At 37.5% G+C, this 72,089-nt stretch overlaps 2 protein-coding genes across 5 annotated transcripts; one reads left to right on the top strand and one right to left on the bottom strand.

The window, feature by feature from the left end:
- Nucleotides 1–18,398: 18,398 nt before the first annotated feature.
- LOC122634994 (EF-hand calcium-binding domain-containing protein 1-like) lies at nucleotides 18,399–19,350 on the bottom strand. The gene is made up of 5 exons (XM_043824625.1): nucleotides 19,224–19,350; nucleotides 18,988–19,148; nucleotides 18,840–18,920; nucleotides 18,666–18,776; nucleotides 18,399–18,602 (listed from the first exon to the last, which is right to left on the bottom strand). The coding sequence occupies exons 1-5, from the start codon at nucleotides 19,348–19,350 to the stop codon at nucleotides 18,414–18,416; spliced, it is 669 nt and encodes a 222-aa protein (XP_043680560.1). The 3' UTR covers nucleotides 18,399–18,413.
- A 43,462-nt stretch (nucleotides 19,351–62,812) lies between these two features.
- Nucleotides 62,813–67,359, top strand: LOC122634792. 4 transcript variants are annotated; one of them, XM_043824086.1, is made up of 6 exons: nucleotides 62,813–63,202; nucleotides 63,882–63,983; nucleotides 64,069–64,277; nucleotides 64,421–64,469; nucleotides 64,586–64,849; nucleotides 65,003–67,359. In XM_043824086.1, exons 2-6 carry the CDS (start codon nucleotides 63,906–63,908, stop codon nucleotides 65,417–65,419), a joined length of 1,017 nt encoding a protein of 338 aa, XP_043680021.1. In that variant the 5' UTR covers nucleotides 62,813–63,202; nucleotides 63,882–63,905; the 3' UTR covers nucleotides 65,420–67,359. The 4 variants fall into 4 exon arrangements, with proteins under 4 accessions (XP_043680021.1, XP_043680019.1, XP_043680020.1 ...); XM_043824084.1 differs by having other exon boundaries at nucleotides 62,813–63,403; XM_043824085.1 differs by having other exon boundaries at nucleotides 62,813–63,403; nucleotides 63,774–63,983.
- Nucleotides 67,360–72,089: the final 4,730 nt, after the last annotated feature.

Here is a 72,089-nt window from a genome sequence, read left to right as displayed (position 1 = left end):
CTCTTTTACGAATTTAATCCAATCAAGATAGGCGGAAGAGATATTGAAAAACGTAGGTAGGTATATATCCTCGAAAAACAATTGGAATTTTTTTTGAGTTGGAGGAGGAAGGGGTGGAGGAGGAGGAGGAGAAAGAAGAAGAAGAAGGAAACAGGAAGAAGAAAGAAGAAGGCAGGCCCTTCTCGTTCGTCCTCGGCGAAGCATGACGGCCGTGGCAGGACCACCAAGGCTTAACTCTTCTTTCAACCTCAGCGAGTCTTCAAAATCGATTAGTTAGCGTCGAACGGGGCGATTTTCACGGACCTCGTGCGCCCTCAGCGTGGGAGAATTAATCCGATCCTATTGTTAAAAGAAATTTTATTCGTTCTCATTCGTTCGCCGTACCACGTGATTCCGCTTCAGTTCTAATAAAAAGTCATTCGTTATTAAGTAAGCCAATTGTCATGGCGCACACTTGTGCTATGCCCGTGATAATCGCGATTACTACTCTTTCCTCGTTTCATTCGATCTTGATATACTTTCTTGATAATCGTTTAAATCGAAAAAGAATTTTTGTTTTTAACTTAAGAGCAAAACGATTGTAAGAAATATTTAGGAGAAACGTGTCGTGAACATTTTATAATATATTTATTTTAAATTTCATAATCAAATGTATAATTTTACGTGGGCAGACATAATATAGTATACGTCATACTAACGATATTTAATACATAAACATTCTTTCGAATATATTCTATATATGTAATTCTAAATTCTGCTTAGTAACGAGGGTATATAAGAAAAAAAATCGTTTCTTAACCATCACGAATGTTCCCTCTCGTAGAAAAGGGCGTTTGGTGAAAAAAGTGGGCCGCTGTGAAATCTGAAATTATGCAGATTGCAGCCTCGTAACCGTGAATTTTGATGGCTCTGTGCTCTAGATTAATATTAATTTAATTCTCGACTCGCGGCTATAAGGGAGATCGTAACCATCCGACTTCTTTTAAAAAAGGATTCAACTATTTTTTTTTCATTTCGCGAAGAGACTAATGATTAAGTGAGCGTACGTCGGCCAGTTGTTCAGCAACGAAGGATGAACCATCTTTGTGAATCCTTAAATTTTAGCTTCACGTTAAATTTTCTTTATCCTTCTTTCAAAGGAAAAAGAAATGAAGTTAAATTTCAAAGAATTTAAAGAGATTTGATTCGTTGAGTTAATTCGAAGCTGAACGATTTTCCACGGCGTTTCTCACGGCGAATCATGGGGGCAACGGAGGCCGTTGAGATCGATTAATCGAAGTCCGTGGTAGAACGCGCGAGACTGGACGGTGTGGGAACTAGGAAGTGAAGCTTGTAGATCACGAGCTCATGACTAACAGCGTCGGCATTAAGATCCGATTCGCGGTGTTGGGTGCCTTGGGCCATAAGTGAGCCGTCTATCGTAGTTAACTAGACATTTACTAGTTTATAGTGAATACTTATGCATTATCATTGCATTCGTTAAGCTTTCTCATCGAAAATTTGCATTATTATCATCTAGATTTTTAATTAATATATTTGATTAAGTAACAATTATGTAAACACCTACCAGTTTCTGTCATTGATCATATTGGTAAATATAAATACGAAAGTAGCAAAATTTCTGTGAGAATGATCTATGCTCCTATAAGCAGTCCACCCGACTATCGAGCCTGTATTCCGTTCGAAACTTGCTGAGAATAATCTACTCGAGATTTTTGGGATTGTCAAAATTGTCAGCAGCGATATTCATCTTCCTTACGGATTTATAATTATCGAAGTGTATCTATATCAAACGTTTTAAATATATAACAGTATCGACAAGAAGTAATAATTAATAAAACAATTTCAAAATGAAATATAAATAAATAAAAAGAGAATTCCTTTTGAGAAGGAACATTTTCTTTATCGACTCGAGTAGGTTCGCAAACTACCTAAAGGTAAAAAAATGGTGATTGCAAAAGAGGAATGCGAACGAGCTGCGGTGTAAACGGAATCTCATTAGCCATTGCGAGGTAAATCTCGTTTGATGGTGGTGGTACAGAGTAGTGGGGGTGCGTGGAGGGGCGTAAATGCGTAAAAGCGCTGAGTACACTCGGACACGCGAGATGCGTGAGCCGTGACAGTGCAGGTTCGTAGCGTGACCCCAACGGACGCACCTGCCTGACCTCGGCTTGCCTTCCAACCACGTGCAGTGACTTGACTATGGTAGAGAGGGAAGAGAGGATTGAGAGGAAGAGGAAGGAGAGATCTCTACATACGCTCGATGCAAGCACCTCCTGTAATTCTCAGCTACCCACGCGAGCCTTTCTCTCTCTTTCTCGTTCTCTCTCTATCTCTTTCTCTCTCTTTTTCTCTCTCTATCTATCTCTCTTTCTCTCTCTCTCTCTCTCTCTCTCTCTCTCTCTCTCTCTCTCGCACACTCTCTACGCAATGCTTATGCAATTCCAAGAAGTATCCCTGAGGGCTCGTGACCTGGACGTTCTTCATCTTCTCGGAGAAAGGGCACGGTTTCATCTCCGATACATTTTTTTTCCGTCTCTTTTCTTTATCAAATTTAGTTTCTTCTTTCGCAGCGTTTTTAAATATTGATATTGAACAGATTTTGATTTTTAGGAAATTTATTTTTCGAATATAATATTTTTATAATTAAATTAACTCCGTTAATCCTGATCATTCCGAGAAGGATATTATTAGCTTGTTTGTTTGTTGACTTAAAAGAAATTATACGAATTTTTACATTATTTTTATAAAATAGTTATTCATTAGTAAAAATGTTATGTAAATATAAATTGCGAAAACAAAGCATTGCTATCGGATAAGGATTTAATGTACCAGAGAAAATCAGAATGAAAGATATTTTTTTGTCTTAACATTATATATATTATTTATTTTGATATTTTTGAAATAATGTGATGAAGAATTCAATAATAATCATGTAATAACTTTATAAATGTGTTATTATCGTAGAAATGAAAACTCGAGGAATAATTGACTAAAAGCATTCATTATAAAATTTAATCAAAATGAAATACCTACAACGTTATAATGGCTTTTAATGGAACTTGACAATGACTCGCATTGCATCTATATACTATGATTTAATTAATTTATAAAAATAATTCATTTTAATTTTACATTGAAATTGGGAGAATATTTGTATTAATTTTTCTTTCTTTTTTTAAATTAATCACCGAATACATTTCTTTGATTTTTACGGATTCCGTGTATATGTATATATATAAAATATTGTCATCCTAATATAGTAACTCGTACGAAAAGATTTTAACATTTAAAAACAATTAAATGCACTTTCGAGTGTCGCTAAATGAAACGTTCATTCATTGAATAAGCATACGTAAAAAAAAAAAAAAAAAATAGGAAGACAGGAAGAGAGAAATGGAGATAAAGAGGAAAGGGTTAGTGGTACTCGAATTACATTTGAGCGACATACTTTTAACGTTTCCGCATTTTTTCATCTTTGTAACGCGACACCGTCACAACTCCAACATGTTTCTTTCTTATTTTTCATGGGTTATAAAATTACATCTTCGACAATCCAACCCTTTCAATTTACCGATACTTCTCACAAGGTTGATTCAAAATTTTACAAAAACATTCTTAGACGATTCGAATAGAATGTAAAAAATTTATCGACGTAGCCGATAATGCCTGATATTATCCCGTATAATTAATTAACATCGAAATTAACGTTCCTCTTTGAAGAGGTTCGAACTATGAATTTCATTTCACATAATATCGTAACGATCGGTTTGCGAAGTCGATTAATCTGAAACTCAAGGCCTTCAATCTCGACTAATAGAAAAATTTTAATTAACGATGTATCATGTTCCCGATAATCTTGGATGTTGAGGAGAAAAGCGAGTCTCTAATTCGGCACGCAACCTAAGTTACCAAAGTGGTAATTCTTCGCACTTCAACAAGGAGCTCCTGCGTGAAAGGATAAAATTAAAAAAAAAAAAGAAAGAACAGCGAAAAAAATAAAGAGAAAAAGAAAATAAAAAAGAGAAAGCCGTGAATTGATACGCCGGTGAAGGCAAGGAACGTAAAATTGATTTAAGTTCAGCAACGTTAAAAAGTGAAGAAAGGGTGCGTTCGATCGAACCAGACGCAACCCAGACGCTTTATGATGATTGGAATTTTACGGGACACAGTGTATATATCGTCGTCACACCCTCGTCTGGTACAAGCTAAGAATCCTTTTGCGAACATCAAGCGTGCGAAGATTATTAAGGTTTCTTGGTAATTATCCAGCAGATCGTCTCTCGGATTAGAAAATCTTAATTAAAATTTTACAGCCACTAATTTTTGGCGGATGCCACGTGACGGGGATATTGACGACTTCGTTAAGAGTTTTCATTAAAAACGATCTTATTACGTTTTCTAGTTCTTTAAATTAATCGAGATCGAATTATTAATGATAGTTTTTAAAAATCCACAAATAACTCAATTTGTTATTATCGAGAACATCTTTATCATATATATATGTGTGTGTGTGTGTGTGTATATATATATATGACAGTAATGGTCGTTATATTGTTGTTAATAATAACTTAAATATATATTATAGTTCTCTAATATAATACATTTTAGAGATCTGAGATTTTACGCCTATGACATGCAACCGGACGAGCACGGATGTATCTTACATTTCTTAAGATATTTTCAAAGAATCTTAAATCAATTATTAGAGATTTCATTGACTATTTTTAAGTTTAACTAACTCGCTAGCGTGAATTAAAGTATTTATTATAATTAAACGGATTATTGAAAGTGATACGAAAATTTAGTGAATGTATCGAAATATTGCGGTAAGTTTGGATATCATGGTGAAACTCGATAAAGAAAGCATCGATTACCATATCATTGAATTCAAGGGAATAAACCAGGACGCATCAAGTAGAGAAAGAAAGGAGAGAATCGAACGGGCAACCTTAATTCAGCAGGTAAAAGAAATTCTCTCACGAAAAAATCGATGTAACGAAGATCGTGCATCGATCGGTTTGGATCTCTCGGCTCGGCGTACTTTTGATTTTCGAGCGTTTCACCTGGTGCTCGGTTGACCCATTGACTCCCCACGTCAAGTACGTCCGGAGAAGCAAGCGAACGAGATGGAAAGAGAAGGAGAGAGAGAGAGAGAGAGAGAGAGAGAGAGAGAGAGAGAGAGAGAGAGAGAAAGAGAAGGGTTGGAGAGAAGGCTATGAAGCAGCCGAGGATCAGGAAAATAAGAAGAGGGCATGATTTATAATGGTGTAATGGGAGCGTCGAGATGATACGGCTGTTATTGTTGCTCCGGGGCGTTATTGCAACGGGTCTGACCTCGAAGTGCATCTCGACGAGAACGAGACTAGATGATCTCTCTTCATAAGATCGAACCATGATCCACGTCGTCGAGCGATCCTCGATCTTCCTCAAGAAAACCGAGGACATATTCTTTTTTATTTCTTTTTCTTCTTCGAATAACGAAATAATATATGTAGGATAATTATGATGGTTTATCATTATGTTTATCATTATAGTGAGTTTAGAACTTTCAATTTAATATTTTTTTGTCTTCTCAATATTTCTACTTAAATACTTAAGAGTTTAATTTCGTAGAAGGTCGTTTTTTATTCGATGGTACTTTTACTTGAAAACATGAGGAAGCATCAGACGTATTACAGGGATGCTGGAAGCAACGGTGTATCGCAATTCCGAGGTCGAAAATTAATTTTAAAGTACCGGATACTACCACGCCGTAGGCTTTTACTATTTCTCTTCCGTAAACGCGTTCGCGACGAAGGTTATTACCGTAATGACGTGGCCCACGTACAATTAAGTACATTTATTATTGGGTAAGTAGCGTTCGCTTTAAAGAGCACGCTTTAACATCCACGTAAGCGCAATTTCTCCGAGTAATTCGCAAAAAGAGAGAAAGAGAGAGAAAGAGAGGGTCCTCATCGAACCTTCGGAAATTATTTTGCAGTCGACTCTCGTCTACCGAACGAGTACTGTAATTTATCGAATAATTTATAGAAGGAGGAGGAGGAGGAGGAGGATGAGGAAAGGGCCTTCCGTGGTTTTCAAATATTTCTCGCTGGTATTTACGCGTTTAATAAATTAGCCTTACGCTGTAATCAACTCGATCATTTCCAGTGGACTGAAATTATCCGATGATCCACGCGATCGATACATTGCGGCGCCGTGCCGGTCAGGACGCGCTCAGTTTTTCGAATTAGTTTGAAGTTCGAGTTGGGCCAGCTTTTTTAACGGTTCTAACGTGCCAGTTGTTCCTGGACAAAGTGAAATTCGGTCTTATTTCGAAAGAGTAAAGAGAGTGAGTAGCTTTTGGTATGCGGTATTACATGTTGTTATCGTTTGAGTTTCAAGGAAGTCGAACGCTTTCCAATTTGATCGTAATGATTCTTTCCTAAGAAAAATGAACGAGTTTGGATCGTTTTGATCCAATCAATGTTGAATCTTCGAAATACGAGTTAGAGTATCGTTCTTATTATTTATTTTCCATTAATACAAATCGTTCTGTAGGCAAGTCTACCTTCTGTATTTGGACTAGAAATTACGATTCCATTATTCACGATCTCGGCAGCTGGGTGCTCCGTCGAACGTGAAAACTTTTCAGGTAATAACCCGTGGCACTTGAAACGTCGAGAGACTCGTAGAGGACCATAAGTTTGCAATTTTCATTTTTTTCCTTTACTTTCGTGATCGTCGGTGTATTTCTTTTGGAAAAAGAGACGAGTCTCACGATTCGTTTTTCTATGCCGCATCCCCTTTCCGCTATATTGAGCAATGTTCCGCATCGAAGACATTGTCCATTCGACTATTTCATAAATAACTATTATTATACCGTTTTTAGAAGAGACGACGAACCCTTGGCTTTCCTTCTTTCATGTTCTACATTGGCAGGACGAGCCATCATATTTTTCGAGGACGTTGGATTACGCATTTTTCTTAGGACACGTTTTGGCCTCTTGTCAAGTGTCATTCTACGCTTGGTCGATTCTATCATTGACGTGAAAGAAAAATTTACTATGATTGTATAAAAAAGTTTGAGATAGACAGTGGAGAGAGGAAGAAAGAGAAAGGGAGAGAAAAGTGGTTCATGAAAGTAGACGAGCATGAACTTTACGGATTCCGCTGCTATATTTTGATATTAGTTACGAACAGTTGATATTGTATTCCAACTTTAGCATTTTAATGGAATGCGAACAATGTGGCTGAAGGAAACCGTAGTAGGTATATCAGCTTTTTCGTTTCGGATGAAATTCACGTTCCGAGAATAAGGGAATCATACAAATGCGATTAACCGTCGTAAATTTATTACTTGCTAGGCACGAGGAAGTTAACGTTGCCGGAATTGTTTTCGCAGAAATATTCATACCGATAGGAGAGTTAGACGCAACTTCGAAGTTAAAATAAAAAAGAGAGAGAGAGAGAGAGAGAGAGAGAAAGAAAAAAAGAAGACGGGAAACCGTTTAAACACAGAGAAAGGTACAAAACCTAAGGAATTTTTAACGTTGCGTCCATTATACCATAGATAGTTCGATCGATCACCGTGCTTAAATTCCGCCTTTTCTATCGCTTTTTATCTATCTGAGTTATTACGTAAACTTGAAGAAAGATATCTACTCGGCGAATGAAATTCTTCGGATTTCAAACAGACTGGGAAATATCTTGAATAATCCTATCGTCATTTTCTCAGATAACTTGGCTTGTTTGTAGACTACAATATTACAGTCTTCAATATTATAGTCGATCGTTCTAGCTGACAAGACATTCTAATAACTATGATTGATAAGTTACCATATCACTGTCCTTGGAGGTATCAAGATTGAGTCATTTTCAAGCTTTTTCAAGATATTCATCCGAAGCATATTCAGTCTTGTCTTGAACATCCTGGAATGCCGTATCAATCCCAGGGACCGATCATTTTCGAGCTTGCGAGAAAATTACACATTCCACCCTGGCCGTTGGGTGAGCACGCACGAGCTTCTCCCCTTCTCTCTTTCTCTCACTCTCTCTCTTTTTTATCTCGGTACTCTCTCTTTCTCTTTCTCTCTCGGTTGGTCGGTACGGTAGGCTACGTGATTACCAGCAGCCTCCGTAGCAGCGGACCCACGAGGGCCCAAAGGTCGAAGGTCGGCCCGCCTCGGCTTACCGAGTAGACTGCGCGAGTAATTGCAGCAAACTGCAATCCCAGGAAACCGCATCCTGCCCTGACTACACGAAAAATCGAACGTGCCACGTGAATGGGCACGGTATACGTTACTAGAGTTCTTACTCTCACGGATTGGACTACGGAGAGTTTCAATAGATTTAAAAACGATCGAACGATTTGTTTTAATTTTACGATCATTATGAGTTGAACGCAAAAAAAAAATGAAAAAAAGGATAAACAAATTGTTCATCGACGAATTAAAAATTTTAAAGAGAATTGAAATAATTGTATCTTTTGTGAGAACAGATTGATGTATTGATGTCCAATATTCGAGGCACGTAAATATCCAAGTATAATCATACTCTTTTAAGGGATACCAAAAAGTGTAAGAAACCTTATCTAATTGGAATCGATGCGAGATGATCATAAGGAAATGCTATATCATTTATGATATCCTGTTAGGAGGTAGAAGTCGCGGCAAATCGCGGCAATAGGGTATGAACGTTAAGTAACGAGCTCCCGATGAAGAGTAATGTAGTAAGGCGTATTGTAATCATGTAATTCGCGCGAGGCGAATCGCTTGTGGGTAAGGCTCATGTTGGCATCCATCTTTCTCACTCTTCCATCGTATTTCACTCTCTTTCTCCAGTTTTACCATCGAGCTAATCGAGCTCTCTTCTCTCCGATATCTCCCTTTTCTTCGTGGCCTCGATATCCGGTAAGGCGTATACATATACTCTTCTGACGTTGGTAATAATAATTATCGATCGTTTCCGTGCGATCAACTCGACCGACGAGGTCTTCCCTCGTCGAGGTCAAAAGTTAACGCAAAACCAACCTCTCGGTTCGTCCGAGAAAGACCGGAGAGAGAGAGAGAGAGGGAGAGAGAGGAAAAGAGAGAGAGAGAGAGAGAGAGAGAGAGAGAGAGAGAGAGAGAGAGAGAAAGAGGACCAGCATACTTTTAACAAAATTATAATATTCGTATTTCGTATACATATTTAAATGATCTTTAATAATTTTAAATATAACTATTAGGATATTTCGATAATATCGATAAAAGTAATCGATTATATAAAAATTATTTATATCCTCGCTCGTTCATTACGTGTCTCGTACAATTGGTGAGAAAAAAATATTGCGAAACTTTGAAGGTGTGGAAAAGAGCTTTATAACGAGAGAGAATAATATTTGTAAAATCAAGATTTCGTTCGTGACGCCTCGAAGGCATCACGCGACCATTCGAACCATCACCTGCTATAATTTACGTAAGTGAAACCTTAAAAAGGAATTATTAATAATAAGTTCATATATGAGTTGTAAATACTTATCTCTTTGAATAGGATCATGTTATTGCTTAAATCATTAAAAGATTTTTGTTAAATGCTTTATCTGTTTTTCTCGATTGAAAATTTTGTCATCATTCAAATGACTCTAGAAATTTTCATGACTTTTCAAATTCTAAACCTAATCCGAAAAACTTCCGTAGAAACATTCCCATAGAATTATGAGAAATATTATAGAAAATATATAAGAAATAGATAATAGTTCTTTTGGAAGAATCCTCAAAACGTAGGTTCGTTCCACGAGTCTGTTAAAGTTACCGAAAGTTTTGATGTCGACCTCATCGTGTCATGAATAGAAACATTTTGTAAAGTTTGCCTCGAGTCTATTGTCGAATAGTCGAATCGATAGATTTTTGCTAGAAACGCGTGACGACATCGGCATAATGCATTGCTAACGATTCCGACGTTCGTTCCTTCGTTAGATCTTTCGTTCGTCGTATCTCGCAGGAACTTGAAAATAAATGACGTAGTTCGTGGCACCCTGCAGAGTGACGTACAGATAGAGGGATGAGTTTTAGGGGGGCAGGCCGGACGCTATATTTAACATGTTGCACGTGTCAGCCGACAAGTCTGGCTTATTATACACGATTAGCGTTTTAAGGAAAGAACAAAAAAGAAAAAAGAAAAAATAGAAAAAGAGGTGAACGATGAGTTATTCGAATTAAACAAAATATTAATCTTGTCTCGCGTTCTTTTAAAAAATATTTTTTTCGATCTTCGCTTTCCTTTTTCTTTTTTTCCTCTTATCCCTTTCTTCGAATAATTCCACGAAATATTCCGATCGATCACGTCAGTCACATATTCGAATAAACTTAGGCAAACATATTAAAACAGAACTTACAATATACATTAAACTGGATACCAATCTTGTCATGTTTTCTTCGAAATATTTCAGAAATTCAATCAGTCATATACGACCGGTCTGATATTCAGATAGCTAATCTTAGAAATAGATAGATACTTAAATTGAAATAGTTTTCTTCGGTATTTCTGAATTTCTGAATTTCTGAAGTACTTTGACGGAAACTTTGGTTTCCCTTGAGAGACCGAAGTCTGCGAAACAAGATCTTACTCGAGTAAGGAGAGAGAAAAGTTTGCTGAACGTAGAAGGAATAAAGGTAGGAAGGTTGATATGTAGGTAGGTAGAGGTTGGTAGGTAGGAAGGTAGGAAGGTAGGTAGAAGGTGGACAACGGCGACGGAGGCCGGTCTAAATCGCGATTGATATGCAAATCGTTGGCATCATTAGCACCATGGTTGGCGCGAGCGAGTGAGCGGCAAGGAGTAAAAGGAAGAAGGAAAGGAGATACGAAGTAGGAGGTGTGACCGTTGGCTGGAGCGGAGGATTCAAAGGGTGGCCTCCCGCGTATTCATCGTGCCACCGAATAAAGAAAGAAAGTGTAGAGAAGGAGGGAGCTCTCCTTCTTTCTCTATCTCTCTTTCTCTCTTTCTCTCTTTCTTTCTTTGGCGGTGGTCATCGGTCGTTAAAGTGAAAAATTACACTTTCGTACGATTGTCGTCATCCTTCCATCCGTCGAGACTCAGTGCCGACATCGAAACTGTTGCATCTGCAGGAGGACGATGATGATAATGATGATGATGATGGTCAGCTGTAGGGTCAAACCAATTAGACTCTCTCGTGAGAAAGCGCAGGGGAAGGGGGTGGAGACTATTACTAATACTACTACTACTACTACTAGTACTACTACTACTAGTACTACTACTACTATTACTACTACTACACTACTACTATTACATTACTACTACTACTACTACTACTACTACTACTACTACTACTACTACTACTACTACTGCTGCTGCTGCTGTTATTACTTCGCTGCTACCGAGTACAATGCCTCTAGAATATAAATAGCCTCTGACGAGAAATTCCTAGAGATTAATAATCGGCCTAACTGGTCAGCTTGTCGCTGACCAGTGAACGGTTTTGTCATTTTCACACGATCTCTGCTTTTCCTCGGTGTAAATCACTTCTTTTTTTTTCATGTCTGTTCTAAGTATGAACTAGTTTCTATATATAGTTACTAATAATATATTCGATTGACTCATAAATAAATTACACTTTATTTCTGTAATACATTCCTTTCTAATGACGATACTTATATTTATGAATCAACAATAGAATGTAGAACAAATTATTCGTAATAAGACACTATTTTTAATAGTTTAGAAATTCTATGAAAAACCAATATCTTAAAGTATGTACTTAAAAGGATCCTATTACGAAGTGAAAGATAATCGATCTTAGTTAGCCATTCTCTGTTACGAAAACAGAAAAAGAAAAAAAGAAAATGGAGAACAGGTAGAATCCTTTTTATGACAGAATCGATATGAGAAAAGGAGTAGAAGCAAGGCGAGATTCGATGTTTGGATCGTAGAACATTAGGAGAATCCTTGGCTCGTCTTCGATCTACAGATTCTTTAGTAATTATCGCGTTAGTTGCGCTCGAGCGACCGAAGCACAGCTTCATTCCGGATCCGGGCTGCGGCAGGGACACGCAGCGGGAATAATGAACGTACTTCTGGTATTTAGCGTGAGGAATGGCGCATGTCAGGGTGATAAATAAACTCGGTTTCTCGCTGTATTTTATTGCGAACTAGCGCGCGCGAGCACACGCGAGTATATAGAGAAAGTGGGGTGGGGGATTATTGCGGAGGCGAAAACACAGATGGTTTGCTGCACGAGGAAATATTCGGACTTCCGAGCGAGAATATCCTCTTGGGAATAATTAGAGTCATTCGTTTTGTCGCCAGAGAACTGTAGACAGAGCGAGAGAGAGGGAGGGAGGGGGAAAAGATAGAAAGAAAGAGAGAAAAGCTTCATTTATTTCTCTCTAGTACGTTAACTGCGCACATATACCTAGAGAAAAGTTCATTTTACCTATTTTCGTATAATATCTATATAATTGTGAAAAAGTTACGTTAAATGTGTAGGTATAAAATATCTTCGTTTTGAAATATAAGTTGTTGCGTAAGCGCGTTTAACGCGTGTGTATGGTTGCGATAAGCATAATTTTGAAAATTCTGGTAAATATAATAGTGATGTAATAATCGTAAATCATCATCGTTGGTGAAATTTGAAATTTTTGAGAAGGATTAAAGGGAGATGTACGATCGACTCTTGAAATTTTTAAGATCTCGTACAATATAGGTATAGGGTAACGAGGATTGAGCAAAGGATGAAGGAGAGAAAAAGAGAGAATTATCTTTATTCGGAGATTACCAAATGACTTTAAGAACTTGTGCTAGGAAAGACATTCATCCTTTTTACCTAAAACCATAAAACTAAGTCGAGACGTATTTCAAGATGATGAAGGAAAGAAGGTCAGACGCGTCATCTCTTCTACCCGAGTCAAAATGTTTCTTCTTCTTCTTCTACTTCTTCTTCTTCCTTTTTTTTTCTTTTTTTTTTCTCTCTGGACGTATCCTCCTCATTATGCTAATCCTCCGTATTTTAAATCTCATGCCAGACATAGTCGACCTACATCGTCAAATCCTGTCGTTTTCCCTTTTCGAAGTTATCCTGACAAGATAATGAGACATCTTAGGAGACTCGGATTACATTGAAAAAATTTTAAGTTGGTTGGACTTTCTCCTAAATCATTTTTTCCTCCCCTTCGTCTTATCGCGAAGAAATTTGATTTTCTTCAGAATAAACGAAAGGAAGGAATATCATAGGCAATCTCTCGATTTAATTTGATACGATTTGAGGGATTCTCAATATTCTTTAGATCCTTTCTAAATAACTTTGATATAGGTGGCATCGATTTCGAAACATTCGTTTCTTTGAAAAATTTTTTTCTTCCTACGGAAATGTAAAAAAAAGAAAAGGGAAAAGAAAAAGATGAAATTCTTCTGCAAAATGGACGTAAGGCTCTTCCTTTCTTCAACGGGAGCCATTTGAGGAGAGAACGGATCGTGTGAATAGTCCTCCTCTCCGTTTTGTAGATCGATAAACCACTTGATATCTTTGAATGGTGAGAGCTAGCTGAGGTAGGTGGGCTAGGCAAGACGAAAAAAAAAATTAGACAAAAATGACCGGATGTGGATGACGTTAGACGTTCGTGGAAAAATGGATCCTTCGCGTTTCGCAGATTTCGAGGGTAAAGAAATAGAACTGGAGATCCGGCGAGAGACGCGATAATCCTATTTTGAAAACTCAGCTCTGTGTAAAACCGTGACAAACTCGACACCACCAGATAGTTTATGACTGTTTCTTTCTCCGTATAGTTGTGTATTTGCGACGTTTCGCTCATCATCAAAACTTTGGTCTTTATTGAAAACGAAACTACATTTCTTTTCTCTTAACGAACTTTTTCCTCCCGTCGAATCGTATATCCTACCCTCGTCTTCATTAATTGACTTTGCGAAGTCGAAGATAACTTATTGTACTTTCAAGAACAAGGATAACTTTTGCGAAGAAAAATAATTAATTGGATTGAAAAGTCCAAAGTAATCGAGTTTTATTAAACGAGTTTATTTGCTTTCCTTTCTCACAATCCAATTATATGATAAAATATTCGCGTTGTCTTATCGTTCCTGTTATCCAATAGAAATATATATTCAAGAACTAAATTACAGCCATTATCAACATTTTTTACTCTTATGAATCTTATGTATGATTTATTCTTTATTCGGAAAAAACTCTCCCTCTCTTTCTCTCTCTCTCTCTCTCTTTTTAATTAAATTCATTCTCGAGATTTACAAATTGTTAAATTTATTTAATTTCGTAACGAATTTAAACAAATGACTTTATTTGCGATGACCAACTTTCCTATATAGGGAAGATAAAAACGAACGAAGCTTAAAGATAACGTCGAGGAGGAAGTGAAGCCTCCGTTTGTGGTCCAAGCGAGAAGGCGGGCATTATGTCAGTCGTCGCGAGGCGTCTTGGGTGAGGCTCGCTTATATCCACCGATTTGCGAGACGTCGGGGAGAAAATTGAATCTGTTCTGCGAAGAAACAAACAGCTGGAAGAGCCGCTGCTTGATTTAATGTGGCCGTCCGTCACGGTGCAACGTAACTTTAGTTTCTGCGATGAGAGAAAGAAAGAAAGAAAGAAAGAAAGAGAAAGACAGTAAGAGAAAAGGAAAGAAAAAGTTTTACATTTTGATTTCGTTCTCTCTTTCTCTCTCCCTCTCTCTTTTCTCTTATACAAACTCTTAACACGATCTGCAGGACTATCGACTTCGATTTAAATCCACGGAACAAACCTTTCTCTTCGAATTCGTTGCTCACATATGATCGATTCATTTTCATGTGCAGCGAGTCGCGATCTCATGGTTGAGAAATCACGTTCATAGTAGGTATATCTTTTCCTTCTTCGGTATAGCAAAAGAGAACGACGCGGGTGGGTTCTCGTTAAATCCACAAAGTAAAAAAAAAAAAAAAAACCGTACAACTCGTTACAGGGAAAAAAAAAGAAAAAGAAGGAAAAAAATCATTATCGATGAAATCGTTTCCGTTCGAAGAGAAACTCGGAGGAGGAGAGAAAGAGAGATGGAAAATTGCTGGAAAGTTGGAATAATTGAGAGGGATAGAAAGGAAAAAGAATGAGAAAAAAAGAAAAGAAGAAGAAAAAGTAGGAACGCGATAAATCAGCGGATTCGTTAGCGGGATCTTCCTGAATCCATTTGTCCCAGAGCTCGTGTCAGAGCAGATCCCGCTGTTTCGACAAGACGGTGTCGTGTTCGAACGGGTGACCTCATGCTGCTGTTGCTTGCCTGGCTGCTGCCTTCTTCTTCTTCTTCTTCTCCTTCTTCTCCTTCTTCTTCTTCCTCTTCTTCTCCTTCTTCTCCTTTTTCTTTTTCTTCTTTTTCTGTTCGATTCTAACCAACAGAACACGTGGGTTCCTCGTGCGAAGTGAAACCGAGTTAAAAGAGGAGGGTGAAAGAGAGAGAAAGAAAAAAATGATGGCTGGGAGAGGGAGAGGGAGAGGGGAAATGTAGAGGGAACGCATCTGCACGCTTCATTGAACATTCCACGCGCGAAACATTGTGCAAGCTTGGCCCTCTCTCACCCTTCTCTCTCTCTCTCTCTCTCTCTCTCTTTCTCTTTTTCTCCCCTCTCTCTTTCTCCCTCACTCTCACTCTCTCTCTTTCTCTCTCTCTCTCTCTTACCTCTTCGAAAAGCATCGTGCGAGCTCTCGTCGTCGTCCTCGTCGTCGTATTTATGGATGCGATTCCGAAAGGCAAACTACACGAGGCCCGTGGCGGGACACGGTAAACAATATTCTCCTTTAATAAATCAAACGATCTCGCACGATCCACGAGTATATAGGTGTAGGTAATGTATATTCCTTGAATTATTCGCGATATCGAGTTGGCTCGTTTCTGATATCTCACTTCTTTCCTTTCGATTTTCTCTTCGATGATTTCTTCGATCGGTTGCGGATCGTTAAATTTCTCATTTCCTTTCGAAGATCTCTACATACATATATACATACATATATTTTATTATATCATACTTTTATAAATGCTTTTCATGATTTGTTGATATTTTAATTAAATTGTAAAGTACTTTTATATACTTCGTAGATATCTATCGTTTCTGACTTCTTTTTTTTTTTTAACATTTACCTTGAATTATTCCATACGTTTTATATTAATAAGGCAATTTTTATCGCGAGAAGAATTTAACTTTTTTCTTTCCTTTTTTTCTTTCTCTCTTTTTTTCTCTCAAGAGTCTTGGATTTTCGAGGGATCCATTCCGAAACGAATCAGGATCAGGGATTTACCATCTTGGAGAGATATATCTGTATCAATATAAATATCTTTCGCAAAAGATACTTTCGTAATCGTTCCACACAAGACGAATCGCGCCGGTCGGGTTCCTTTGATGCGTGGGCGTGGGCCACGCAAATCGAATCGGAGCTCGCGTCTCATCATCGCGTTCCGTTCAAATCAACGGTTATCCTCCTTCATCCGAAGCGAACGTGTACGCTCTCTCTTTCTCTCTCTCTCTCTGATTATAATTTATGTAGATACGTATGTATGTGTGTATGTATATACTTACACCATTCGACCTTTCAAGAATTTCTTTCTTTTTGTCGCATGACGAGATCGACCTTAACGAGGAAAAAATTCGATATTTAACTTCTCGAATTTTCGTTTTCCAAAAGTCCGAATTTCTTCGTCTCCATCGTTCAGCACGTACATACGTATGTACTTATGCAATTTATTGAATTCTTCCAACTTTAAAGAATTAATTTTTCATCGTACTATAATCATCATATAACAAAAAAAAAAGTAGTCGGCTTTTAAAAAGAGATTTCATCATCTATATATGTCTGTAAGAGAAAATAATCAAATTTTCTGGTAAACCGAATTTCTCAAGCCCCATCCTATCGATAGATTCGGAAGGTACATAAGTACGAAAAGAGAACATTATATACACGTCACGTAGGGTCGCGTAGATAGGGTGTTTCATCGTCGACACGCCACGGGCATGTTTTCTCAGCTGGTGCCCTAACTCTCCGACGATCATTCCGCGTTGCTCTCACTCTCTTTCTTTCTCCCACACGCACCAGATCCTTTCAGGACACGGTCGGCTACCCACAAAGGATTTCGCCTTTCATACGCACGTTATTATACTCTTTACACAATATCGTTCCACCTCCAACCCCGAAAAAAAGACTTCGTGAAGAGGCGAACACAGAGAAGACACTTATACATAGAGAAATATTACTCATACATTCGCACCACCCACGCTAACGCATCTTCTTACGAACTCCTTGTAAGTGGAATTTACGATTGTGTGTTGGTACTACAACGAGTATAGTGTTCGAGGCCACGTTGCTACACGACGAAAGCTTCGAGAGATTTTCTACCTTTAATTTGTTGTTATAGCTGCTTGAGACGTGTCTGTGTGCTTCGGCTCGTTCAAACCTCAACGGATCGTCAAACATTCATTATGTTTTTCCGTAACACGTCCAACGTTCGGATTTCGCCAGCCAAGATCGAAATGCCCGAAGGGTTTGAAACGGCGCTAGATATTTCTTTTGATTCGTCGATTTCGTGTTTACCTCAAATCCTTTACTCGTGATTTTAAGCTAGCTGAAGAGAGCCTGAAACTTTTGTCGGAACGAAATTATTTTGTGGTTGTCCAATACTTCGTGGGAACATCATAGCAAAATAATCAAAAAAAGAATTTTTCTTGGGAAACATATTAATATATTTATTTTAACGTACATTCGATTTTTATTTTGTTATTAGTGTACACTCTTAAAACGATTGGCACGAATATGTATATATATGACAAGAATGTATTCGTATTACTTCAATTCATATATGACGTTCTATGATTCGAAGTTTAAAATGAACATTTTTTTATTGTCGATGAAAAAATATGCTGAAAATTTCATCTGAGAGACGGAAGTTCGAGAATCGGTGGAATTTTTGAAAATAACCATTTTTTTTATTTTAACACGAAATATGGAACATTATAACATCGTATTAATAATTATTTTCAACGGTACAACGAAATTTACTTTAATAGAGGACGACACAAGCTTTAAACGTACAATTTAATATTGATTGGTTTACTATATTTAGCAAATGCTATTATAATGCTTCATTGATGATTGTTTACGTAGGTAAACGTTGCTACTTTCGATCTACTTTCCTAAATCCCTAAGACTCGCTCGCAGGTTAGATCGATGACTTGGAAAACTTAATGGAGCGTTTAGGCGGATATCTTCTGTCTGATTTGAGCGAGTTTGTGCGTTCATTGGCGTGAAAAAGAGACGTACTTTTGGATTCGTCGAGTATATACCTCTTGACAAGCATAATAGAATCTATTATCTTCTATTAAATTATTTCCACTAAATGGAAAAATTTTTATTTCCTGTCACTTTTGCTATTTTTAATCTAATAAAACTTTAAATTGGTCCAACATGATCGGTAAATGTAGTTAAAAATGTGTGTCGTGCTTCTCTGGAAGGAAAAATAGGACCCATGCATTCCAAAAGGAATTCTCCTCTTTCTTTAACTGCCGTTCGAAAATCATTTTCGGAAACGTATCCGTCGCGATCTACGTCGAGTTTTCTAATTATCATTTCTATCAAATCCTACAAAAAAAAATTTTCAAAATTATACAGCTTTTGATAATGTAGAAAAAGTGAAATAGTTACCTTTACGCCATCATCTGGATCTTCATCAGGTAAATGGGCGATCAAGCATCCTCTCATTATCGGAAATATATGTTCCTTTTTTAATCTATTTGTTCTTAATAAATCGTAGACCTATTGATGTTGAAATTAATTGACAAATTAATGAATATTTCATTTTTAAGTAATTAACTATACTTTATAAGCGAAGCTTATTTTTTCGTCTAAAGTGCCACGAAGAATTATCGAGAGACCTTCGATCCAATGATCCATACGAATCTACAAATTGACGATTATCAATAAAAAATGTAGTGTTTCTTTAAGAAAAATAATATTATAATCTCACTTGAAGAGAATTTGTTTTATCGATACCAGAAAATAATCTATCTATCAGTAGATGACGTATATTTTCGGTAAAATCGAATCCAGAATGAAATATGTCGCGAAAAACGAAACGACTTATTGGACCGCAAGTTTGCAAAATTTTTCGGTGTATCACGGCCAGAGCTGTGAAAGAGTGATCATAATAATTTTTAAATTCAAAGCGCTTCAGTTTAATTGAAGAATTAAAATTCACTTAACCTTCCACTTCTCTGTACGAGAAATGTGTTCTTTCAGCGATTTTTTTAAAATTATTCTTATTCTTGCTTCGGAAAGAGTATTCGATCGACGGGGAATTTAAAGCACAAATAGGAATTTCGGCTGGCATTTTGTATATATTTTTTTATTTTTTAAAAGTCACTGAGAATTTTACAACTTGTCCTAAATAAAACTGTTAACCTAAAATAAACATATCGAAGGATCGATTGTTTTGTTTTATTCTGATATGAATGAATCTTTTAATATGTAGGAAAAATTTTTCTATCATTTAAATAAAATATTTAATATAGTCGAAGGATCGTGAAATATAAACAAAGGATTGTAAAAAAGAAATTTATACTTTTTAATTTTATTTTTAAAAGCTGTTAAAATTTATAGATAAACATTCACGGTTTCCTAAAAAAGTAATAAAAAGCGAATAGCCGGTTCTTTTTCGCGTAGTCGTTTCTGGAAAGAAACTAAACCGAAACGTTCAGTATACCGAAAGACGACGATGACTCGTGAACCATAAGTTTCTTAAATTCGTTTCACCCGGGAGCCGTTCGACCAGCATAAAGGATGACTATAAAGTCTCGCCTAAGTATATCTAATGACATCATTTGCTCGGGAAACGTAATAAACAGGCACAAAGACCTCGAGGAGAATTTCGTCGAGAATGTAAAAACGTAGGAACGGCTTAAAGAAGCATCGCTTTCGTTTTCGAAAAAAAAAGGATACAAAGATATTTCCCTTTTTGTCTCTCTTTTTTTTTTTAATCCTCTGTTTCGTTTTATTCGGAAAAGAATTTAACGATATTTGCTACGTTCGAATATTCCAAAAAGAAAAAAATGAAAGTTACGAAAACTTTCAAAATTTCTGCCTGATCTTACAAAGAAGTTCTTCAAAATTTTTTCAATATATTTTCAGTTCGATTTCATCGATCGAATCGATAGGAAAAAATATTTATGCAATTTTTTTGAGAAAGAAAATCATTCAAAAGAAATCAATTTTTTATATTCGAAAATGTTTTATTGTTAGACCAAATTTGATTTGGAGGTTCGAAAGGTGGAATAGAAGGTACGGGTTGCAACCTAAGATCCTGTGTCGTACATCAACTTTTAACAAAAGGTGGGCGGACGTCGTGTCAGCCGCTGACGCCCCGCGAAATTGAATCTAAAGGTCCGAGTTGGAGTCACCACCCTCTTTACCCGTTCCTTACCTTATGGGTATCTTCTCTCTGTCTTTATCTTTCTACCAGCCCGCTCCAGGGAGGTCGCAAATCATCACCTCGCTACGTTCGCTACGTTAGATAGCCTAAGATTACAGTCATACTGTGCTCGAGGAAGCTTGGGAAGAGAGGAGGAAGAGGAGTCCTGCTTTCCTTTTACTTTCGACCCACGCCGACGATATTTTGTTACGTGCACGGAGAATATTCTTTAGTTATGCAAAAAATTAAGTGTCGTCTTTCGAACATCGCGATTGATCGATATCAAAAATATCATTCGCAATTTTTTTTTTTTTTTTTTAATCACGACAGTATTAACACACGTAATACGTAATTTGATATTCAAGTGATAAAAGTTGAAAATGAAATTTAGTGCAAGTTAAGCGTAGTGTAGCGTAATGTTAGTGTACGCAATTAAATTCAATGTAAATTTATTTGTGAGGAAAGTCGAAAGGAGAAAAATAATTTGTTTCGATATTAATCGTCAAGGGAGAAAAAATAATTTTATAAAAATTGCTGAGTTGTATCAAACGGTATGGTTTTAGTGGTCCTGTTCAGAAGGCAATGAGAGGAATGAGTTTGAAGAAAGATTCATATGAGACGGGTGTGTGCCAAGTCCAGACGTCCAGTCCAGCATCATTTGCAAGCGGCAGCGGTCCATCATAAATTTAACTCGGTTATCACCGGCTGCGATCGTATTTATCTAACGAATAATTATTTCCGATTATCTTGTGCCCGATGAGGGTGCTTCGGCAAACAGAGATGAAAGATATGTCGAGCAGACCGACGTACCGTTTGGCCCTTTGTTTTAACACTGGACCAGCCAAAAGGCAACGCAGGAACGATTTCGATTTTATTTACGACTTTACAGCCGCGGTGGCGCGTGATAATCACCGATGATGGCTGCCGACTATGATGGTGGTGTTGGTGATGGTGGTTCGCGTGGGTGGAATGCTCGAATGTTCAACGTCGTCTTGTTTCAGTGCCTGAGATACTATCGAATTCGATTTCGATATGTAAATTTCCGAATTTCTCATACGTACCATAAATTATGAACTTATAATTTATGATATTGTATATTGAGATACGCGATTTGGAAAATAATCAGGTATATATCCACTTCGAATATGTATAATACATTGTAATTCTGTCCGATCTCTCGATTTATTCACGATTTCTTTCAATATCCTTCATATAATCCTAATCTCACTTCGTAAAGTTACTTTTTTTTTATAATTGTTTTCTCAGAGATGGAAACATCACCGGAACCTGTCATACAAATCCATTTCCTTTTCCTTTCTTTCCCCTCGATAAAACACTTTAAAGTGACAATAACGAAAGTATCCATATCCGTGGTCGTCGAAAATAAATGATAATCAAACATGGTTCGGCCTAAGTGACAACTGATTAATCGTCGAGTCGACTGAGCAAAGTGTTTCCTCAGACACTTTGAAAAAACACGTTTCGATCTATGTGCTTTCACGTGTAAAATTCATCAGCAAGGAATTCTACTTTGAAATGAATAAAACAACACGGAAGATCTTACATTTTTGGTGATAATTTTCGATCGATCGCTGAAACCTGTCGATGGAAATTGTCACCCTTAAGCAATGCGAATGAAAGGTTGCGTACTTAGCTCGAGGCAATGATTGCTGTCTCTTTTGGCGACCGGTTTTTGCTGCACGAACGTTTTCAACGACGTAGAAGGAGAAATCGTTATGTAACGATACCGAAGTGAGTCGTATAATACATAGACACGTAAATACATATACACACAGACATGTACAACAAACGTTGAAATAAACGAACCGTGAATCGATCCTATCCTTTGCATTTGAAGCACGTTTAGGATAACTTCGTGTGTAGCTGAACGATCTCGTTCGGACCGCATGCAGCGATTTTGTCCAGCAACGTGAAAATCCAGAGAGGGAGAAAAAGACGTAGCAAGCAGGTTCGAAAGTATTTTTTTTTTTTTTCGTCGGAAAATTGAACACGTGACCGGCGGCTCTGGAATTGTCCAATCATGCTTATAACAAAAAGATTTCTATTATTCATTTTTTTTTTTTATGTGCTACGTAAGTAATTTAGTTGCTCTGCTTCATTCGTAGTAGATAGTAATATTTTTTCTCAATAAACGAAACTTGAAATCAACGAATAATCTTTTTAGATAATATTTCAGAATTTACTGATATGAAGTTTTATAAATGATTGTTTCTTTTTCTAAGCAAAAATTTAACAAACATCTTAATTTATCAAGATCAAATGAGAAATTCGTTTGAAATGATTCGAAGTAAGAAAAGATCGGTTGTATAAACGATAGGCGATTTCCAGGAATATATTTTTATCTCTTGGTGAAACGGCACTGCTTTAATCCTTCTTATAAATGAGAGGTTCCAACAAATGGGGTGTTAGGTCGTTCCTATCTTCGAAAGAAGACGATCGTCTATCTCATTCGTTCGTTTGCGCATATGTTGCTCGTCTTGCATGTCGGATATCACCCCTCTATCGACGCGCCATGAAAGACTTGAAAAATCACGTCAGCTTTATCACGAAACGCTTGACGCGCTTTAAACCCCGTGTACCTCTTAAGAGCTCGTGGGCGTTGAAAATCAACGCGTCTCTTCTTCGTTCGAGAGTTTGGTCTCTTCGAAAGCAGAGATAAATCGACCTGAGACGTTAAGAAAAATTTAACTATTATTTTTGGCCTTCTTTGCGAAGAACCATCCGTGATAGACGAAATTAGGTGATTAGTTTCTTCTTATATTTTTTTTCTTTTCGTTATAGATCTTCCCATAGTCGTTATCGCTATAATTTTTAGTATACTATTACGTATATTTTTATTAACATAGTTTTTCAAACATAATTCGAGGCTTGAAACGAAATTACGGTGTGATTAGTTTTGTAATTCTTATAGTTTTAGTAGCACTACTTACTGCTATAATTACTCGAATTAAAAAATAATTATTAATGTGCATTTATCGATATACAATTATTGATATTTTATAGAGGCATATTTAATCGTTCGAAGAAACGGGGGAAAAAAAGAAAAATATTGAGAAGTTAGAATAAATAAGACGAGAGAAACCATAACAGAGATAAGAAAGGGCAGGACTTCTTCGATATTTTCGTTTTGACCACAGTGTGCTACCGAGTTCGTAACAAGCAGCTGCGTCCCCCTCTTCTCCTCATTCTCCTTCGAGAAGAGGTATAGAAAATATTTAACATACAGGAACGCGACGAGGAGGACCATCCTAATTTTTGGCTCTACCGTCCGTGTTCAATCTCTCTGGTCTTGGAAGCTAACAATACCGCTCTATTTCCTTGACGCTGCTAGAATCGTGCAAAGGTAATCCTGTTAGATGACGCTTCGTTGGTCAGAAGACGTCCTGCTGAGAATTCGAAGGATACCCGTCTCTTCCTTCGAATTTTTCCTACTGATCGAGACGATTCGTAAAGCGGAAGAAAAAAGAAAGTAAAAAAATAAAATCGATTTCCTTAGCGAAACAAAAAGAAATTGCACATTTGTTGGTAGAAATAAAAACAAAAAATAAGAATAAATATTATTAGACATTCGACTTTTCTCGTCGAAGAATGAGATTACAAATGTTCTCGAATCGATCTCATCGAATAATCGATAATTTACTAGGATATACGAAGAAGAAGGTATTCGGTAATCTCCAGATAAATACAGTGGCTAAGATCGTTATCGATGAAAAAGAGTTCGATCGTAAGAGTTCGTACGAATGGTCGATGGTAAAACCAAGGAAAGATTTCTGGCATAAGGTATCTGCCAGAGCTAAAAAGTTTATTTCGAAGTTTCGCAAGATGTTTGGTGTCCCTTCAGAAACTTCGAAAGGTATTCGGCAACCGGTCGACTCCAAGCGAATCGCGATAATTCGCGCATTGTACGAGCGTAAAGAACGAGTTTGGCAGAAGACGTCTCGCGCACCAGGACGAACGGATTTCGGCTCTGGACGGATCCCGCTGCGAGTAATCCTTTCGTAGTAAATTACACTTTAGAGTATAAGAGGAAGGGAGAAACGACGAGATTGGGAGAAAAAGAAAGAGAGAGAGAGAGAGAGAAAGAGTAAAGGGAGAAAGAGGAGGAGGAGGAGGAGGAGGAGGAGGTGGTGGAAGAGCTGGACACGAGAAGGACTTTCGCGAAGGATCCACCTAAATCCCTTATACCCCCGTATTATAGAATTTGCTTGTAAACAAGATTTAGGGATTTATCCTGTGGCAAACGAAAATATGATAAGCCTTTCGTTCTTTCCTCTTCTCTAACCCTCTCTTTTTGATCACCCCACTCTCCTCTCTCTCTCTCTCTCTCTCTCTCTCTCTCTCTCTCTCTCTTTGTCCTTCTCTTTTTCTCTCTCTCTCTCTTTTTTTCTCTTCTTCTCTGATCCAACGACGATCTCCTTCTTCTTATTTCTTCCAACCCCACCGACGGTTTACCTCCGTGTTTATGAAACGTAAAACCGTGAAAACGCGCGCAAAGAGGATTTCGAACTTAACCTCGGCTTCGACGAACCACGGCCAAGAAATCGCGAGTATAGTAACCACTCCCTCTTTACTCCCTCTTTCGAGATATGATGGTGTAATATCGTGAAACATAATATTTTTAATCCACTTTTCTTACCTTTTCTTTCTTTCTTCCTTTCTTTTTTTTTGTCGTCTCTCTTTTATTTTTTTTTTCTTTTCTTTTTTCGTTCTTTTTTTTCCTCTTTTCATATCTTTTATTTCTTCTGCATCTTCTTACTCATCCTCTTTTTGTTTTTATCGGGACATCAACACGAACCAAGCTGGTACCAATTCAGCCTGGAACTCGATATTCGATCGAGCCTCTCGTGTTCCGTCATTCGCGTATTATTTTCTCAAATAAGCACAGGATTAATCCTGGAACGGTTATATTTTTAATCCTTAACGTCTTTTACGTTAAACGCGAAGGAAGATATAGGGTAAGAGATGGTAATCGGATATCAACTGATAGATCGATTTATCGTTCTTAAATTACCGATACCTGCGTCTTTCGAAGTAATTCCTTAATGTAAGTACACACGTATTTATCGCATATACCTGATATAGAATTAATAGCCAATTATATTAAAATATTTTCTGTTATAGTTCTCTTATTGGCTTTACATACTTCAAAAAAATAATATCATTGATCAATTTGAAAGAAAAGAAAATCGGATGAAATATATATATGTCCGTGTATGTATATTTCTTTCTTTCTCTCTCTCTTTTTTATGCATCGTATATAAATTCACGTAACGCGCTATTTTCGACTGAAAGTTTTTTAATTAATGGTTACCCTGTGACGCCTTACCTGGCATGAGTGAATCGATGAACGAATGGTCGAACCTTTGCCACTTGGACTATTCATCAAAGCGAACGTATGCGATCGAGTCTTTAATTAAACCTATGGCTTTACGCGTCAATAATCGAGAAAGAACGAATTTCCAGATTGTTACGATTATTTAGATAAAAAAAGGAAAAGGACAAGTCTTTCTCTTTCTTTCTCTCGTAAAAAAAAATATATATATATAAAGGAGAAAAAGAAATAAAAATAAAAAATGTATCGTCTCGATCTCTAGGACCGTATGTATTACGAAACGGGTTGGAAGGATCTGGAGCACGAAGATAGAAACGAATGAGAATGAAAAATATTCAAACCATAGATCGAGCCACAACCGCGATATGGATCTTTAATTTCGTCTCGATCCCGTTTTAATTGAGCCACATGCCGATAACGTTCGTTCGACGTCCAAAACCGATCGATCGATCCATGTTTGCTTTCTTAATGCGTTGCTATTGACGCTTCGAAAAGTCCATTGTTCGAGTATAATTCTATCTAGATCCTTTCAAAAGGATTCAAACTTCGTTATACAAAGGATTCCTATTATTATCATGATAATACTTATTTACCATCCCTGTTGTTCCTCTGATAATCAAATTTCTTTATTAATGAAAAGTGTTGATCGAGGTAGATTAGAAGAGAGTTTTTTATCGATCATGAATAAGCAATTTTTAAGAAATTCTTCTTCGTTCCTTTTTTTTTTTTTAATATCGTCCCGATGTTGCTGATTTAGAGGGAGAAAGCGATTATAATTTATAGAATAAAAAAAGTAAATAATTTGTTCAATGATTCATTTGATAATCATTATTAATGTACGTATATTATTGCTGTGCGATGCAATAATCGAATGAACGTGAATTAAGAATTTTATTATATGGCACAATTTGCGATCGTGTCCGCTCGGCCAGTCGAATGACCTCAGCCATTAAAACGATCGGAACGTTTATAAGCGACGGGGAAGAAACACTCGAGCTGACGTAATCGTTCGTTTGGTCGAGAACGATAAATAAATCAAAAGTGAAACCGTGAGAGAAGACAAGCTCTACCTGTGGCCCCTTTTTTTCTTCAACATTTCCGTATTGGCAATCACTGGCTCAGTTGGTTGGATCTTTCTCACAAAGAACTCCAAGAGTAGCGGCTTCCATTGATTGGCTCCAAAAAAACCCGTTGCCTTTAGTCTTGGCTATCGCGTTATAAGCCGCGAATTCGAGAGAGTGCCATCTCGATAATTTTGAAATTAATGTTTTTCATTCGGTCGGCATGGATCATGATCTTGATTATTTTTAAACTCAGAGAAATGAGAGAAGATTTTCGATTCGGTTCCAGCGGTACTCATTATCAGACAAATTCTGTCTCTATCGTAAATGTTAAATAAATTTTTATAATAGCGACAGATGAATTTTATAAAATCATCGATTTTGTAAAAGTTTCTTAGCTGTTGTAATATTTTTATTTATCACGAACATGAATTATGTTAACGTTATCGTCGAGCAACGATTTCGTTTCTGTTTCTTTCCCCATAATAATCCAGATGAAATCTTTAAATTTAATTCGTATAGAGAATAATAGAAAGCAAGATAAAGATCAAATCACGATATATCTAAAGTCATGAAAAATGAGGAGAAGGAGAACCCCTGAAGTAACTCAAGAACCTTAGTGCAACCTTAGTATTACGTCTCTGGGTGTAGTACTATAATGCAGCTTTATTGACCGTATTAAACAATAATAACCTTCAATCTTATGGTACATGACCGCTCAACAATGGATTTCAATCGTATCGGGTAGAATGCGTGGGTTGTCAGTATTGTTCCGATCGTATCGCGGAGATTTTCTCAATCGGATGAGACGAGATGAAATGGGAGAGGAAGAAATCTGTGATGGTATTAAAAGAATCGAGAAGTTGAAAACCAAACTTTTTGTGTTATCATTCGAGATACCATTGCAGCTTGAAATTACATTGCAAAAATAAATGTTTTATAATAATGATAATAATAACAATAATAATTCATACCGGTCAGCTGCAAGTTTGAAAGGAACAATTGACAGTTCGGAAGGCCATTTTACAGTGGACACCGAAAAAGAACAATTCGGAGTCGAATCGAAGGTCCATCGTGGTCCAGATCGATCGTTGTCCTTTTCTTTTTGCCTCTTCCTCTTCCTTTCATCGTGTCTTAAGATTTACCTTTAACATAAAGAAAAGAAACAGTAAAGAAAAGAAGAAGAAAGAGAGAGAGAGAGAGAGATGAAGGAAGAGAAGCTGCGACGGATGAATCGCGCGTGAGATTTTTAACGAGCCGACTATCGCGAACAAAGCAGCCGAGTTGAAAATGTATAGATGAATTTTGGAAGGACGAGATCGTCGATACGAGAGGACAATAGTTTCTCTTGTCCATGATATCTACGATCCAGCATCCGACGTTCCTTTTGCAATGGAGCACCGAACTACGAAGAGGCTGTAATAACCGAAAAATCGAAAAAATCCCTTGGTTTGTACGAACCTCATCCCATAGAATATCCTGAAAGCTTTGTATATGGAAACAACAGGACAATGCATTTATTTTCAAGAAAATCCTCTTCTTTTACCCCCGATATATTTCCTTCTCTTTCTTCCTACTTTTTCTCGGTGGTCACGTTGTTAAAGCTTGACGTTTGTTTCGAAACTTTCGGCGTACCAAAGTGCGCATGTGGAGGACCGCAGAGGAAAATCCGATAATATTTTGGAATCGTGTTTCTTCTCTAACGCGAAACCTTCTTTCAGTTTGTTTCTTTTTATTTTACTTGAGTAAACTGTAGTGTATGCTTTACTTTTATCTTGAGGGAGAAACTAGAAAGTTTTCTTTCTCTTTTTCTTTTTTTTTTTCTTAATACGAACGTAACTTGAGTTACATTGAATTAGTTATTACTATTATTATTATTATTATTATTATTATTATTATTATTATTATTATTATTATTATTATTATTATTATTATTATTACTACTATCATTAATAATGATAATCATTCATTTATTTTGAAAAGGAAAAAACTCGTCGCTTATGTAGAAAAGTTTGATCGAATTTATCGAAGAATAGGAACACTTATTGTTGGTTAAAGTTGTTGGAGGAGCAGGACCAGGAGGAGGGTGAGGGCGAGGGGGAGGAGGAGGAGGAGAAGACATTGTTTGCGCTCGACGAAGAAACAGGTTTTAGCATTGGAAGAAGCGCAACGCGTGACGCGCGTGCCAGTCGCGTGTGTCACGCGTCCCTTAGCCGGTCAGGGGTAAATGGCGCGTTGCAGAGGAACGTTTAAGAGGCCGACTGCAGGTAGAAATTTATGCCGAGGAGAAAGGTACGCTTTCTTCGGCGCACGTCATTGCTCGTCACGCTTTTTCAATTAGTTTTGCGTTCTTTAAAAAAATATCATTTTCTCAGAACTCGATACATACATATGTATATATGTATAATTCCTTTTCTACTTAATAATTCAAATAAGTGATAATTAATTTTTTTACTCGTTCGACTTAAAAAATTCGAATCCGAATGCGATTTAAGTCAATTTTATTGTCTTTGATATAAAAAAAAAAATAACTTACATAATTTTATCTATTTTATCAAATAACTTTTCACACAAGCTCGTTCATAAAGGAAGCGAGGAGCTTTATATCGATTTTTGATATGTATGTGAAGTTGTTACGTGACAATAAAAGTGAGAAGATCTTGTTAGAGAACGAGGATCTACTTACGAACGGCTGGAAACGAAATAGACAGAGAAGGAGACCGACGGTAGATCGTCGGCCTCGCTCTTATCTCGATTCTTTCCTTCTGCATGTACATTCGACAAGCAATCTTCAAAGAAGATTTCGCGAAGCGTGTAGGGTTTTGAAAAAGAGAGACGAGTCGTATTCGAATGCAGGATACTCGATTCGAGGAAGCGATGCATCGAGGATGCTCCTTATTATTCCACGCGGGTTAGTCGCGAGAGAAGGTAGTGATAGGCTCGTAGTTAGGTCCGTGTCGGTCCGCGTGTACCGTGGGAAGCAACGTAAGCCTTAGAAAATGCTAATTTTATGCGATTCCTTAGAGAGTTTCTCTCTTCGAGTCGCTCCTACGCTGCGATCGTTTTCTGAACATGCCTTCTTCATTCTTACTATTCCTTATTTTATAGATGTACGAGTATCTTCTACATGTACACGTATTATTTCTTTTTCTTCACATGTACATGAAATGTATATAGACGTATAAACGTACACGTACGTATAAATACGTTTAAGTACGTAAAAAATGTTTGTGTAAACGTTCATACATTCCTATACGCGTAAAGGAAAATCGGAATTGTGCTGGTTGCGCAATAAAGCCGCCAATAATTATGAGAACATTCCGATAGCGATTGTGGTTCGGGCAAATTGCGAAGCAAGCCATGGAAAAGTGGTACGTCGTTCGAAGTGCGTGACAAGCCGCCGTGTCCTCTCTAACGGAGGAAAAGGAAGGAGAGATGTGCCTTCATTTTTCTCAGTGAGAAGGAAAGCAAGCAAGCAAGCAAGCAAGCAAGCAAGCAAGCAGGCAAGTACGCGGCAAACACGCTCGTTCTCTGGCTTGTAAAGGAGGTAACACTGATGGAAGCTCCTGCGAGTTCTCAACGATACACGATCTTAAGAGGCTATTAACGTCCTTCCTTCTTTCTTCGATGTCTTCTCATCCATTTCGATTCGATCCGTGACTCTCTTACGTTCTATCTTTTTCTCGAAGTTATGCATATCGATCGCTTTTCAACTTCTTTCGTTACAATTATCAAGCTTGTACCATTATCAAGAACGATGAATGTGTAAATATATCTGTGCATTGTATATAAATATACATAATGTATATAGGCAGGTGTACTCGTTTAAAAGATTTATCGGAATCATCGATAATACATTCTTCGATCGTAAGAATATCACATCGTGTTGTAAAAATTCGATAGGGAATATTGAAAAAGAGAAAGAAATATCCGTTTACTCATCCCATTTTTTCTTGATCTTCGAATACGAACGAATTTTTAGTCTACTCGTGGATAAATAAATTACGGATCGCTCGAGCTTCTACGAAACATCCATCTACCTATGAATATTCATAAGTTCGAAAAAGGAAGGATAAAAGAAATGGAGAGAGAAACAGAGAGAGAGAGAGAGAGAGAAAAAGAGAAAGAAGGAGAGAAAAAGAAAAAAAAAGACAACGAGGGAGAGATGGGGAGAAAGAGAGAGAGAGAGAGAGAGAGAGAGAGAGAGAGAGAGAGAGAGAGAGAGAGAGACAGAGAGAGAGATGAAAGAGGACACAAAATCTATAAAGCTTCTTCTTTGCCACGTTGCCCGGTTCGGACGTGTGCGCGCGCGCGCGCGCTTGTTCAGGGACAGTTTTATTTTTCTATAATAATAGTGTCCTGCAGTCATTTGCCACGCGAAAGGAAAAAAGACAGAGATAGAAAGATACACACACGCACACCCATACAAAATAAAAAGATAGAAGGAAAGAGAACGACGGACTCTTAAACATTTTATCAGATCATTTATATCTCATGAAGAGCCATAAAGACACGCATGGTCCACGCGGAGGGGGTGCATTTGCATGGGAAGTGGCTGAGAACACATAGGAATTAATTAGACCGCCATAAATAGCGATCCCCGTGCTTGTTTATGACCACGCCTCGGCGTATTCGCTTTTGCGCATTCGAACATTTCTTTCCATCCTGTTTTTCCTTCTTTCTTTCTTTATTTATTTATTTTTCGCACGCTCCCTCTCCCTCTCCCTCCCTTCCTCCCTCTCTCTCTCTCTCTCTCTTTCTCTTTCTCTTTTTCTCTATTTATATTTTTTTGATCGGATACACCATTTAAAGAGAAAGGTAGAAATATCATATTTCGAGGGAAACAAGCTAATGGCCCTTATAGTTTTTAAAATACGAGTTCAAAAAAAGGAGACGTAGTTTTACTAGGCCGATTAGAAATTAATTTGTTGAATATTCAAAATGAAAACTTTTAGATATTTGTTTTTTTGTTTGTTTGTTTTCTTTTGTATTTCGGAAATATTAAAAAAGATACTGTTTTTTTTTCTTTCTTTAATGGAAATTTAATCTCTTATTTATTAAAGGTTGATTTTTTGCTCTGTCATCTAACGAATGATTCATAAACTGTTTCGCGTATAATTAATTTTTTTTTGATAATAAACTTTTTTTTGATTACAAGTTATCGAAATATGTGCTTGAAAATACGTGAAATGGTTCATTAAATCGATGTTAATGGCTCATTAATTGACTCGTTTTATTCTCCTTAAAAGTCAAAGCCGAAAACCTGAAATATCTTGGAACAATTCGATTTAATCGCACATACTCAATACGAGATTCGATGCTCATGCATTTGCAGCTGTCGATGCATTCTTCTTCAGCGTTCTTTTAACCATCAATACCATCTCTTATCTTCGCTAATGTCGTTAATTATAGGCTACCATTTTTGAACTCTTCCATTTCTTTTATCGAAACTTTGAATCGCACGTTTGCGTAGACCCAAATCAAGGATGACAGCCGTGACGCCTCCGATTTTCATTTTCGACGATTTCGTTCAACTGTATGTACCGTCTATGCAAGTATGAATTTGTACCTACGTGTTCTCTAAGGTGTGGCCAAAAGAACTTGGTCGACTTTTCGAGAAAAAAAAAGTCGATCTGCTCGGAGATATGCAAACGTTCGGTGTTTCAAAGTCATCGTGACGCAGGTTATTTAAACGAGGGAAAGAGAGAGAGAGAGAGAGAGAGAGAGAGAGCATCTTTCCTCGTCTGCTTTCCTCGTTAATTATAGGTCGTTCCGCCGTTCGAACGCTTACCTAATTATCGAAACGTCAGATCTTAACGAAGAGTCAGATCAAAGTCGATGGAATTTCTTCGGTACTACGAACGGATTTTTATCTCTTTTTCTATCCGAACGGCCGACTATCATTTTCGTTTTCAAATCTGACAAGAGCTATTCCGTATCGAACAAGTTTTGTATATTTTACAAAATAAAGGGTTAGCCGTGTAACTCGTTATAAGCTGATGTCTCGGTAAATTAGTTTAAGCGAATTGAAACGAACTATTCGTTTAAAATATATTTTCACGTAAATAAAATATATAAAAAATGGAAAAAAAGAAACAGAGAGAGAGAGAGAGAGAGAGAGAGAGAGAGAGAGAGAGAGAGAGAGAGATGTTTACAACGAAAGCTTATCCACGACGAATATTTTCTCGCATATATAAAAGGCCTACCAAAAAATTCTCGACATCGATTCGAAAGATTACACTCAATAAACGTGAACTCATCGAAGGGCCAAGAGCAGTATGAAAAAAAGAAAGACGAGAAATAAAAATAAAAAAATATACTTGAAAGTTCACCCGGAGGAACGAAGCCGAAGTTTACGAAGCAGGCGGCCCTTCGAAGGGCCCGTAGGCTTTCGAGAGCTATCGCGTTACTAAACAAACGGCTGGCCATTCTCATTCTATTTTTTAGACTCACCCCAAGGAGTGTAGGTGCCACAGAACGTGTCATTATTGAGCCACGTAAAAGAAAGGAGAAAGAGGTTGTGGTGAGAGAATATGTGAAAGAGTGAGAGAGAAAGAAAAGATCGATAAGAAAAGGTGTTGAGAGGGTAGATTGACGATATGAAAGCTCGTCTCGAGCGTGAGATGATCGCAAGAGGTGTTAAGAGACCGGCTCTTACGGATAGACGCGTTTCTTCCATCTTTCTCTCTCTTTCTCTCTCTCCCTCTCTCTTTCTATCTTTCCAGTCCCTCCAAAGGAAAGAGAAGGATGAATATAATGGTGAAACAGTAGGCGTTTGCAACGTGCGATTTCCTTTATATCTGAGCTCACAAATCATTCATAAAGTCGTCGATCTACAACGTTCCAGCTGATCGCAGAGACAGGTGTACGGTGAAATTCTAAAGTGTCCGTTCTCGAATGACCCGATCGATTAACTCCAGTCTGACGATAATAATTGGGGTAATGCAATTGAATCGAATCAAACGCGTGTATGTTTATCGAGGAACATGATGTTAACCCTTTATAATTCTATCCTTTTTCTTAAAAAAAAAAAAAAAGAATTATGTAATATAATGTAAAAGTTTGTAATGTAAGTAAAGTATAACTTGTACTTGGCAAATCTTCGGACGTAAATCGATAATAAATTATCCGATGATAACATGAAACACGATGGACACATGAGTGTGTTAGTTTAAAATTACATTGAGTTATGGTGGATTAAGGTGTTCCTTTTCGACCCTCTCCTTTATTATTAGCGATTGATCGAATTGGATAAGAAAAGAAGAAGAAAAATAAAGAAATAAAAGAATAAATGTTGAGTTACGTTTGGTCTTACATTTGTATTCAAGAAGCGTGTACGATCAAATATATAAATATAGGTGTAGGAATAGTCATCGATCGTATTCGAAAGGGACGTAAAAAGAAAAAAAAAAAATGAAGAAGCGAATCGAAACGTCGAAGGGTTATTAAAATTCTCATCGCGTACGCTCTCGGATTCATTCCAAAGAGTGAATCGAGTTTGGCTGGAAGCAAAGAGGAGACCAAGCTGGAGGACGCGAGTAGTAAATGGCGACCTTTTTGCACGGGACAGCCGGTGTAGAATTAACCGGTGTTTCCTCCCCTTTTTCTAAAACCAACACGTAATTATCTCACCCGTCCGTTATTAGGTAATTTTCTTTTAGACGGAGGAGAGGGAAGGAGGCTCTTTTCCGCCGACAGGTAGGGCCCCACGGCGATACCCGATATTTACATGGCAGGTGATATCAATTATCGTTCGAGAGGCGCCTTACCTTCTCTCTTCCATCTTTGATCCTTTTTGGTCCTTCCCTCTTCTTCTCCCATCTTCTTCATCGCAACAGATCGCTCACATCCATGAAATTTTATTCGAGTTGATCGCTGCAATTTGACCGAATAGCAAGCAACGATTTTGAACAAATTTGTAGAACGTTTCTAAGGAAATAATGCATATCGATTGTATTTTAAATGAGTATAGAGATACGTCCTATCGGGTATATTAAATATTTCTTCGAGCAATATCGTCCTGAAAGAGTAAGATTGTAATAATATATTTTTTTAAATCAAGGATATGATTTTTCGAAAGTATGTAAAAAATTAAAGTAACAATTAATATTGGGGGAAATGGAGAAAGTTTGGTCGGTATAAAAGCTGATAGAGCATAACGAAAGAACACGATTACACCATATATATCCTATTGGATAAATCGCGAAGAAGCGAGACGAATTCCGATCCGGTCCTCCTCCACAAAGAATCGGCCGTGACCGTCGAATAGAGGAGAGGGGCCCTTTGCCTCTTTGGCAAACGTCGACGCGATAACTACCGTGAGGATTTCTCCTCCTCCCTTTACCTCCACCCCCAGAGGCAAAAACAAATAATAATTTCGACGAAAGGACGAACGAAGGAGGAAGAGAAAGGGAGAAGGAAGTTTAAAAAAAAAAAAGAAAAAAGTAGAAAAAAATGGCAAATCGTCGGAACGTCCTGTGGGACGTCGTTCGAACCAATCTCGGCTTATTTCGACGCGACTATCGCAATTTTCGAAAATGCTTGAGTCGGCCAGGGAACCGAAAAGGGCAAGGATTACAGGGCGCGCTGCTCTCCGTCGTATTACGGTGTTGGTTTTCGAGCCTTTTGTGTTAAAAAGACACGTGTAATCATCCCCTCCCTTTCGTTTCTCTCTCCTTCCGCTCCTATTTCTCTCTTTCTCTGTTCGTCGATAAAAAATAGAAGATAGAAAGAAATGGAGAAGCGGATCAATGAGCTGCAGTCGAGGGTTGGCCACCGTCTGCCCCTTTTTCGCTCGTTCCAAGGAAGCCCAAGGGCAAGCGAACGAGAATCGCAAGCAAGGTTGTAGAAGTTTCTTCTAGGTATCCTTTTTTTCTCTATCGCCATCTTTTCGCCACAAGTTGGTGGCTCTCTGTGTGTTTCGTGAGTTTGCATAGAAATTGAGGAAAGTTCGGCGAAGGATCGTTCGATCGATCGATCGGTCGGTTGATCGGTCGATCGTCAAAGGGGTTGGTCGAAGGTAGCAAAATCATAGCTTGTATTTTCGACCTCTTGATTTTTCTTATTTCCATGGGCTACTTTATGTTTCACGTGAGAATCTTCCTGACTCAGGAAGATTCTTTTTAATCGGTATCGAGATTTTTATCTCAAAGGGATAGAAGAAAAAGAAAAGGAGATATAATTTTGTGGTATCAACCAAAGTACGATAACTTATGGAAATGTTAGTAAAATGGATTGAAAATAAATCATAAATTACGAGGAACAACGTCATTAGACTTTGGCAGGTGCTCTTTTCTCCTTCCAAAAGGATAAAGTGAGAAAGAGAAAGAAAATGTTCACTGGACGTCCCTCTAAACGTGCTCTTTGACTTGAACATTTTGTACAATTTATCTTCGAGCGGTGGCGTGCGTCAGAGCGAAGGTGTTAACTCGAAGCGCCGACAAAAGGAACGTTTTATACGAATATCCTCTTGTTGCGTGCATCTAAAGTAAAAGAGAGAGAGAGAGAGAGAGAGAGAGAGAGAGACAGAGAGAGAGAGAGAGAGAGAGTTAGAGAAAGAGAAAGAAAGAAGGAGAACGAGATAGCGAAAAAGGGAGATCAAGAATGAAAATTGCCAAGGCTTTTTTCTTACCAGTCCAAGTATGTTTTTGAGGGATACGATTTGTTTTTGCCAAGCCAATCGATTAGGCTCGGAAACGTTCTCGGAGATATAAATTCCAGTCTTTCGAGTGTCGGAAGATGCGAAAGAAAGAAGAAACGAAAGTAAGAAAGAAAGAAAGAGACAAAACGATCGCAGTCCTGTTCGCAGCACAAATTCATTTCTGGCCAAACTGGCAGCTGTGAGCTCGCTCGTGCGATCGCGTAGCCTCTTTGGTAGCTTTTCGAGGCTTACGACTGGCACGATTATGTCGTGTGACGAAATCCTTTCGGGAGGTGGGATGAGAGAAAGAGAAAAAGAAAGAAAGAGAAAAGAAAGAAGAAGAAAAGGAAACGGATCGACGGCCATCGCTGCTCCGCTCTCGTTTCATTTAGCATTTTCTCGCCTGCTTAAATAACATCGAAGAATAAGATGAAAAGGACAGAGAGAAAAAGAGTAAGGGACAAAATAAGAAAGAAAAATATAGACTGGAGCACCTGCTGAACGGAAGGAGAGACAACGACGACGAAGACTCGGAGTGCTGCTGCGGCCATTAAGCCGAATCGTGGGTTAATCGCCGTTGCTGATGGAGCCACTTCTTGAAATCACGCATCGACGTGAAACGAAAGGTCCTTCTCTTCTCCTTCTTCTCCTTCTTCTTCTTCTTCTTCTTCTTCTTCTTCGTCTTCGTCTTCGTCTTCTCACACCGGTTAAAGTATTCTCGAACGTTGAGACACACCGTCGAGAGATCGTTTCAACCGGATTCATCTCGTATATTTAATAATGAGAAGAACGGTAGCTCCTTCCATTTTTATTTTCATCGACTTCAGCGAAGAATTCAAATTCCAAACGTCAAGTTTATATTCGTATTTTGTCCGACAATCTGTTCTTCTTCTAATTGCCTAAAAATATTCTATCCGGTCTTCTTGGAACGAAACAAAATACAGTAGATAATTAGTATGGAGAACGGACAATAATAATGGTTCATTAGTTTTATTTATTTACATTAATTTTTTATTCATTGAAGAGCGAGAGAAAGTTGTTGATGGATAACTCGATCAACACGAGGTAATATTTTCCAGTCACCATGAAAGGAATGATAAGCACATTAAACGTAGCCGATCGGAGATCGGAACATAGTGTTTAAAAAATGGCCTTGCGTATCACGCAAGCAGAAGATTGCTCGGCTTATTCGAGGCTGCCACTTCGCTGATAAAGATCTTACGTACTTTGGAAAAATCGCTCGACGTCCTGACGAAGACGGAACGGTGATCGATGGAAGGTATGGCGCTAAAGTAACGCCCACTTCGTTCGGTTAATTAAGGGTTAAGAGAACGATACAAAGTTACTCGTGTGAGCCTTCGAACTAAATAATTGTGTATCGTATGAAATATTGTTACGTCTTTCATTATCGAAAAATGATAGTGTTTTACGTCGAAATGTTTTTACATTTATCTAGGGAGAAAAAAGAAACAAGCTTATAAGAGCAACTTTAAATAACTTTATAATCGTCCGAAGATATCGGAAAAAATCTAATGGGAAAAAATCTAAAAGATCGAAGAGGATAAATATTTATACGTCAAGTCGTAGAAATAATTACGAAGTTTTGATGATATTGTTTCGGCGATAATCTTCGACAAACACGATGATTCGATATCACAGCGATAAATCAAAAAAAGAAAAAAGATAAGAAAAGCTTGTGAATAATTTTAAATAACTTTATAATCATTCCAAAGCCGTGTCGAACGATATTCGAAGAAGATAAATTTGTATACGTCGAGATGCAAAAATAACTAACAAATTTTCATAAAAATCCTTTTTCAAACCTTCGACACGTAGGGTGGCACGATATCACAGCGATAAATCACGCAAGAGAAAAAAATGGGGTAGCATCGATCCTCCACGCCCTCTTCCAACGCATAGATCATCGTCGATGGCTCGAAGCGATCCTCGAGGTGACGCGAAATCGTCCACGATCAAACAGCAGACACCATGGAACGTTCCATGGGTTAACACAATTTCGCAGGCCAACTGCCTTTCAAGACGCCCTCATTCTCGCACTACGTAGATCGCATTTAGGGCAAGCTGCATGTTTCTCTTCCTTCTTCCTTCGAAAGGAAAAAAAAAACAAAGGAGCCTAAGGACAGCGATTCGCTCAAGATGAGCATCTCGAGAGTGCACTACCAACATGATCGAGTACATCGCTTCGGGCTTGCTTGCATAGTCGCACCAAATTCCATTTCGAGCGCACACATTCTCACTTCTCTGTCTCTCTTTCTCTCCTCTCTCATTTTTTTCCTTTCTTTATTTAGTCTGAAGATAAGGTTTCCGAAAATATTTTTACAAAAAATTTGTCCGTTAATTTATATTACTTTAATAATACTAATTAAAGTCAAAGGATATATCATTTAATCTTAATGATTTTAATCATACGTTTTTGCAAATCGAAAGAAGAAGTTTCGGAGAATATTTTTGAAAAAGACTCGTGCGTTAATTTATATTACTGTAATAATACTAACTGAGATTGTGTCTCATTTGTGTTTGATGATTGTAATCATACTTGTCTGCTACTCGACCATAAGATATTAATTTGCAAAAAAGAATTTTGTAGTAATTGCACGAATAACATAATCGGGTAATCTCACTTCTTGTTAGTGGTCTTATATAGATCCTATGGATTCTTTTTCTATGAGAGACGAAGATCGATCGTTAGAGAATTAGAGTTAAAAAAAAAAGGACAAAAAGAAAAAAGAAAAATGAAAAAAAAGAGGAGTAAATTTTTTTACATTGATCGGCGGCCACAACAGACAAACGCGAAAGAGCTGAGCTCGTTCCGTTAACGGGTTGCAATTAAGTCGTTTGGAAATTGCAAGAATACCAGAAGAAGTGGGTCGATTATCCGACATTCTTTGGCGGCTCGTATCGCTACTCGTACGCCAATGCGACTTAATTGACCGTACTGTTTGATTTTACGATATGGCTTAATTGTCGGCGCCGAGCTACGAACTACCAACGATAAATGGCAAAGGACAACGATCGCCGTTAACTTTAGATTGAAATCGCAATGCCGACATCTCGTGCGCAAACTCAACGGGAATTCGCGAACGATTTACAGAAGTTAATAGATACTAACGTCGATTTCATTCGTTGGAAGATTTCGTGCAAGTCTGCGTTTTGTGTGTAAATTAATCTTGATAGTCTCGAATAATCGTCGATTATGAATGAACGAATGCTATTCGTTTTTTTAATTTGAAATTATAATACTCGTTGAAAGAGATCATACACATGTTTTTAATATTTTAGGTAAATTGATTTTTCTCATAATTGCTTGATATTTTAACATTATGATAAGATTATCTATATGAATTTATTTGTTAATATCTCAAAGTCGACAAATGGAAAATGTTCGATTTTCGATATTCTTACGTCTAAATATAAGAATATCTAGAGAAATATAGATAATTAATCCTTCGAAGAGCTAACTAGAACATTAATAATGCTCTAGGAGTCTCTGTCCGTAGTAGAGTCATCGAAAAGCATCGAAGTAGGGAGAAACTCAACTTCATTAATGCATTCTCATGAAGAGTACTCGGTATTCGAATTACTCGATCCAGTATCCTCGATCTCGTTTATTTCCTCCTAACAAACGATGAGATCTCATTAAGGCTGTTCATCGTTCCTGGTTTTCTAATGGTTTAAACCAACAATTAGTACAACTATAATTCTTGAACGATTTTAATGAACAAGATCTTATTTTAAAGACGAATGTTCAAGCAAGGACCTGGTTATTTCGAATTTTTGAAAAAGCTTTGTTCCCTTTCCGGTGAGTGAAAAACCGAGTAAACCTTTTCGAACATTTCAATCATTCCTTTAAGAATGTTCTTTAATAATTAGTGAACATATATATAGCTTGCTTTTGTAGTTTACAGTTTGTCCATACCTGTCGCTGAAATCACACAGACAAACTTCGTACGAAAAGTGACGAATTTAATGTCTTAAAAATCGTAACCAAATCAAAACTGGAAATTGGATTGATAAGAACTTTTTGTTTTGTTTTGAAATCATCTACTTTGTTCCTTTAAACGTAACTCGAAAGAGGAGAAGTCGTCTCGGTGAACTCGTGTCTTGGCACTCCTCCGCTCTGCCAATTATTCCCTGCCACACGTCGAGAGAATGGGCACTGATGGTGAGCAGGGCACCGCGAAAGAGGCGTAGGGTCGTGATAAATCTCCCTCGAGGAGAGAAAAAACTAGCTGCCCAAAAATATATGCACGCCGGAGATGGATGGGTGGAGTGCAAGGGCGGTGCCATGCCAGCAGCGAACTCTTTCGTCTCAGTTTGTTTCTCAACATTCTTCTTTCCTTTTTCTACCCAACCTTCCTCTACTTGGAGAAAGGGTGAAAGAAAGAGAAAGAGAGAGAGAGAGAGAGAGAGAAAGAGAGAGAGAGGGGGGGGAGGGAGGAAGAGAACGTGTCTACTTTTTGTGAATTTTTTAGCGATTGAGCGATTAGAGAAGGCAGACGCTCTCGACTTTTTTATTTCTCTTTCTCCTTCTCTCTCTCTCTCTCTCTCTCTCTTTCTGTCTCTGTCTTTCTTTCTTTTTTCCCTTTATTCAGTAAAATTTCTTACCATCAAATTATTTCCTGCAAAGTTCACATTCCAAACGACATATTCGTTTTTTACTATGAATTGAATGCAAGAAGTAAAGAGAGAGAGAGAGAGAGAGAGAGAGAAATTCTTCAATGGAAATTCAAATACTCACCAGTCTGACGAGAGTATCTTTTTAAGTATTTTAAATAAAGGTACTCGTGAAAGGAATCTCTATCTTTATTTTTTTCTTTCATATATCGTGCCTAAGCGTCGTTCATCGCCAGCTGCCTCGGTTAATGGGCAGAAGCGCGTCGGGATGGTCTTAAAATCGTCTCGTTAGTCGGTGATAACAGAGAAACCGTATATCGATTTGCACGTATAAAGAGAGAAAGAGAGCGGGAGAGAGTGAGAGTGAGAGTGAGAGTAAAAAAGAAAGAAAAAGAGAAAGAAAGAGAGAACGAGTAGGTGAGGAAGTGAGAATACAGAAGAAGATACTTAAAAGTCGTTCGTAAACGCGGTATAAATACGTGAAGCAGTCTCGTGGTTACTACACGAGAAGTTCTTCGTTCTCTCTCTCTCTCTCTCTCTCTCTTTTCGTTTCTCTTCACTTTTGAAAAATTCCACTCGTTATGTATTTCGTTGGCACACCTGTGTTTAACTTTTGCTCCCAGCGAAACACTTTTACCGGAAGCTCGAAAGGCTTTTCGTTCAACGCTTTTCCCGAATGTCGCTACCTCCTTCAAACTAATTTTGAGCTTGTTCTTACAAATGAAAGGGTTCGCCGCATCCGCGTTCTGCCGTGACCGTCTGTGTTTAAATATTTATCCTACTTGAGAATGAAAAGGGTAAGAAGAGGACGAGTTACTCCTTAGCAAAATTTCAAAGCTTTTCTCTTCTATAACGAACAATTTTCGAAGCTTTCAAGAACAATTTATCGTTCTTTTGGAGTATAAGAATATTACATTTTTATTCAAAGTCAATATACCTATATGGTATTATTATCGAAACTTTTACAATATATTCTCAAACACAATATAGAAGTTTATTATTTTCTGTTTATGCTTTATTATTTTATATGTTTATTTTATTGTTATACGTTTATGGAAAAGTAATGTATGAAATCAGATGTTTATGAAATTATATACATTTTCGTATATTATATTACTACTCTCGAAGTTTTCAATTTTAATATGGTTTTATTAGTATTCACGTTAATATAATTTTTTGCAAAATTAAATTATCGATATGTTAAAATTATTAACATTGATGTTAATCAAGTTGACAAACATTTAATAAATCGTATCTGTATTTCAAATACTAGAAACTTTTTTTATTTAAAATGAAATAACCAATCGATATATCGGTAGTTTTTACAATAATCAATGTCACCTCGTTCTTTATTCAACTCCTGACTACTTCAGACGTGTTTGAACACCGGTCATTGTCTTCGCAAACGTCCTTCCACTTCTTCTTCTTCTTCTTATTTTTCTTCTTTTTTTGTGTTCCTTTCCTTTGTTTCTCTTTCTCGTCGCTACCACGAGAAAGGACGAGAGGAAGGAAGAAGGCGAGTCGTTTCGTTTGGAGATAAGGAGTCCACGAAGTTAAAAGCCTACCGGTGCCTCGTCTCGACTTGACTTGCCTTGCGAAAAGCACTTTTACAATTTCGTTCGTGAAAAGAGGCGAGACGAGTCGAGTGCTTTCCTTCTTCGAATATTTCTTTCTTTTCTGTAAACAGATGCTGTTGAATTGTTAACAACTTTTATGGAAATTAATTCACAGGATGATTAAAAAAAAAAAAAGAAAAAAAGAAAAAGGAATTTTATTTCGATGATGTGAAATTTGATGAATATTAAATTTATTTCGACGAATTTCAAAATGTTTCCCTGCACGTTTAATTATTTTATTGGACTTTATCATAAAGTTGTTTTACTTTAACGAGAATAATATCGATAGAGATCGTTCTAACTATTATTAGATGAAATATTTGATTATATTTGAATAGAAAACGAGTAGTAGCTAAATTATCTCGAAACGGGTGTCGGCAACTTCGTGAAACATCGAGAATCGCTCCATTTAGTTGCAACGATTCGGAGAGACCGCTAAGAACGTCTTATTTGGATAGCCAATATTTGACTTTTGACAGATTCGAGCGGGAACCGTGGTACTTCGACAGAGACTGCCGCCGTATGTTTGCAGTCGGCCTTCGGTTTCGCCTGCCGGCAGGTTGATTTAGGATTTAAGGATTTTTGCGTTTGTTGTTCAAAGATCACGTGAATAAATATACTCGAGGTGATTCCACTATTTAGACTTTCTAGAGGGTGGTCCATACTTGGGAACTTTTGAAAGATCATAACGTTGTTGAAGCACTTATTGTTATTTCAGTTTGTATAATTGAATAATAATAATAACAATAATAATAGTATCAGTAATAATAATAACAATAATATTGATAGTAATTCCTTTCAATTTTACTTTCATACAATTGATATTTTTAAAACTTAAACTTTGTACAAAACTATTGCTTTATATGTACTACTTAACAAAGGAAACAAGTTCATGAGACGAATGAGAATTCAGCATGAAGGACTTCGAAAAGAGATAAAAATCTTCATCGAGGAGGAAACCGGTGGTGGGTCTTGATGTTTGGATAGTCTTTAACTGACCATTACACCTGAATGGAAGATCCTAAAATGGTGGAAAGGGCATTCGCTCCGTCCGGCTCTACTTCCTGTGAAACACGAATAGTAAGATCTGCGTAGGGTCGAAACGAAATATAACAGTTCCTTCCTTCCTTTTCTCTTCATAATTTTTCCATTTTACTGAACGAAAGAGAAAAAAAAAAAAGAAAAAGATTTCCACGTATAATCTCGAACATAAACTCGAGATTATTCATGAATTGGATTCCTATTCATGAATGAGTTCAAAATGAATGAATACAAAAGAATGAAAAAAAGAAAAAACTAAAAAATATCTCTCATCGATGTTACTGTTTCAAAGTATTTTAAAACCTCCAACATGATCTTATGAAAAAATATCAAACAATGTAATCTTCTATCTCATTCTTCGTTCCCTATGATTCTTGAATGATACAAAGAATTTATTCGACCGTATATTTACAAGAAGAATTTTTGCAACGTCAGGGAACTTGCGAATTGTAGAAAAGTTTCGTTGTCACTGTAAGGATGGTTTCCATGAAATCTTCAATCGATCATTCGAAAGGATCAGTGTCGTGCATCGCTGCTCCGTTTTCGTCGCTTGGTAAAGCGAGGCTGGAAATACGGTGACATAACGCAGCCTGTAAACGTTGAAAAGGCGTTCATGAATGAAGTGTGTAAGAGAGAGAGAAAGAGAAAGAGAAAGAGAAAGAGAGGAGATGGTGGAGGGGTGAAAAAACGAGGGCGGTTGAAGGCACACCACCTTTTTTCATCCTCGTTTTCCTCCTACGAATTCATCCTTTTTTTTTTCTCCTTAGCAACGAAGGAACGAAGACGACCTGCTGCCATTGCCTTTACCCTCGACAATGCGTACTCATTGTAAAGATCCTGTTTGCCGAGAAGGCTGTTGCCTGCCGCTGCCGATGCCCATGCTTACTGACGACGTTTCCCTACAAGAAGAAGGAAAAATTCTACGAGTTGAAACTATTTTCACGAGTAGTGGTAGGGATGAGGGTCGTGTGGCCGCACGCGTGTTTATTTAGGATCATCCCTTGGTGGGCCATCGGCTAATTCTACCGAACCCGTGCAAATCCTTCGAAAAAAGGACTGATACGGATTAGAGTTCTTCCGGTGCGCTGGTTTTACTTCGATCGATTGAAAGTTGCAACCTTGCAAATATACCAGAACATACCAATCGAATCGTACAATTTTCAAATACGACTGAAATAACATACAACAGTGCAATAACACAATATTATTTACAGTCGAAATAATCGAACAACAAATTGTATCTACCTTCGTACATTCGAAAACTGCTTAACTATGGTAGAGCATTTCTTTGGATTTGCTTTGCAACGAGCTGTTAGATTGAGCCTAATCGACTTCCGTTCGATAAATCAGCGGCGTCGGTAACAAGAGGAGCTTAACTCCGCCCTTTTTCAGTTCCTGTTTGACGTCCGATCACATTTGCTTGGTGTCCAGTTTCGGACACCCCACTTGTGGTCCAGAAGTTAGCCAGTAACGCTGGTCGAGTCGGATTTTTCACCGGAACGTTCCTTTCTTCTCTTCTGTTTCTTATTTCTCTTTCTTAACTGACGTTGTCCAGATCACTCGAGATGGTGGTTCATTAGAAATGTTCGAAGGACACTTGTGGCTTCGCACACCTGCCTTTCTTCCTGTCGTCGTTTTCTTATTTCACACATTTCATTCCAATCCAAATGAATGTATTCGTTTTAAAAATCATCTGCATGGAAACAGCGCGCATATAACTTTTGTATAACGAATCTCAAACGAGATACACGATAAGCGAACCTTTCGCCGATCATTTCCGTTCGATTAAAATCACGTTCGCGGCTCGTAACAATCGCTAACACGATTCCGAACGATTCCATTGGTGAACACCTACGTACCCGTATTCGTCGTAAAATCGTATCCGTTCGAACCCTTTTTTACAGTGAATCGTTTGCAATAAAATGAAATTGCTATCCAACGAGAGCGAGAGAGGAAGAGAGAGCGAAAGAAAGGTGGACGCACAAGGCCAATGAAATTGCAATATTCTTATCTTCTCTCTCTCTCTCTCTTTTCGCTCTGTCCCTTTGTATTTTCGCTTATCGAAGCAAACCACGTGCAACGAGAAACGACCTTCTCGTTTGGGCATTTAAAAGATGTCGATTCAAGAGTTCCGGCGTTTTAAGGCGTTGTTAGAACCTCGGTTAAAAAAAATAGTAATAATATATCTTTAACGAAATCGTTAAATTCTCAGAGAACCGACCGCACGATCGCATACCACAATTCGATACATTTCGATATATATTTTTCTTTTTCTCATCGAAAGATATCTATTTTTTTTCTTACAAGTTGTATACACAATGAAAATATAGTATGTGCATATATATTGTTTTCGAAGAGTCTTAGGTCTGTTGCACGCAGATTAAATCGAGAAACTCATTGTCAGTCGTACTCGATACGAGAAATATCGAATTCGATCTCGTTGTCTCGTAGAAATCGAAACGTACAATAGATATCTTACAATGAACGAGTCATAATATCGATCGTTCACACTTACTTATCGTTGGACATAAGTTTCATATAGTGGACGCAACGATATCACGTACTTAAGTCGTTGTTATTATAGTATCAGTAGTAGTAGTAGACGATGGTGGTGTTGGTGATGGTGGTCTTTTCATTTTCTTCAAGGCACATATGTTTTCATACATATAGTCGCAAAAGTGTCGAGTGTCCTTTCGAGAAAATAACGCGTCCGTTTAACTTCTTACGGCCTAAGGTATCCCGTAACCGAGTTTGAAGGAGAGGGAAGTGGGTGTTACGGGGTGTGCCTGGATCCCATACGTGATCCTTCGAATAACCGTAATAAAAGCCCACCAAGAATATTCGTTCACGTTTCTCTGGAAGAAGCGTGTCTGCGAGGGTTGAAAAAAATTTCTTTGCCACGAGCGAGAGAGAAAGAGGGAAACTTGTGATACGCGTGGGTGTATGCTCAAGAGAATCCTCATTCTTTTTACGAAGGTGAGTGGTCCTTACGTATATCCCGGAACGAAATAAATTCGAAGGAACGAATCTCTAACGAGGAACTCTTCTTATAATTTAACTATCTTATTACATCGTTCTATACCATTTCGGAGATCGTCTTGTTCAAGAGATTTATCTTATAACTTTTAGGTATATGGAGTTATTTCAAGATAGATCATATATTATAATGATTCGTGTTAAATTATGGAGAGGAAAAAATTGTACAGTCGAGACGAGTAATACTGCATTAAAATATAGTTCTTTTATATCTACGTATTCGTATTTGTCAAGTATTATCACAATAGATTTCAAGAGATATCGAATATTTAGGTATAATAAATTTAAAGAAGAAAAATAAAAGTTGGCTCCGTCTTGGCATTATTCCGATGTACATTTCATTGAGAACGAAAAAGAGAAAAGAAATGGGAATAAAATGCAGAAAGAGAGAAATAAAGAGAGGGAGAGAGAGAGAGGGAGACAGAGGGAGAGAAAGAGAAGAAATGCAAGAAGCGTGGTTCTTCTTTCTAAGGTTTTACGTGGCTAAGCCGCTAAGGGTAGTTAGACACCATTTTTCGAGAATGCATCGAGGGTCCGGAAGTGGGCGGAACTGCAGGCTGTGCGCTTTGGTATTGTATACAAGAACTAGGTTTTTTCTTCCTTCTCTCTTCTCTATCTCTTTTTCTCCCTACATGTATTATGTAGCGCCAGGGCATGGTTACCAAAAAGGACATTCGATATCCGTAATACCGTAATAACAAGCACCACGTCATGCAGGACGTTTGGAGAAAAGCAAGAAGACGACGGCTCCTTTTAGGAAGAAAGATAAAAAAAGAGAAGAGAAGAGACTAGTAGGAAAAATAAATTCGGCCAAGTGTAGTAGAGTTTCTAAAGTTCAAAGATAAGTCCACGTAAGCAGGAAACCAAGCGGATCTTTCGAGTTCCGCGATTCTTTCTTTCGAGGACACTCGAAACACTCGTAAAAACGTTGGCCAGTTAGCAGTTAAGTATCTATCAGACTTTTTTCATCAGTTCGTTTACATTAGACCGGTATTATCTACTCGTCCATCGATCTTTTCGTTTATCGTCCAATTCGATCTTACTTTAAAAATATAATCGTATTATTATTGTTCGTTTATCGATCAACTCTTGGACGTACTCGACTAAATGTGCTGAAGTTTTTGCTTTTGAAGTGTTCTGTGCCGTCGGCTAAAAAATTGCAAACGTCTTCGATGTTATATTAACTCGCCACAAAAAGCCAATTTGGAGTACAATGGAGGGCCGCGTACGCACGCGGCCGAATCATCCACTCTGTTCGATGTATAACAGAGAAAGAGAGAGAGAGATGGAGAAAGAGAGAGATGGAGAAAGAATAAGAGAGAAAGAGAGAGAAAGAGAGAAAGAGAGAGAGAGATTTCGTCCGGAACGACGCGCGATCGGACTTGATTAAAAACGAGATTGCGGGAGCATGATTTCGAGGTGGAAGATTAGGCTCGGGCTTTTATTTGATTTGCAATTCCATTTTATCGTCGGTGTTGTTTTAAGAGCCTCCCTTTTCAATGTGTACGTCGGTGTGTATCCAAAAGTCGATTTCACGTAAGAGATCGATGATCTCTTTGCGGTTTCTTTCAGACTACGTAGAAACCACGCGAATGTAATTCGAATGAAATTTTACTATTACCATCGTCCAATCGAACAATTTTGTGGGATGATTTAAACGGGTAATCGTTTGAAATTCAATTTAAACTTCTTTTTTCTTTCTTCTCGTATTCCCTTAAGAAAATTCAGAGATTTATTTTTTTTCTCTTTCGTTCTAATTTAGATTAAACACGAGGAAATTGTTTTGCTCGTGCTTTTTTTTTTTTAATTTTAATATCCTCGATTCTTTCTTTTTTTTAGAATCGTATATTTTATATAATACGTACAATTAAAAAGAGTAAATACCCATTTTACACGGCTGTTAAAAATTTCAAAAATATTTTCTTATACCGTCTGTACATATTGTGACAGCAAGCATTGTCATTTCCAGTCCACAGTCGTAGACTTTTAATGCTCTTGAACGAGCAAGAGCCAGATATAATCTCCTTTCCTTTCTCTGTCTCTCTCTCTCTCTCTCTCTCTCTCTCTCCCTTTTTCACTTTCTTTCAGTCTTTCTGTCTGTCTAGAACTCATTTCGAACCCGTTTCTTTTCCAAGAGAAATTCGTGAATGGTTTCCCGCTGCGCCTCTTATTGCATACTCCTCGTACCGAATTAGAGCGAACGTTTGGAGAAAGGATTTGCTCTAATTCGCACACAGAATCCTTGCGATGTGAACCCTGAGTATTGTTGCTTGCGACGACCAGACATTACAATCTCCTCGACCACTTGGAGATACGTTTATCGTTTTGACAATAGAAACGAACGAATCGTCTTCAACCGGTCCGCCTCGTTTCAGTTGGAAATTTCTTCGTTCGTTCGATATTAAATATATATATAAATCGAGATCAATTTGAAAAAATTTGAAAATCAGTGGTCTTTTTTCATAATAATAATCATAAAATGAAATCTCTTAAAATTTAAATTTACTTATCATCTATTTTAATTTCATGTTACACAATTACGAAATATTAATTAAATAAAAAAAAAGTCAAAAGGAAAAAATGAGAACGTTGGATAAAAAGTATTTTCATAAGAACGTGAACGATAAAGAAGGTAGAAAGTACAAAGAGAAAAAGAAAGAAAATCACGGGTGGCAAAGCAAATACGGAAAAGCATAATTATAGTGGCAGGAGGTGTAAGGGAAGGACGTGGAAAGACTAATTGCTCTGCACTGACGCCTACTCGAATCCTTTTAACTGGTACTTTGGAGCGGCACCCTTGGTGTCAGCTTTTCGTTCGGCTCGCAGAAGATTAGAAGACTCATTAAGTCTTTGCGAAAAGGAAAAAAAAGGAAGTGAAAAAAAAAGAAAAAGGAAAAGGACTCTACCAAGTGAGTAGAACATCAAAAGGAGGAGAGAAACGCCTTTTGCAACGTCGATAGTGGCAATAATAATTAGCAACGGCCTGGATACCGTGACGAATTTATTTTCGAAGAAAAGAGGATTCTCTCTATCGTCCGCGAATGAATTCCGAAAGGAAAAAGTGAGAGAGAAATAGATAGATAATGGGCTAGAAAGAGAGAGAGAGAGAGAGAGAGAGAGAGAGAGAGAGAAAGGTGGAGCAAAAGGGTGTGTCGTGGTATCTTCTGGTAACGAGGGTAATATCCAGTTTTGAGAATGACTCGCCAAGGGACGCGTGACTCGCGCCATATGTCTCGGCGTATTCTCGAAGAAACAAAGGAAAGGGCTCCCATTCGGCTCGCTAAAAACTATTAACGGAAAGCAAAGAACTTTGCCGTCGTTCCATGCAACTGTTAAGGGTTGACCATCCTGCAAAAATGATTTTCTTGCTACTCGTTGAATTCCTAACAATTTTAGCGTGAAGGATTTCTCTACGCTCGACAGATGTCGTAGAATTAGTTATGTTTCTTCAGCGTTAATCAAAATGATAATAATAATTCAGGATTAAAGTGATCTCCTCGTACTTGTAGATAGTAAAAGGATTTTTGATATGATTAAAGTAAACTTTGAATGAAAATGTATTAGATAACTTCTTATAAAGAATGTTTCGAAGCTCGTATAAATGAAGATGATAGAATTATCGACTATCACGAAGGAAAAAATATAAGAAATGATTTTTAAAGAAAGGATAAGGATTAACGTACTTGAACAAGAGATAAAGAGGAAGAAGAAGAAGAAGGAGAAGAAGAAGAAGAGTTCTCAGAGAGAAAAAGAGAAAGAGAGTGAGAGAGAGACGAGCACGCGAGCAAAGGAACGCCATTATGTTGGAGGCACATTTTCGAGGTGGATCCCTAAGGCCATAGGCCGTCGAATCCCCGCGGCGTGCCGCAAATAAATTTCGCGACTCCCCATAAATAATTAATAGATTCGTTACGAGGGCGCGTGTAAATCATCGACCGACGCACGAGTCTCGACCCTTTTCTCTCTTTCTCTCTCTCTCTCTCTCTCTCTCTCTCCCTCTCTCTCTCGCTCTCTCCATCTGTCTGTCTTTCTGCTTATTTTCTTTCTTCCTCGTCTCCACGTCTCCGCCTCCGCGAAACAAGAGAGAAATTCTCGAGGAAACGACTCGTCCGTTTTCGACAGTAAAATCCTGCTTCTACGAAGACTCGTTGCATTTATTTTATCCCTTTTATACAACCATTCGTTCATTTTTTTTCTTTCTCTTCTTCTACGAAATTCAATTTGCTTCGTCGTTTGTTAAATATTCAAAATATTCATCTTGGTTAATATATTATATCTATCTATCTATATATATGCATTATTAATAATGGTAAGAAGAGTATAAAGAATATAAAAAGTACAGATCTCACGCATCTTATTTAAAAAAATGTTTCTCATACAATTTGGATATTAATGATATTAATTTGTATTCGTATTAAGCAATGAAAAAATATCAAAATAAATACTCTTAATTCTCTCAAGATCAATGATCCTTGCTCTTCAATTCGAAATCGCGAAGAAAGTCCTGTCTCCGTGAGAGGAGAAGGCAGGTGCGCGTTCTCCTTTTCAGGATACGTAATTTGCCCTCGACCTACTGTGCCCTGCCAGGTCAGATTCTTCCGCGGTGAAATAGTGGCATAATGGACGTCCGGAGAGAGGTTCGTCTTCTCCTTCTTCTTCTTCTTCTTCTCCTTCTTCTACTTCATTCTGCAGTAAGCTTTCCGAATCGAAGAACCTATCATTATCCGGCGCGAACCGGAAGCACGACGCCTAGGGGGCCGATGAGATCCATCGAAATCGAACGATCTCGAGGTCTTTGCAACAGCGATGACTTCTGAAGAGATCTGTTCTCGATCTATCCAAGTCGTTGAAATTGGATAAGGAACATAAATTTCGATGTGTGGTCTTTCCCTTCCTACCTTCCTTCTTTCTTTTTACCCAGAAAATTGCCTATCTTTTCTATCGAAGACATTGCAACCGGAGGTTTTCGTCCTAGCCAAGGACGAAACTATTTCTCTTTTTAATCCTATTTTTATCGTCCACCCTCGATCGACATCTGTGTCTCATCAAACGCAACCACGTAATTATCCATCGTTAGTTCGGATTATTATCCCATGAAATCTTATGATTAGGGTATTCTTCAGAATCAAGATAACTATAAAATCGTAGAATCTATTTTTTTTTTGTGTCTCTTTTGTACTTTTCTTTTTTTCTTCTTCTTTTAACCTAATCTTTTGCAGGAATTTAATTAAAAGGACATCGAATACAATCAGACTTCTTTTACGTGTCTCTTTCAATTCAATTGTTTATAAATATTCTCTTCGAATGATCAATAAGATCTTATTGAATTTATCAATGATTTCAAAGCAATTGTAATCACGTGATACAAAGTATAAAATACAAAGTCCATAAGAAAAAAGTTTGGTACCGCGAAAGGCGGAAGTCGAACGTCGTTCCCAATGAACGGAGCTCTCGAAAAGATTTCGACGCGACGAACGATAGCACGGCTGACCGATAAAAAAGCAAAAGGGTACCGGGTGGAAGCAATAAAGCGTAAGACGGTGCTTTTCTTGCTGAAGCCCATGCCACGGCGTTACGAGTTGGCATTTCTGGTGCGACACGGCAATTGGAACTCTGGCAGATGTCCGACGCGATGCCGACATTCCGGGCATCGGCCACGATGATTTCCCGTCGATGGCATCTTAAAATTACTCAGTTAAGCCCACACTTTCGCGAGACGTGCTTTTATCCTTATTAGTACGACGATCCGTATCAATTCACGCTACTTTTTTATTACTTACTTCAACTTCTTCAAAAGAAAAAAAAAGAAAGAAAAGAAAAATCTTACATTAGATAGCACAAATATGTCGTCGAAAAAAATCAAGTTAATCGGTTTCTCGAAAGATTTTTCAATTTTCCAAAAGAAAAGAAAAGAAAGAAAAAGAAAAAAAAAAGAAATCGAAAAGATACTTCAAATTTCTCCCTGAATGTTGGCAACCATTCGAACTTCGAGGTAATACGGGGTACTTTGAAACTCCATTTGAAATTCACTTGCAAACTTAATTAGATCGAAGTTCCTATGAGTTGGTGTACCAACGTTAAAACGTTTACAGTTAGCAGTCACACCCGAAGAATTTCATGAGGTATTCGTTCAGAGGGAACGGAGAGCGAACAGCAAATTCAAATTCAAAGTCGAATGTGAATTGCAATGTACCCGAGACTATATAATGTGGATGTTACATTACGAAAACAGGATTCTCCTGTACGAGACCGGGATTATACGGGTCCGCATATGTAAGTAGCTTTCTCTCTTTGTAAAGCATAAAGATGGAAGCGAGTACAAGATGACAGAGGATTTAGTTGTTTCGTTGTCTTAACCTTTGCCACTATTCAAAGACATTTTTATTTGTATATCAAAAAATTCGATGGAGAACCCGTTTGAGAAATGTTTGAACATAAATCGACTCATGGCTCAGGATAATTTTTATTGCCCATTCGTAGAATTTCTGCTTGATATTTTACAATAATTTTATCTTTACAAATTTCACCAAAAAGAAAAAAAGGATTAATATCTGTCAGTATTTTATCGATGACAGGGTGAACGGATACGGAAAGGGAAAATCGATCGTTATCGATATAAACGACAAATTTCATGGGAAAGCAAATTGATCTCGCCTTTTCTGTCGAACAACGGCAAACGTTATGGTCGTTGCTCGCACCAAAGTTATTCGTCGAGACCGAATCAGGCCGGACCTTTTCTTTTCCCTGCGAATTATTATCGTCCGTCGGCTCTTGCAAGAGCCGCATAAGAAAAAGTAAAATTGCCCTGTACTTACAAATGATGGTCCCGAAACGAGCGACAAGACGCGCTGCAGCGACGGTGAAAAACATTTCGAGGCCGTTACGATGAAAAAGGATCTTCTCGAGAACGTGCTTCCTTGTGAAAGGAGAATTTCGGCTAAACTTTGCGTTTTATCATCGAATTCGCATTCTCTTCTAATTGATCGAAATTTCGAAAGAAAAAGAAAGAAGATAGGAGAAAAAGAAAAAGAAATTAATCGAGAAATTTTATATTTGTTTTATGTTAAAAATCTGACGAATGGAACTCACCAGAAAATTTCATAGTTTATGATAAACTTATAAGTACTAACTTATGCACCTACATTACGCAACCGTACATTACACCAATTTCGATACCGAAGGAGAGCATGATCGACACACCCAGTTAAGCGCGATACTTTAACGTAATTGCTCTCATCGTATAGCTTATGTCGTTGTATCACAAAACGAGTTTCAAAGGGGCGTGTTAACTTCATCTTCAAAGTTGAATCATTCGATACGAAGAAACCGTGCGATAAACAACACAAATTTTAACGATTCGGAAGGATAAAAAGATGAATAAATTCGTATAGAAAAGTCTTATACAAGATACGAATTTCATTTAATTCGACGAATGTGGATACAAAATGTAAAAATATTTATAAAAGCGATGACAGGAAGATGAGACCATTTAAAAACTTCATCGTTCCCTTGAATCGAAGTGCGGAGAGCGATCGTTAGCAGATCGAAAAGAAACTTTTCTTAACTTACCATGACAAGAAGGGAGCGAGAAAGCGATATCCAAGATGACAGGCAAGCGCATTAATTCTAATTAACTGGCATCCATTCGCACGTCTCACCGAGTTCGTCGCTATGATTGGTGGATGTAAAGAGTGGGGGAAAAAGGAATGAAACTACTTTCACGTGGGTACTGTGCACGCGTTATGGATCACGTTACGCGTGCCTCTTTCTCTCTCTCTCTCTTTTAAGCACCTGTAATACACGTTCTACGTTCGCGTGACTACGTTCGATCTTTCGTTTGTTTTCTCATGGAAATTTTTACGATTGTCAATGGCCGAAGTATGATCGAGAATAAATAAATAAAACTATGGTAATCGTGGCATTTGACTCGTTTATTTATAACTTCTGCGAATTTTAATCGTCCTCATTAAAACTCATTTATTCATGCGCTTCACCTTCCGCGAGAACGCGAGCCACATCGATTACGCGTCTGCGAACTCTCTCATTGATTTTATTCCTTTACAACGTCCCGCCAGTTGCATTCATTAGCGTCATATTTCGGTCGATAATCGCATCGCAGCGATTCGTTATGCGGCCATTCCGTACGGCCCACGGTCAGTATCTTAATGAGCCCTCGACGATCGTGAAAATCACTTATCGGCGTATATATCGTAAGGATCGGACGTTTTTAAAGAACGCTCTTATACTTCGCTTAACGACGTCGATTGTATCTTCTCGTGATCGTAAAGCAACCTATTACTTATGTATGCGTGACAATTTCAATGCGATATTAAAAGTATGAAACTGTCTCGAGTGTCATGGTTTCTTTCGCCGGAATAACTATCATAGACTTTTTTTTTATTTCACAGTTATAATTACAACATTAAGGGCTTGAACTATATCGAAGACGAGAAGAAAAAATTGTCCGAGACGATTTTGTGCTCGTATTAAAAGTAACATGCTTATTTAATCCGCTCTACTTCAAAATTATTATCCAAAGTTACGACTAAGCAAAGTATTTTTTTCCTTACATTCACTTCTGACCCGACACTTCACAAATGATTAATCGATATAAATTTATAAATCGATTAGTCTGAAAAAAAGAAGACAAGAAAAGAAAAAATAGAGAAAGAAAAAAGAAAAAGAGAAAAAAAGAAATTAGAACTTCGAGTAAGTAGTGATATATATATAATACTTCCACGAAACAAAGATCGTGGATGGCGTTGGGGTGGGAGAAAGGGGGGAAGGGACGAAAGGAGAAAGGGGTAGGATTGGTGTACCGTCTGATACATCAAAGAAGAGGTAGAAAGAGAGGAGAAGATGGCCCCCCCGAGGACAGTCGAGGCATGGCTCGATTTCGGTGCGCAGCAGGCAGGTGTTCGAGTCCGGCGAGATCGTTCTCTCGCGTTTATGCGCGCACGTGCTTTATTACTCCGTCTCCCGGGCAGCATCTCAGTGACTCCAGTGCTCGTCAATCAGCGAGACCAGCGCCGCAACGTTCCTTTTCTTCGGCCTGTCTCCTTCGTCTCTTCTCTTTCTTTCGGTCTGCTTCTCTCTCTTTCTCTCTCTGTCTTTCTCTCTGTTTCTCTATCTCTTTTACACGCACACACGCATACATATATACATATACAGTGCACCGCTTTTTCTTCCGATCCTCTCCCTCCCCTTCTCTTCATCCCTTTCTTTCCTCGGTAGGAGAGGGTCACGGCCTCGGAGCAGGTGCCCAAAACCGCGGCTGCACCAACACAACCAAGACTGACATGCATTTTGGTCATGCGCGACGTACGAGCCGTTACGTAAATCTTCCTTGCCTCGTGTTACTCTTTCTTTTTATTTATTTATTTTTATCTTCTTTTCCTTTTATTTTCTTTCTCCCTTTTTCTTTTTGTTTTTGCTTTTTATTCTTTCCCTTGGCTCTTCTCATTCCCTTCTCTTTCTTCTTCTTCTTCGTCTTTGGCTTTGGCTTTGGCTTTGGCTTTGACTTTGGCTTTGACTTTAGCTTCGTTTTCTTCTTCGACTTCGTCTTCGTCTTCGTCTTCGTCTTCGTCTTCGTCTTCGTCTTCGTCTTCGTCTTCGTCTTCCTCTCTTTTTCCATCGGGAATACCTTTTACGTTCGAGAATACGATCGTTGTTCGATGCTTTGCATTCGATCCTCTCTTGCAGACGAACCTCGTCGAGCTCTTTTTAGAGTCGTTGAATCTTTGATTTTACGAGGTCTCGTTAGAACCGTTTCATGTGCCTTGCTTCTCCTTTCATGGATCTTCTTTTGAATTACGCGAGGGTTTTCTTTCAGTAATTATTATATAGATATGAAACTCGAAAACAGAGATAGAAAGGAAAAAGGAAAGAGACAAATATTTGAATCATTAGATAGTACAATGTGATTTAATAATTAAATTATGCTAACGATTGATAATAACGGAATATCATGATAATAATTGTATCATTATTGAAATCATTTCGAATTCATCACGTATTATTATTGAAATCACTTTGATCGATGAGGTTTTGTACGTGTATTAAATGAATATACTGATTTATTATTTCAATTATTTAATATTTATTTCGTTTGAAAATTGTTATGGTTGATAAGAGTTTACGTATCTTTCTTTTTTTCTTTTTTTAAATAATCGACGAAAGATCGAAACGATAGAATCGAATCGTCATTAAAGTAAGTCGTTTATGTACACGATCGAGTTAATCATCGACTAAAGAACGGTTCGGCATTCTCAAGAGTCCACGACAAGCCGTCGACAGTGTGCTAAGCCTTTAAAGACTCCTTCGTTGTCGAAGCTTCGAAGTCACATGGGGAAAAAGTGTGGTAGGCGTAGAGAAAGATCGCCGATTGCGTTTGTCTCGTCGAGCGAGACGCGACGGCGTGTTCGCCATTAATCAAGCGAAGAAAAGGACAAACGATTACGCCGACGTCTCGTTGCTTGAACGTGATCGCCTTCGAAAGCTCCAGACCCGATCGATGACGAATGAGACTTGACTCTGAGAAGGGAAGAAATAGATACCTATACGTACATACATATATACATACATACATACATACATACATATATACACGCACACACATTTCCTAAATATTCATTAACCCAAACTTTTTCATCGCAAACTTCTTTCAAATAATAAATGACAAATTTTGGATTTATTTAAATTTCCATGAAATCATATTTTTGTCATATTAATTATCTACGAAGTAATATCTTGAGCAAGTTGAAGCAAAAATAGATATCGATTTTAAAAAATTCATGTTCGTCGATTTTATAATTAAGAATAATTTAATATAGTAATATCTCTCTTTTTTTTCTTCCTTTTTTATATTAATTTTGACAGTCACTCTTTAAAACATTATTCCTAATTGTAAGCTTTATCTTACTTTTGGTTTCTTTTTACTAATCGCAAGGAAGAACAAAAAAGGAAAGAGCAAGGATTTAAATCCGATCGAGTCGAGCCTTGCTCCTGTCGTGATCGACAAAGATCGATGATCCGAGGTCCATCCTCTACTCTTCGCGATAACTTTTCACTTCTCTAGTCGTGTTCAAACTCGTTAGTCCTGTTGTATTCTCGATCATGGCCAAGGATAAAAGATTACCAGACCTTTACGTTTGACCGAAAATAAATCGTTTTCTTTTGTTTCTTTTTCTTCTTCTTCTTCTTTTCCTTCTTCTTTCGCATTAATAAATTTCGTAATAACCAGCGATTCTGTATGAATGAACGTGAATTCTTTTCATAAATGTTCAACTTCTCCTTTTTCATTAGAAACTTATTTAAATTGAATATTACAAAAGATTTTGTAAATCGAATAAAATTAATTAGATTCATTCATTATTTAACATTTATTTCCAATATCCCATAACAAATTTAATAACTACATTATTTCCAATTTCGCTCTGGTAATCTTCTCTGGAAAGGAAGGTTTTTTTTACATACGAAATTTAATATGAATATTATTAAAAGCATTATTCGATTAAAAGATAGGGACACATATTGAGAAAGAAAGAGAGAAGGAGAAAATAATAAAAAGTGAAAAAAGAAGTAAGAATAAATGGGACAACTTTTCTCCAACTCGCCATTACAATTCGACATGGCGAGCGTACCGCGCGGTTTGGTACTTACACGTCTTACACGTAATACGCCGCGATGCATACACCTGTAATAACATCGGTGGGTTTACGGCGAAGACCTTTGACCTCGCTCGCGTTCGAGCTCCGCGCGCGAGGATGCGTCCGAGGAGAGGCCACGTCGGTACGTCGATTATCCAGTCATTTTCCCAGGCTTCGTTCGGCCGCTATACTATAACCCTCTCTCTCTTTCTCTCTCTCTCTCTATCTCTTTCATCTTCCTCGTATCTCTTTCTTCCTCTTGCAGTGTCGAGCTGGAGAACGTTACGAGAATGACGTACCCATACGAGCTAGTGGAAGTCCGTCAGAGCTATTACATTCGGACTTGAGAAGAGAAAAAGAGGGAGGAAGAGAGAGGGAGAGAGATAAAGAGAGAAGGGCTGGAGAACGCGAAGAACGAAGTGTACAAAATAAGAAAACGAAAAAAAAAGAAAAAAAAAAACGAAAGAAAAGGAAAAGGGACGGCTTAGTGGTACTCTCCTTTTCTTTCCATTATCTCTTTCTCTCTTTCTCTCCTTGAAACGAAGAGAACGCATACGATCTTGCGGGTGTGTGTAAGAGAAAGAGAGAGATAAAGAAAGAGAGAAAGAAAGAGGGAGAAAGAAAGAGACAAGAGACGAAGAGAAGGGAGGAACTCGTCTTCTCGGCATGCACATTAAGAGGTCACGCTCCGGCAGGTGGCGGACTCGTGATTCACTCGGTCGCTCCCTTCGAGCTAGGTACACCGCGAGGAGACCATTCTCACTCACACGAGCGAAATAATTGTCAAGGAGATATCCCTACTCCTTCTCCTTCTTAAAAAGAGTAAAAAGGTTTCATCACCGTTTATCTACTTCTGAGTGAGTTTCTCTCTCTCTCTCTCTCTCTCTCTCTCTCTCTCTCTCTCTCTCTCTCTCTCTCTCTCTCTCTCTCTCTCTCTCTAGTTATCTCTAAAGTAATCGAACTATCGAGGATCTTAAATATCAAGTATGATAGCAATCATTTGCTTCGATCTGACTCGAATGATATTTTTTTTCAGATATAATCAAACGCTACGTGTACATACAAACGTGGATAATAAGATAATTTTTTTCTTTTCATTCTAACCAGATTAGATTTAATTGTCATACTTTGTCTTCAGTCACGCTTTCTTAGCAGCTCTAATTCGTGATCCAAATGAATACTTCGAATGGTATCGATTACTTTGAAGTATCTTTCAGTCTCTTGCTTTCCAATTTCCAACGTCTTTCACTAGTATTTTCTGTTTGACCCTACTACTCTTTACTTCTTTACCTCCTTATCCCTTTCTCTCTGTACGACGACACCAACGTCCGTGTGTGCCCTCGAGGTCTTACCGGGAGCTCATAAATCTTCTTAAATATCTTCTCTATCTGTTGAGCATCCGAGTACGTGCGGCTTGGTATTACTCTCTTTCTCTCTCTCTCTTTCTCTTTCTCTCTCATTCTCTCTCTCTCTCTCTGTCTCTCTCTCTCTCTCTCTCTCTCTCTCTCTCTCTCTCTCTCGTATTCTCAGCCTCTCACGGAAGGTAAAAGACCGTGGCAGGAGTCGCTGGACAGAACACAGCTGCCGCTTAACAGTAGTTGTAATGGGCATGCAGAGTGCGCGGGAGTGCAATCAGACTTCATCTCGTTGCGAGGCTTCTGAACTGAGAGCATACATCACGAGTATCCGTGTGTTCCTACGAAGCCTGTCACGAGTACTTCGTTCATTGTTTCTGCTTTATAACCCGGAGCCTCTTCGTTTCTTTACCTCCTTCTTCACCTCCTCTTCATTCTTCTCCTCCTCCTCCTCCTTCTCTTCTTCTTCTTCTTCTTCTTCTTCTTCTTCATCTTCATCTCCTTCCACCACTTCATCGTTGTCTTTGTCTTTGCCCGACCTCGCTCCATTTTCTACCCTTCTCCCCGATTCCCCATCTCTTTCACTCTCGGTGCAACAACGCATCAACCAATATATAGACGTTTAACCTCCTTCGCGCACGCAACAATTTATTTCGTAACGTAAGATTATTCCTACGATTACTTTATAACACCCGACGAAGAGCTATCGTTCCTCGAATTTCTCTCGCTTAACATTCTCTAATGACATAAAGAATATATTCTTTGCGATAATAAAATCGTTTTATTCGACATTTTATTCGTAACTTTGAAACTTGAAAATTAAATGCGAATACATGTATATTCATAAGAGCGCGTATAGTTCAAGGTAGAGGTATATTCTCCCCCCCTCTCTTTCTCTCTCTCTCTCTCTCTCTCTCTGTTTCTCTTTTTATTCTTATTCTTCCTTTTCAAGGCTGTTCAGAAAGAGACGGAGAAGGCAAGAACAGGAACAGACACGGTTGCAATTGCACCGCTCACGGATCTCTCTTTCACTCTAAGGTACTTTCCATTCCTTCTCTTTGTATCTCTATCTCCTTTTCTCTTTTCTCTTTCTGGTCATCTCAGCTTGTCTTCTTCTTGTTCGTCGTCTCTCTCCCTTTCTCCCTCTCTCTCTCTCTCTTTCTCTCTCTCCCTTCTCTCTCTCTCTCTCTCTCTCTCTCTCTCTCTCTCTCTCGAACCGCTCGGCTCGAACAATCATGGACCGGCGTAAGCACACGATCGTGGCTCGTCGCGCGGCACGAGCACGCCGTCAGAGGTTGCAGCTGTGCTTGGTCTTCTCCTTCCTTGCTCTCTCCAAGTATCGTCTCCTTCCTCGGATTAAACTCCTCCTTCTCTTTCTCCTCCTCCTACTCCTCCTCCTTCTCATCCTCATCCTCATCCTCATCCTCCTTCTTCTTCTTCATATTCTTCTTCTTCTTCTTCTTCTTCTTCTTCTTCTTCTTCTTCTTCTTCGTCTTCTTCTTCGTCTTCTTCTTCGTCTTTTTCTTTTTTTTCTCTCTGCATTGGTAGCCAACGGTTGCTTAAATCGCGAATGCTACACGATCGAAATGATTTCGTACATCGATAATCTGTGGGATTTATCAAGTTTATTTAAATTATACTTTTAATAGTCTTTTATTCATTTCTTTTTTTTTCTTTTTTTGAGATATCACTGTCCTCATTCGATTTGTTTTTTCGTCGTACTTGTATTAATATTCTTTCGTTGTTCGATAAATTTCTAAAGGAAAATGTCTATCAAGTTTTTTATGATTTACGTTAGAGAATTTTTTCATCTATTTCGTTAAGAGAAAGAAAAAGAGAGTTAAGTTCGTAAAACGAGGTGAAATCGAATCGTGATTACAGGCGGAGCTGGCCGATGTTTCGAGCACGCCTTTGAACCCGGAAGTTACCATCCAATTCGTGCAGGAATCCCTTCGAACGAACTTTTCTCTCCTCTGCCAATCTTTCTATCATAACTGCCAAAGTTTATAAAACGTCAATCTACTAAATCATTATTATCCAATATTCATTATTTATTATTCTTGTCAAATGCAGCGTTAGTAAATTATCTGTAGTAATTTGTATAGAATATCTAGAATAATAGTAATCATAAAAATATAATTCGATCAATGTGTTACTTTATGTAATCAATTTTTTATGTCGGTAAATTATATCAGAACTAGTCGGTACATTTTACAATTAATTTATATATACAAATAATCTCGTAAAAATATTATTCATTGTGATACACCGATGTAATCAATATTTCCTTGAGAGCAAACTAATCGCTCTACTCTAAAGTAGTTTCTAATCACTGTCTTAGTTTGCTTTCTCTTTGAACATGAGTCTGACGGGTCGCTAAGGAAATTCCGCACATATTCTGCGGATAGATCGTGGAACGATGTAATTAGGAGTACGGGGAAGATCGTAAAGAAAAGGGGTGAATGTAATACGAGTAGCAAACGTCTCAACAACGATCGTTACATCTTGTCGCCATGGATAATTGCTTCTGTGTACGCACGTAGACGTATAAATCTGGAGAAATTACGAGGGGTGGAGAGGCGTCGACAGCATTGCAATCGTCGAAACGATTATTACATCTCACCGGTTTAACTCCTTCTTGTCCAATATCGATAAATTATCAAGGTATACGAATAATACACATGTGTATACATCTCCTCTTCGATATAATAGATATGAAACTAATGTCGATAATTCTGAACTTTCGATCGATCAATTTATCCGTACCATCATACTTTTCTCGTTAGATACTCTCTGATAATTATATATTTTCGAATAATTATTTGGCTATTAAATATTTTCCGCGTTAACTCACAAGAACGAATGAAAATGAAAATCAGAACATAGCAATTAAATCTTTTCGGATAATACGAATTTAATGAAACCAAATTAAAATAGAAGTTAAAAGAGAACAAATTTAATGTGCAATCGTTTAATCATAATCGTCCAATATATTAATATTAAATAATGATTAAATGTTATCCGATAATAGGAATTTTCTAAAGTTTAATCGATATCAAAATAAAATCGAAATCAATTAGTATCATTGTAAACATCAATTATATGTTATATAGGGAATGAAATAAAATGTAAATAAATGTGAACACGTGATTCTATCGTCGTAAACATTGAACGTATTCTCATTCTTTCTTTCTCAGCACCAGCTAATGCGTCGGAGAAGCTACGTAGCTTATCGAGTCTGTGCCATCTTCGTCGCGGACTAACACCTTGGGTGGCATTTCGTTTAGTTAAGATATCATTGGTAGATCTTGAAACCGTGCGAGAAGGCAAACCGTTTTGTCTCCTGTCACACGACCGCCAAGAAGGAGAGACTCCTCGCGAAGAGAAACCGTAATTTATATCACAGACTTCGCTATATACTCTCTCGTTTTAGACTGTGCTACCTCAAGAAGGATCAGCTTCTTCAAGATTTTCTTTCGATGTCATTCTGACTTATTGAAAAATTCATCGCATTTTTATTCTCAAGGACGCTGTTGCGTTCAATGATCTTAATATAAAGTAATCGTCCCGTTGCATCGATTTCATTATACCGTGAGTAGTACATCAATCTTTAATGTTTCAACTATAAATTCAATTCTTAAGACTCATTCGACTTAATTACGCCGATTAATTTTTCGACTCGATTGCAATCGATTCATCTCATTCATCGTCGAAATTGTTATCATCTTTCATCTATTATTCCTTCGTAATTAAGAAACAATCTTTTTAGCGCATATATTCGACGAATGCAAAAATATTTAATAAATATTTAATAATATCTAATAATTATAAATATTTTCAAAGTTTATAATTTACATGCATACATATATTGAATCGTTCTGTATTCAATAGGTCCTGTATAAGTTTTTTTTTTTCGCTATTTCGTTTCTCGTGTAAACACGTTTTTAAATACTGTCAATAGCCGATCGTTCTTGCTCCGCTTGAAAGTCGAACGAAAGCGAAATTGTAAACAAGGTAGATAGAGAAGATCGGATCGTCGAAGTCACCTATTCCATTGTTTACTTTCGAGTTGGTTAGACGTGTACGGAGCAATATGGATGCTGCGAATTTCACGTTGGAATTTACGCAATTATTAACGCGTTATACAACATCAAGAACACCGAACGAGAACGTAAAGTAGAGAGAATCTTTTTCATAAAGTTTTTAAAGAGAAAGAGAGATTCGTCGAACGAGGTGAAATCGAATCGTGATTACAGGTGGGACTCAACGAGATTTCGAAGGCACCATTGACCTCGGCAACCATCATCCAACTCGTGCAAGAATCCCTTCGTATGATCTTACCCGAACCATATGTACCTAATATAAGTGTCAGTGTTAATAAGACGCCACTCAATGATATTATTTTCAACACTCCGGATGCACCGTTTATTGAACGAACTAGTCTTAATGGAAATGGGATAATCAGGTTGTTCAAAATTTTTATTTTCTACAATTTTCACTATTCCTATTTATTAATTAACGATAACTTATCGACTTATCATAAGTCCTTGATCATTATAATTATTTCTACGAGGATTTGTTTAAACAAGATTTTATTCTATCTATTAGCGAATGTACGGATGACTTATCGGATAAATTATCGCCTAAGAATAATAAGGTAAGACGTATTGGATATTGCTTTGGTTTCTTGTTTTTCTTTTTTTTTTTTTTTCTATGAACTTAAAATAGGTTACAAGATAACTCGAGTATTTCGTTTAAAATGAATTTAATTAGAACGAGTCCCCATCGAAGTTTAATTTAAAGGCTACAGGAAGATCTGATACCTTCGTTCAAGATAATAACAATTCGATTAACAAGGATAACGATAACAGTCCTATTATTACGGAGACTACTAAAGAAATTGTCGACGATGTCTTCCTCGAAGCTGAAGTATTGCCACACTATATGCGTTTGAAATTAGACACTTTACGTCAATCTGCCGCTGATCTTATTACGAAAATCGACGATATCAAAACGATAAGCAAAAATCGTACACAGGTATAGTGAATCAAGTAATACAATCAATTAATCATCGAAGAAATATTGTATAATATTATAATTATTTAGTTCTCGTCAACAAAAAATTAAAATCCGTACAAACGATAAATTATATGAGAATCAGAAAAATGTCTGTATAAATTTTAATTGCAGTCGTCGATCGAAAAATCTGTAAAACCGATTCGTCGATTATCATCCATCGGAAATTACTCATCTGCTACACGTCCATCGATGTTGCGATCGGATCAACCATCGAAGAAAAGAAGATCGTTCATTACTTTTCCAGGGACGACACCCACGTCCTCGAGATTGAATAACACGGTGGTCCTGAATGAAAATCTCTCGAAGAGAAAAAGTACGTCTTCCATGTCGCTTAACGTCACGACTACGAACGCGATCCCGACTAAATCGTTAGCACCAAAACAGTCCAATGTTCGATCTCATTCAAATCTGTCTTTGCCTGTCGTAAAAAAGTCACCCGTTAACGATGGTAGACCAGCGAAAAATCCAAAGTACGCGCACATTCAAAGTAGTATTCCTAAACCATCTAATATTAAGAAAAAGACTTAGAAAATTGTTTTGTTTATGGAACGTTTCATTTTTAAAACGCGCGTTTTTCGCATTTTTACTTTAATTCGTATATTCTAATATTTAATATTTATTATTAGCGTTACAGTAATATGGTTACTCGTGACTTACAATAAGTAATTTCTATAAATTGTTCTATGGACAAAATGAGTACCTCCTATGATAGCGCTCTCTTTTATACTTTGAAAAATATTTCATATAACATAATAGAATGTAATGAAAAATTCTTCTGTAGAATATGCAAATGCTTCTGGTTTTTTTTTTTTTATTTTTTATTCTTTCTCATGCACAGGTAGCATTTTTATATTTTTTATATTCTTTATTTGTTCCATTCGTGCTCATCTCCAACTTTTTCCATTCGCGTTTTAAAATAAAATCATCATATAGTGTAATATACTTTAGAAATGAAACGAATTAAAAAATTCGATATGTATTTTATAACAATGAAATAATTGCAATTGTAAGACTTATGAATAAGTGATTCGCAATAATTGGAAATATGTTTAGAAATGGATGGATTTAATTAAGGTTCATTTAAATTTTTATTGCAAAAGAGAGATCCCAACGAGACTTGTACCGTTGCCCATCAATGAACATATGTACACGTGATGTATAAGGTCGCCGTTATATTAGGAATAAGTGAACGATTACGTGCAATCTACGATGGCTGTTATGCTATGAACAGGTTTCTTTGTGTTCGCTTTCTACGACCGCCGGGAGCCATCATTTAATTTGAATTTCGCTCTCTCGTGCGCACGATATTTTATTAGAGCTTTTCAGGTCGAGGAAAAAGATATTTACATTGTGTCTCTTTCGTTGTAAATATTTGCATTATTCGACATTACCAATATATCGTAGGGAAATGAGAGATAAAATAATATATTATAAATTAAATAATTTTCCAATAACTTTAAATGTATCGTAAAATAAGAAAATAATATAATAAGTATAATAAATACATATATACATATATACATATGTATACATATATATGTATGAGCCTGAAGGAATTGATTTAGCCAGATCGTTCGTGACATCGACCTCGTTAGTTCAGCTAGGGTTCTAGTTCTAAGAAAAAGTCTTTGTAAAGTTCGTGGAAGAGTTCTGTATCCATCGAAATCCTCTCTTTGGGAGGTCCAGACGATCGACGAGGTTGACCACCAGCAGTCAACCGGAACAACGAGAACCTTTTTTCTAACAAACTTGAAATATTTTTGAGGGTCTGCGGCTAACACAAATTTCGGCACGCGCTTCCAATCTCCACCTTTTTCTTATTCTTCATCCACCTCTTCTTCTTCTTCTTCTTCTTCTTCTTCTTCTCCTCCTTCTTCTCCTTCTTTTTCTTCTTCTTCTTCTTCTTCTTTTTTCTTCATCTCCCTTTATATTTCTCTCTCTCTCGGCTTGTCACCCGTCCATCAAAAGAGACATCACGCTGTCAAAGAGAAACGAAATAAGAAGAAGGAAAGTAGAAGCATCCTGGCACCCATAGACAATCAGATTCACGCGGCTGTTCCTCAGTTGGACCAACATCAGACTCCCCGTCGTTCCGTTTGTCCCATCGAGTTTTGCCTTCTTTCGACTCATCGCATAGCTCCGTCAAAAATGTTAGACGGATTCTATACGGATCGTTTCGTCATAGACGACGACATAGACTAGAAACCCCTCTACATATTGCTCGGTGATTCCTTTGAAAGAAACTTTAGAAAATTGTGTATTGTGGAAGATTTCTCTCGTTCAAAAAATATCTCATTAAATGACATCGATCGGTATCTATCATCTATGTATACATATTTTATTCGATAAAAACTAAGATTTCAAGATATTCAAAAATTCTTAAATACATGATTGCAATTATATGGAATAATATATCATTGCTTTTATAGAATCCAAGTGTATCTTTTTTAAAAATAAAAATTAATTTAGACCTTCTAACGAATCTATCTAACTGTCTATATTTTTTTTATTGCATTATATCTGATAAAAAGTACGATTTATCAAGATACTCAAAATCCTGAAATCGAAGATTTTACTTTTGCGGAGAATAATATTTTACTATATTGTTCTCGGATCTAAATAGTTTCTTTAGTTTTAGAAATGAAAATAAACTTTGATTCAAGGATATATAATATATCGAAAAGCACGATTATTTTCTCAGGATTCGAAAGACTTGTTCCGAACGTGCCTGCCAATGTAAAAACGGTGTTTGACTTCGACAACGTTGTTATAGGATAAACTATTATTTTTCTAGGGAGAAGAGGGAGGAGTCGAGTAGCTCTCGTCGTAGAGGTCACAAGAAGGTTTTACTCTCGAGGCTAATAAAAACAAACTTTGCCCATGTTAGTCAGTTTCCAATATTTTATCAAAGATATTACCAAAAGTTGAATCCTATGATTTTATAAGAGATTTAAAAGAGGACGCGAGAAAAAGAGACAGAAAGAGAGAAGAGTAGAGAGAACCACTGCATTCGAGTTCAGAATAGCAGAATACAAATGACACTGCAGAAGTATTGTGTCAGTAATGATGGGGTTCTCTTGATCGTCCATCCGCTGTCGGCACGGATTGTTTCCAACAAATTATCTCGATTATTAATGTTACAAAGGCGCGAAGAACGAGTCTACACCTGTCTCACTGCGAATCCAAGGGCAATCTACAGGGGTTTTCAAGTATTCTCCATTCTCTGTAAATGATAGTTGTTCTCTGCAACTCGTAGTTGAGCTACGAAAATCACAAATAAATAGAATGAAAAAATCTTCATAAAAAAAAAAGAGAGAAAAGAAAACAGAAATAAATAATGATGAAATATTTTGAGATTAACGAGTGACGAAAAAAAAATAATTTATCACGAAAAAGGTACTTGTAATACGTATTAAGGGGAGATAGATTTTTCATGTTGACTGGGAGTTTGAAAAATCGTTAATTCGCAATAAAGTCTCAGTCGGCTTGGACGGGGAGAATCAGAGACGTTATTATGCATGACGTCGTGAGATTCGAGCAAACTGTTAGGCTCCGAAGAAGGAAAGGAAGAAGAAGAAGAAGAAGAAGAAGGAGAAGAATAAGAAGAATACGAATAAAAATAAGTATAAGAATAAAAAGAAAAATAAGAATAAGAAAGAAGAAGAAGACGAAGAAGACGAAGAAGAAGAAGAAGAAGAAGAAGAAGAAGAAGAAGAAGAAGAAGTAGGATGAGAAGGAAGAGGTTAAGGACCACGGAATAGCTGCAGTGACGTTCCACGTGGGAGGACATTATCTGCGACGTGTTGTGCCCGTTCGAGGCATCGGGACATCAGGACACACGGGTGCCCAGCGTGACTCCTTATTATTTGGCACGGCGGTCGTGCACACAGTGCCCCATGACGCGGCTCCAAGTCGTTAGCCACCATTCAAAATCACCTTAAGTCGCCATCAAGTAGCGACTATTTTGTCCTCCTCTTCCTCCCCTCCTCTTCCACCTTCTTCTTCTTCTTCTTCTTCTTCGTCTTCGTCTTCGTCTTCGTCTTCGTCTTCGTCTTCGTCTTCCTCTTCGTCTTCGCCTTCGCCTTCGCCTTCGCCTTCGCCTTCTTCTTCTTCTTCTTCTTCTTCTCTTCCTACGTCCAACTGCTTCTTTGACCACTCGAGGAATTATAATTTGTAGGATCCCTCGGGCCACGAGCTGCTGATTCGTCGAACATTTCTACCAAAGATTCTCGAAGAAAAAATTCGCGTGCTCGTTAAAGCAATAAGAACGAAGAAAGATCCCACCTAGCAAAGTTTTTCTTTTCTTTAATCGATAATGGTCGATGAACATGTTTTAAGGTAAAAGATAGATAAATTGTATAAATTTACGCTTGATAAAATGATACATATTTTTACGATGTTTCGTTATGATATCGTTTAATAATGAATCTTGTGACTTCATTTAATATATGATAAACGTATGAGAAATACGAAATACGTATTAAACGAAAAGATTTTTGTTTAACGATAAGAATATTTTGAGAAGAAAATTTTGTAGGAAATAAACGTGCCATAAGCACGATTGATGAATATCGATTAACACCTTGGGTAAAGCTTGACAGTATCGCGTCGGTTCGTTTTCTTTGTACCTTTGGTGAGTTTCACGAGCAGAGCTATATCAACGACAAGGTTTTTACGATCGAAAGGAGTAACAGCAACAGCAGCAGGAGTGCCACGTTCGTCCGAAAAGTTTTAACGCTTTATCTCACAAACGTAGTCGTGAGGAGAGATCGGCTTGTGGACTACGGATCCATGGTCGGCTTCCTTCGGGGAAGATTTTTCTTCAGAAATATTCCATCGTCCGCTCGTAAAGAGCCGGTGAACGACCGACTGACTCGTACTACGCGCCACGTCGTAAAGAACTAAAATCTCATCGTCTTCGCGCTTTTACACGCGATATACGCGTTCTTACGATAGGAATATACGATACCGTTATTAATGTCTCCTCGATTACGTCGAAAAAACGTCTCATAGACGTCGATTCTATTCTCAATTAGACTCGTACATTTCCTACTCTTTTTTTAACCAACCAAATCGTTTAATAGTTTCATTAATAACACTTGAATTTGATTGTATCGATAACCGGAAAGTTTTGTTCTCAATTAGTTTTTAAAAAAGTATATAGTGAAATAGTAAATAGTACAAAGTACTTTTTCTAAATCTAAAGACTTTATTTTGACTTTATTTGAATATTGTTGCAAGATAGTATTAATAGTAATGTTAAAAAGTATACGTTTCATTGATAATTTTATAAAAATGTTTTAGAAATATTGGTACAAGGAAAAAGTCAGTCATAGTGTGTTAAAATTAAATTTGCCGGGCAAGTGAGATTATACGAATCCAATTTGACGATCTCTTTTTTCAAATGCCTGGTGTATCGTATATAGGAGTATAGGAGTATAGTATTTATAGCATTCAAAGGAGCGTAACGTAATCTTACGCGTGTACAAAATATACCACAAGGAGATCCATTCATCGGCAGAGTTACGTTGTCTCAAGGTACAAGACTCATCATTATTCGCTGATGAAGAGCATCGAGAATGGTGACGAGCAACGTGGAGTACGTTAAAACAACGCGCCCTTTCAGACTTTTTCCATCGTCATTACGATGAACCCTGAGAGTCATCCACGATGAGAAGAAGATAGAAGGGAGATCGAGTCTCCGAGTTTGCGCTTGGATAACTTTGAGAGTATAACTTTCAAGTTGGATTCGAAGAAGTCAAACCGTATTCTCGATTTCGTTGAAAAATTTCATTTTTTCGCATCGTCATCCCGATTAAATCTGCTTTCTCGAGAGAATGAGTTTTCAAATAGATTTTATTCATTATTATTATTGCCTAGTCTGTTAAAATTATAATCAAATAAATTTATTTTTATCGAAATAAAATTTCAATGGAATATTTCAAAAATATGTATATATGAATTCAATTAAAATGCAACTAATTAAAAATAATAAAAATGTTAGATATATCAGAAATTTAAAAATGTTAGGAATTTTTGTGTAACTTATCTTCAAGATATCTCTTTCGTACCTTTCAAAATTGCATACACCTGCAGCAGTCATTCCGACTATTTCTAGCATTCGTTTCGAATACCAAACAACGAAATTCGATTCGTGTCTCGATTCGAAATAGTCTCGTGAAACTCGTGAAAAGGTGGATGTTTAGTAGTCCAGCAGGTAGGATCTTCTTCTTAATCCGGCGTAACCCAGTCTCATGTAACTTTTTTGAATTCTTAAAGAAATATTCATGGTGGATACTCGTTAAACTTTCACGCTATCGTTTGTGATGTTTCCATGGGAATAAATAAATTGGATCTAATTTGGTCGGAATTAAAATCGCGGAAAGTGTCTTGAAACAGTTTTGTGAGATAAAATTAAAGGAGAACGAATTCTTCGAATGAGCTTGGAATGAATGAAACGAGGAGAACATTCAAGAAATATATATTTTCAACGAAAGGCAGGTGAATTGGTATGTATATATACATATGTATATATATGTATATATATAATTTGAAGATTCCTCTCGCTTGAAATAATCCGTTTTGGTTGGTCCATAACGTCGTTATTCACAATGTTAGCTAGTTCAGTGAATCCTCTGATCTCAATCCAAACGTTAATTCGACGCTCGCGGAGAATGCGAATTCTCGTACGAGTTCGCTAACCGGTACGAAGAGAATTTCATTTCGAATGAACAAACGGATACGTGGAATTAGTGGTCTGGTATCGTTCTTCCAAACCGAATGACAAACAAAATGGTCTTACTCGGATGTGTGCAATATCGATCCAATAGAACTCGCTTTGAATGGTATGTACAATGTATCATATCTTCTTCCACTCTCGTAAAACTACTTTGAGTATTGCCACCTGTGCACCACTGAAATCCGGTTATAAAAAGAGCTCGCTTAGAATGCGAGAGGGATATATATATGTAGAGAAAGAGAGAGAGAGAGAGAGAGAGAGAGAGAGAGAGAGAGAGAAAGAGAAAGAAAAATGGCAGTTCACAATGACCAATGCTTTCTACACGAGGACACTAGGACCACCAAGAGCAAAGTTATACTCGTTCCTCGAGCAAACGCGTTTCGAATTGAAACCGAGCTCGATGGGGTTTAATTCATCTTGAAATCCCATGATTCATGCGTAGGTCCCATGAGAAAGGCA

Source organism: Vespula pensylvanica, chromosome 16 (genome assembly GCF_014466175.1).
Source record: "Vespula pensylvanica isolate Volc-1 chromosome 16, ASM1446617v1, whole genome shotgun sequence".
NCBI lineage: Eukaryota > Metazoa > Arthropoda > Insecta > Hymenoptera > Vespidae > Vespula > Vespula pensylvanica.
The sequence above is the reverse complement of the archived record's forward strand: the minus strand, read 5'-3'. Positions and strand labels throughout refer to the sequence as shown.

Excerpts from the sequence above, each read along its gene's own strand:
- LOC122634994 (XM_043824625.1), bottom strand. The coding sequence starts at position 19,350 with ATGCCAGCCGAAATTCCTATTTGTGCTTTAAATTCCCCGTCGATCGAA. Across the intron at positions 18,921-18,987 it reads ATAAAACAAATTCTCTTCAA|ATTCGTATGGATCATTGGAT; the intron begins GTGAGATTATAA and ends GTCAATTTGTAG. Across the intron at positions 18,777-18,839 it reads AAATAAGCTTCGCTTATAAA|GTCTACGATTTATTAAGAAC; the intron begins GTATAGTTAATT and ends CAACATCAATAG.
- LOC122634792 (XM_043824086.1), top strand. The coding sequence starts at position 63,906 with ATGGATGCTGCGAATTTCACGTTGGAATTTACGCAATTATTAACGCGT. Across the intron at positions 64,278-64,420 it reads AATGGAAATGGGATAATCAG|CGAATGTACGGATGACTTAT; the intron begins GTTGTTCAAAAT and ends TCTATCTATTAG. Across the intron at positions 64,850-65,002 it reads TAAGCAAAAATCGTACACAG|TCGTCGATCGAAAAATCTGT; the intron begins GTATAGTGAATC and ends TTTTAATTGCAG.